At 41.4% G+C, this 72,089-nt stretch overlaps 2 protein-coding genes across 3 annotated transcripts in view; one reads left to right on the forward strand and one right to left on the reverse strand.

Annotated features, from left to right (window-relative positions):
• The first annotated feature begins 18,983 nt into the window (after positions 1-18,983).
• On the forward strand, positions 18,984-47,178 carry LOC142497443 (serine/threonine-protein kinase SBK1-like). 2 transcript variants are annotated; one of them, XM_075605234.1, is made up of 4 exons: positions 18,984-19,168; positions 38,142-38,334; positions 43,591-43,793; positions 44,901-47,178. In XM_075605234.1, the coding sequence occupies exons 1-4, from the start codon at positions 19,094-19,096 to the stop codon at positions 45,690-45,692; spliced, it is 1,263 nt and encodes a 420-aa protein (XP_075461349.1). In that variant the 5' UTR covers positions 18,984-19,093; the 3' UTR covers positions 45,693-47,178. The 2 variants fall into 2 exon arrangements, with proteins under 2 accessions (XP_075461349.1, XP_075461350.1); XM_075605235.1 differs by lacking the exon at positions 18,984-19,168 and adding an exon at positions 34,305-34,853.
• Positions 47,179-70,466: 23,288 nt separating this feature from the next.
• LOC142497453 (uncharacterized) overlaps positions 70,467-72,089 on the reverse strand; it is a 4,429-nt gene continuing 2,806 nt past the window's right edge. Inside the window, exon 2 of the mRNA XM_075605255.1 lies at positions 70,467-70,786. Coding sequence (XP_075461370.1) covers positions 70,758-70,786 — 29 coding nt within the window. The 3' untranslated portion in view covers positions 70,467-70,757. The remainder of the gene's footprint in view (positions 70,787-72,089) is intronic.

The raw sequence follows: 72,089 nt of genomic DNA on the forward strand, positions 1-72,089 counted from the left end.
AGGAACTCCTTCTTGGTGATCCCTTCCCCTGCTGAGTAATTCCAGACTCACACAGTGAAGTGTCTTTATACAAGGTCATCTTTATTGCTTGATGTGGGCTAGCTGCCCCTCGCAGTAAGTCACTTAGCCACACATTGCACCGTGTGCTCCTTTCAAAGGTACACCCTCCCAATGGAGTCGGATCCCCTCTCCCCTCAGGGAGATCACCCCTGTGCCAGGTCCCTGGACACAGTATGGCGTACACAACTTGCTTCTGATTTATCAGTATAGGGCCACTAGTTACAGCACTAGCGCCCTCTTTCCCCAGGTCTCAACGCAGACCTGCTCCTTACTCCAACACTAACTTTGAACAGTGCTGTGCCTTATATCTCCAGGGGGCGGGCACATCTCTGATGTCACTAATGGTGGACTCAGAGTATGTAGCCACTCCCATCCACACATAGGGCACCTCACCAGGGTGCGAGGGCAAACCTCCATGATTACTGCTGGCATCCCTGTTACTTACCAGGCCTTACTGCCAGCAGGAGAGGAAACTGCAGTCCATTTTACAGCATGGCTACATTCTCCCCCTGGTGAATCCCAATGACCCGTCTGGGACCTAAATTTGTGGTACCTTCTCCGGGAAGCACTGAAAAATGGAACACATAATTGATAACACATTTGAACTTCACAGTAAAGGTATCGCACCAAGCACGCCCTGACCAGCAGGCACTAACCCGCGCAACATCTGTCCTGTACCTCCTAGTAATAGTGATGTCGGTCGGGCTTCTTAACCTCCCGTCCCCCCATATCCAGGACCATGACGTAGTACTCACGAGGTAGCCCATTTTCTGGTCTGTATACTTCCTTATGCTTGTAAATGTTCCGCCCTATGCTCCATACCCGCATAAGCTGTGCGCCCAGTAATGGCGCCACCCTTATTAACCATATATAACTCTATGGTTTCGTGCAACCACCTATCCCTGTTGTCCTCAATTTCCTGCATGAGTGGCTCAGGGACATACGGATACTCCAGGCCATGAGAGTTTTTATACTTCGTGATAACGGCCCTCTCCGCTCTACTTACGCGGGTCAAATTGGCATTGCCTGGTTTTACGGGTAACACCCACGATAGGGGCTCTTCCGGTTCTACCGGATCTGTTAATCGACTGGAACCCATGGGCTCTATGTTATGGTGGCGGATTTGGTACCACCGCTCCTGCATTTCCCTTTTCCGCTCTTCCGCCGTAAACTCCCCACGAGCCCACTAGTAGTCGACCACATCCTCTCTCTCTAGTAGGAACCGAGTACTGTCCAACCAGCCTACATAACCCTCGAATAAGGGGGCCCACCACCGGGTCTCCCTAAACTCTTCAGGGGCAGATTCTATGGAGTCCCCTTCCTCTTGCTCTCCCCAGGAGGACACCCCAGATGTCCCGGTAGATCATGAATTAGGCCGCCCCACATGCTTGGGCCTATTCTCTAGCATCACGCTTACCACGCTAGGGCACCCACTAGAAATGGACACTTCCCGTGAATAACCCCCACCCAGCGACCCGTCATCGGATGTGAACCCCCCCAGTCTCTCTCCAGTTCGTTCTTCGGAGGTACCCTGGGACCCTCCGGACAGTCCCAAATTTGACGAGGACCCTCGGGAAAAAGTGACCGGGACTGGGGCTTTAGCTAAGGCGTGGGGCTGGGCATAGGGGCGGACTATGGGTATCTGCGGGGTTCTGACCCGCTCACTCCCACTACAGTGTCCAGAGTTACCGCAAGGGCTCTCCGCTGGTCGGGTCTCACCGCTCTCCTTTCTTGCCGCCTGCCAACTCCTCTTGGGACCAGGCGATCGGGAAGCACTGCCCGATCCACGATACGTAGTCGTCTCTCCAGCTGGTTTGCCACGCCCGCCGGAAGTGACGTCATCTACGAGGCTGGATGCTCCGCCATCTGTGGATGGGTCCCCAAGCGGGACCTCTTCCTCCACCACGACATCCGGAAGTTCCGCTTGGTTCTGCCGCTCCGCCTGGGCATGGTAACGCCTTTCCTCCGCCGAGGTCGCCGTCAGCGTCAGGTAAGAACAAGGACTGCTCTTACTGCTTCGTGGTGTGGGGGTGGATCGACCCTCACCACTGGACCCGCCGGTCCCCGGAATCGAAGGACTCTGTCTCTTGGTCTTTCGCGGTACTGGTGACACCCGGCTCCGCTCATCGACAGCTCCGGTAAGTGGCACCTTTCTCCCGTTACCGCCACAGGAGGTTGATGGTTGGCGAACCACCACACCGGACGACACCATGGGTTCCTCATCCGAGGAATCCACTTCCACTTTGCTTGAGGTCACCGGTCGGGGTGACCGTCGCTTAGTCTTTCGGTCGATACACTGACCGCTAGCTTCTCTCTCCGCGGGCTCGGTTTTGGCAACCGGCACCGATCCCCATTCTCCGGGATCTGCACCTTCCCTCCACAGCGCACCGGGGAGCTCGGCGGACAGCGTAGCCGCATCTCTCACTGCTTCGACGGCCTGGTAGGGCACGAAAGTAGGCATGGGCCACATGTACTGGAGGCCACAGTGCGGGCAGCGTGCCGCTGTACCCACGGTACCACCGGGTAGTCTGCACTGCAAGCAGAGGCACGCCACTGTCTCAGTGCCCGCCACCCGAATCACCAGGAAGCCTCCTGGTGCTGAATAGGGTTGGGTGGAGACCATGGTATTTTCTTCCGGCTTACAGGCCATAGTCACGATAGGAGGTACTCGCAGCAACGGTCTGTTCAACGTACTGGCTCCTCGTGACTGACGAGCAGGGGTTGGATTGCCAACCACTCCCTTGACTAGCTCCACCCTCATCTGACAAAGCTGGAAACCACCCCCACTTGTGGAGATTATGGGAGGATCCCACAGTCTTATAGGATGTCCCGGAATTAGGGCTGTACTTTTCACAGTCCGGGGGGGCGCGGCTTCAGGTTTCGCCCCAACACCCGAGCACCACTCCTTATTTGGCGCCATCCCCGGCCAAGTTTTCTCAGCCTCTTTATCCTTCCTTTCACAGGCAGCATAAATCAAAGGGATTACATTCTGTAAGGGTGCGGCCGGCTCACCAGCTCCTCGCTCGGCAGGATCCGTTCCCACTGGACACAGTTGGAAACCACTCCCCCTGGTTGAGATTAGGGGGAGGTCCCACAGGTTGATCGGTTGGCTCAGCACTGGGGCTGAGTTAGTCATTGTCCATGAGGGCGCGATCTCAGGTTTCGCGCCATACCCCCCAGCAGGGTGGGGTTTTCCCATTGGCGCCACTCCTGGCCAACTTTCTGTAAGTCCCGAATCTGCAGAATTCTCTGCACTTGCTCCACGCGGTTTCCCAGGGAAGCGGGAGCCGCCATTTTGGGTTGCACTGTCAGTCTCTTTGAGTGGTGAGGTAGCAATTAACTGTTTGTATGCCGACTGACAGTCAATCTCATAATGTTCTCCACAAGTCACGGTAATGTCCTCCTCAGTGTCCTCAGGGGTTGTACCCCTAGGTCCTAGGCAGGACCAAAAAGGCGCGGCCACAGCTTTCGCGCCACTCCACAACATGCTTGCAAAAGTTCCTTCTGCCGCTTGCTCTTCAGCGGAACGCACACCACGTGCGCTCCCTCCATCTGCCTCCGTCCGCCATTTTGGACTTTCCGCACCGCGCGGATCCTCCATTCTTGCGGTCGCCATTTGGTCGCTGTTTTTACTGTAATTGTACATGGAGCTCCTCTCTGCGGGGCAGCTACCACACCGGTACAATAAAGATTGCCTTGATGCACCACCTTGTGTACCTAATGTAGGCTGGACTCGTGTTTGCACTACCTCAGGCTAGGCTCACTCTCTCAGTGTCTGCTGTGTTTCCTTCCTCCCAGTCTGTGCTCCCTTCGGTAAGTGGTCTGGAATGGGCTAGAGTACTCTGGCTCTTCCATGCAGTACTTGGGCGTCTACCTACTGTTGGCTAGCCTAGCGCAGACCCTTTCCAAAATTCCTGACCTCGTTAACAGGCTATCCCTCCAGGCATCCTACCAACTAGCACTGCCTCAAGGTGACTAGAACAGCTATAGCCCCTCTCCAAACCTCAACTCCTTTCAGGCCCCTAGGTCGTCACTGCGAGCTGACTATACTCCATCAGCCCCCTGACTACTCCTAGTCCGTCCCAACACAGCACAAAGTTTCAGCATACACTCTCCCTGTTTCCCAGTGTGCCTAGCAAAAGCCTGTCCTGTTGACAGGTCTCTCAGCAGCGCCTCCAAATGTAACGGATTTTCTGGCCCTGCCTGACCCACCCAATCTCACATTGGCCCCTGTGGTCTAACCAGTCCCCATTACATGGTAGTGTTTGGTGGTGCACCTGTTGGCAACAGGACTCCTGAGTCTCCCGCATGGTGTTGTGAGGGGATTGCCAATCCAGACAGGCAGCTGAGGTAGTGTGCATGAGTACTGTCTATATCCAGTGCAGCGCCTCCACCTCATCAGGATCTCTGCGTCCACAAGGAGATGGTTCTGATGAGGAACTCCTTCTTGGTGATGCCTTCCCCTGCTGAGTAATTCCAGACTCACACAGTGAAGTGTCTTTATACAAGGTCATCTTTATTGCTTGATGTGGGCTAGCTGCCCCTCGCAGTAAGTCACTTAGCCACACATTGCACCGTGTGCTCCTTTCAAAGGTACACCCTCCCAATGGAGTGGGATCCCCTCTCCCCTCAGGGAGATCACCCCTGTGCCAGGTCCCTGGACACAGTATGGCGTACACAACTTGCTTCTGATTTATCAGTATAGGGCCACTAGTTACAGCACTAGCGCCCTCTTTCCCCAGGTCTCAACGCAGACCTGCTCCTTACTCCAACACTAACTTTGAACAGTGCTGTGCCTTATATCTCCAGGGGGCGGGCACATCTCTGATGTCACTAATGGTGGACTCAGAGTATGTAGCCACTCCCATCCACACATAGGGCACCTCACCAGGGTGCGAGGGCAAACCTCCATGATTACTGCTGGCATCCCTGTTACTTACCAGGCCTTACTGCCAGCAGGAGAGGAAACTGCAGTCCATTTTTCAGCATGGCTATATATGCAAACACAAAAAGGACAACAACTAAAAATAAGAGCCCAAAAAGAGGAGAGCGCAATGAATGTATATAAAAACAAATTCATGTTAATATAAACAAATTAAAAACTCATGTGAAAAGCGTGAATAAAAAACACAAGTCTGAGGATATGTTTTGCAGAATGACAAATAAGTTTATTGCAGTGTACGGTGCACACGCAGAGGAGAGTTTCAAAATAAAACTCTCCCAATGATATGATGGCATACAGGCCTTATTTATACATAAAATACTAAGCCCACGCCCCCTATACGAGGTTGCGTGTGCGTCACTATGTAAACATATAAGATAAGCAAAATATGAACATGAACACATCGAGTTAATAACATTATTATGGGATTCAAATTAGAAATGAAATAACTCAGCTAATATTCCTTATACGGGTCGGTGACTTTTACTCTACATACGGGACTTCATGGGCACCTCCCTCGGAATGCGAGTCATGGTGTTATCTATCTTTTATTTTCATAACATTCGTGCTTTGCTCTTCTCTTCAAGGTCTTGTGGTTTAGTTGAACAGCTCAATCTCACTTGAAACTTCAGGAGCAGAAAAAATAAAAATGGTGTCTTTAAACTAACTTCCATACCAATTTTCATACAGATAATAGACAATATCAGGCACCTAAGAAGGATGCTGACTTAAAATGGCGGCTTAGATCCCAGTGCTGTTTGTCAGACCCCCCTCCTTACGTCATATTCTCACTTTGTCACTCCCTCCTTTTTTTATTCTTAAAACATAGCTTTTGAGAATTAAGATTGTGATGTTATTCCAGGGAAGCATAGACAAATTCATATTTTGTACTGGGCTGCTCCATCCTTTGATAGTGTTTGTATGTATACACTGGAGTGAAAGGGAGAGGGTATTTCCCTCCTGCTGTCATAGTCTCATATGGCGCAGTGGCCAATATGTCTTTTGGAGTTGAATAACTGTGGTCGGCATCTTCTTTCTTCAAGGGATGCTGTTTCTGGCATCTGTAAAGAGTGGCATCAGATTGGGGGAGGGGTTAGCAATTTGTGGATCATACCTCTGCAACACGTGACACACACATACATGACAACAGGTAACACCCCCAAACACATCAAAGCATTCATAAGTTTTTGCTCCAAGTGATCTAAGCCATTCATCTAACCCCAAGGGTGATATTCTGTCACTTCCCTTTGTAAGCCTTTTTTGAATCTTTTCTATTTTATCTAGTTCATGCTGCACATTACCATTCTGATCTTGAATGAAAACAAAACATTGTTCTTTGATCAAAGCACATACCCCTCCTTTTTAAGCTAAAACATAGTCTAAAGCAATTCTGTTTTGTAAGGCCATAAGCCTAATCTGAACCTGTTCTTGGTTTAATGATGAAATTAAAAACTGCAAAATTAAGGCCACATCCTTCCTGTAAATTGTTATCAGACTAAACATACATTTTTACACAGGTTTCATTGGTTGGTGGAGACACTTAACCCATAAATTGATTCTTGTTCTTAGTGTGTGATACACCCTTTAAAGAGGTTCCCTTAAAAAAAAATTGAAAAAATACAGAAATTATACACATAATACTAAAAACCTTATTTTATGCAAGCAACCTTTCTTTGGATATGCAGTTGCTAGATAAAGGAAATGGCATCTATCTCTATCATCATATATTTTCAGAATCATCACAACATTCTATTACTGAGAATTGAGGGGGTTTGGTATATGTGGAAGCAAAATGCATGATCCTCACCCCTGCACGCATTATATACATCATTAACTCAGAATATCAGAACAGACAATGTCTGAGATGGTCAACATGGCTGACTTCTGATCCTTTCCTTGTGGCTGACACACGCCTCTGGGTGACCCCCTCCTTTCGGTGGAGGTGCAACACACTTCTGGATCAAAGTTTTGCTGCACATGACACATACATAGAGAGTGATGAGTACTGCCAAAACACATACAAGAGCACTCACAAGCCACGCTTCCAGGAAACCAATCCTCCCATCATGGCTCAATTGTACATACACCTTAAATTTCTAACTTAAACACACTCTAAAGAATACAAATATTTAGTCTCTGAAAAAATGAAATGTTCTGATAAAACCGGGCCTTAGCCTGGTGTCTTATTTTCCTCGTTGGTTAACGGTTAGAGTTTTGACTCGGCAAGACGTTAACTTGCTGCGGTTGTGCTTTAGGTGACTTTGGTCTTTGGTGGAGCTGGAACGTTTGGTGGAGCTGGAACGAGCTTTACGTGCTTTAGGTGCAGGAAAAGAACTCTGCCACTTTAATTGCTGTATTGGTGGTTACTTTAGGCCTTTTCACCTGGGATGAAGAGCATGCTTGCGTAGGACATATTTGACTATTAACCCCATCTCGAGTAGGTGCACTTTCAACTTTGCCTAGAGAGACTCAAAAAATGTATTAGTTGCATACAACTTATTGTTTTATTACCAATAACATGGTCCTTAATTTGTTCCTTTGGACTGCTGATAGTCATAAGTCATCCCATAAGTGTTTCATAGGGAGATAATTTATACCTAGGAATAAATTCTTGTATCAATGTGTTTACTCCTGTCTTAGCATCCGCATATAGACAGAGGTATTCCCTATTAATGTTCCTAATTCGTTGCTCAAATTAAAACTCAGTAGCCAATGTGAACCTGACTTTGATACAATCTAAGTTCCTGAAACTTTGGGGCCTCATCCCTTGCCAAACCACTTGCTTCCATAATTAATTATATCCTGTCTGCAGGCCATATCCCTAAGACCTGGGAAACTGCCAGAGTTTGTCCAAATCTTCAAAAGTGGGGACAAAAAACACTGTCTCAAACTACAGGCCAATCTCTCTTCTCCCAATACTATCCACTGTCATGGAAAAATATTCACTCCCGATTAAGCAATTACTTTACCCATACAAATTTCCCTAGCCAATCCCTATCTGGCTTTTACCCAAACACTCCAATGTAACTATTCTGCTAAAAAATTTGAAATGCCTTGTAATTAATGCATACCTTATTCACGTATGTAACTGCTTTTACAACTATGTATCCCCTGTATTTAACCCTATGCAAAAGACACACCCGCAAATGAGAGGTGACTCCCAAATTCACCCCTTCCTGGCAAACCATTCTAGATTACACAGCAATTTTGACAATAACCACTGCTTACGGACACCTTTTGAAAAAATAAATGGTTAAAAGTTATAACATGCATCACATTCAGTTAATAGACAAATGATTTTGTATAAGACTTCACACTAATGTCTTGCTTTATATAATCTCTTTGCACAGTGCTAAGCACATGGTCAGCTTTATAATTTTAAAGACACTCTGCATATTCATCTGACTCAAGAAAAAAATAATTTTATAAGACTTGTTCCCGACCAAAAAGCTATATTGTTTCTGGTCGTTTCGCCAATTGACCCTGAACAGATAAGATAATGGCACACCACGGCTTCTTCCTGAAACATAATAATTATTGGATTGGAACTTTTGCTTAAAGTTTAAATACATGGAGCTTTATCCAGAGCCCTCAGAACTACCTTTTTTATGGCCTCTCAAAAATTAACCAACGGGCTTTTATATAGCTGAGGTTTATATAACTTCTTAACACACAAATAGCTCCCACACGCTCATGCTATCTCCCTCCTCTCAGTTCTTTTTAATGCCTTCTGTTAGAACTTTCATATTTTCACTGACTTCATTCACTACAACTTTATGCTATCCTGTTTCAATTCTGTCCTTTCTCAAGCTACACAAACCTATTTCTCTCCATTAATCAACACTCACAAGTCTAACCCACACTAACTCTTCCTTCATCTCACCTCAGGACTTTGCTGACTATTTTAAGAAAGAGGTTGAATCCATACACCAGAACATTCCCTCTTTTTCCTCCTATTCTACTTAGCTTCCTACTCTCTTCCTGCTTTCCTTGACTCTTTTTCCACTGTATCAGAAGAGAATGTCATCATCACTGTTGATCTCCTCTTCTCCCTCTAATCTGCTACATTTCACTTTTCAAACATGTAACAGCTATACCATGACTCAAGAATAGCAAGCTTGACCCTACCTGTCTTTCTACTGTAACTACTGAACTTGTCTTGTATTCTCTTGCTTGCTCCATTTTCTCAACACCCATTCTCTCCTTAACCCTCTACAATCTGACTTCTGCACTGCTCCCTCCACGGAGACAATTCTCACTAAAATAACTGATGACCTATATGCTGCCCAAGACAGAGGACATTACACTCTGCTCATATTACTCCACCTCTCTGAAGCATTTGACTCTGTGGACCACACTCCTCTTTTCTCTGTACACACTCTCTCTAGGTGACCTAATAACATCTCTTGGGTTTAAATATCACCACTATGCTGATGACACCTTCATTTACTTTTCAACCCCTGACCTTACACCTGCTGTACAATCCTAAGTTTCTGAATGTCCTTCTGTTTTCCCAAACCTGACCCTATTATCTCCTTCCACATTACTCTTGAATCTTCCATCCAGTAGCCCAAGCACACTGCTTAGGGGTCACTCCCTGCTCCTCTCTCATATTCTCCTCTTTCATTCAAAACATTTCTATAACCTGTCGCTTTTTCCTCCACAATATCACAAAGATACACCTGTTCCTCTGTTGCTCAACTATTAAAAACTCTGATTCAGACCCTCATTCTCTCCCATCTTGATTACTGTAATCCCCTGCTATCCCGCCTTCCTGACTTTCACCTGTCTTCCCTACTATCTATCCTAAACGCTGCTGCCAGAATCACTCTACTCTTTAAACTCTGATTCTGCGTTTCCCCTCCTGAAATTCCTCTCCTGGCTTCTAATCAAATCCTACTGTTTCTGTATGCTCTCCCTACCTACCAATTAGATTGCAAGCTCCTCAGAACAGGGACTTCTCTTTGATCAACTGTTACTTTTATGTCTGGATCACTTATTCCATGACCTCTTACCTTTACCATTTGATACCTATATGATTACGACGTGCACCACTCCTGTGGAGCGCTGTGCATATTAATGGCATTATATACATAAGAACATACAATACAATATATACTTCAAACAATGCTTGTGAGCTTTTACCCGCATTTTTAAACACAAAATATTCCCAAACATATCCTAATCCTATAGAAATAAAATTGAAATGTGTTTTTACTGGTTACACACAATACAGAACACACAATACAAAAAACTTCTCTCATACACAGCCAAACAACATCAAAAATAACGAACAAATAAAAGAAAAACATTTCTCCCCTATTACCAAACAATTTCACCCTGCAACTATATTAATAAAAGTCCCTTCTCTTTCTTTATTCTCATAAATAACCTGAATTTAAAACTACTCTGATGCTCCGGAGCTTTTGAGTAAACTTTTGTATCTTGGCACATTCCTCGCGCTGGAGAAAAAGGTGGGGACACGATCTGTGCTGCTGCGATTCTGATTCTCTTTCTTGCAGACATTTGATTTCATTGTGAGCAAATAATATTCATGTTTTTGCACGTACTTGCAAGTTTTTGGATGGTGATTTGTGCATACGTGATACTTAGCATGGTTTATCTTTCACACAGGTAATCATTCAGGAAAAATTCATTAGGGTATCAAATCCATCTAGCAACTCTCCATTAAGGGCGCAACAATTTTACTTGCCGGCACCGAAACTTGAGTTTATATCAGGAAATGATTTATAACCACTTATTGCTTGTGGGGAAATGGAAGGAAAAGCTTATAAGTTCACACCTGATTTCTGCGACGTCCGCCAGCCGGGCCTGCCATGCATGACTTTAGCCACAAAAATCTCATAAAATCCAAAGATTTATACTACCACAGACACACAGGGATTACTGAAAGTTAGAAGGTTCCACTATGAGCCCTTGCGTTCGCATTCTTACGAATAAGAGAACTGGTGCGGCTGCCCATAGGTTCACGCTTCCTTCCATAGTAAATTATTGCAAACAAACTTTTTTTTTCATTGGGGTGGCGTGTTTTTCACTGGGACTTGCATGTGTTTATTGCACTTGAACTTGCATGTGTATTTTCATTGGCCAACAAAACATATTTATATTGTCTCTTCTTGTTCTCTGTATGCATTCTTTATTATTTTTGTCTGCAGACACACAACCTCTAACAGCAAATTTTGAGAACTTTGGTTTTCCATTATTCTCCTGTTACAGTAATCACATTTAATTGACCTGTACAATACACCTGATACATTAATCAGCGCAAGCTGATTGCGTACAACTCTTTTGGCATGTTATTGTTCTGAATTTTTTCACCATAACTATACCCAAGAAAACACTTGAATTACTTCAAAGGGTCCAACCCAGTCCTGATAAACCTTATACTTTTATAACATGGATACAGACAAGACCTTCTGAACAGATATCCATAAATAAACTCACTTGGTATGTTAATGACAAGACAGAGCAAATGTACAATCAGGGACCCTTCCTGCTTAGACAACAAAAATATTTATCACAACCCAGGACAGTCTGAAAAACAATCCCTTAAGCATACAAACACTCACCTTCATCACCAAAACACCAAAACTTTTAACGGGACTCTCACCTTAATCCCAATAAAACGTAACATCTATAACACTTTAAAATGGATACAGGAACAGACAAATAAACTTATTTGAAACTGCTAGGTAAACCCGTCAACCAGATTGAGACACCCTTCAAAACACATCTCTCTACACACCACTCAAAACAACTTTTTAAACTCAGGCTTTCCTCAAAAGGTGCCTTTTACCTTGATTCTTACGAGCGCTCAGATTTGAGTGACCGAGGACTGTTTTTTTCAGGTGCTCAGCTTCCGGTATTTTTGTGTTCCTATTCGGTGCGCCATCTGTGAAAAGCGTGAATAAAAAACACAAGTCTGAGGATATGTTATGCAGAATGACAAATAAGTTTATTGCAGTGTACGGTGCACACGCAGAGGAGAGTTTCAAAATAAAACTCTCCCAACGACATGATGGCATACAGGCCTTATTTATACACAAAATACTAAGCCCACGCCCCCTATACGAGGTTGCTTGTGCGTCACTACGTAAACATATAAGATAAACAAAATATGAACATGAACACATCGAGTTAATAACATTATTATGGGATTCATATTAGAAATGAAATGACTCGGCTAATATTCCTTATACGGGTCGGTGACTTTTACTCTACATACGGGACTTCATGGGCACCTCCCTCGGAATGCGAGACATGGTGTTATGTATCTTTTATTTTCATAACATTTGCGCTTTGCTCTTCTCTTCAAGGTCTTGTGGCTTAGTTGAACAGCTCAATCTCACTTGAAACTTCAGGAGCAGAAAAAATAAAAAGGGTGTCTTTAAACTAACTTCCATACCAACTTTCATACCGACAATAGACAATATCAGGCACCTAAGATGGATGCTGACTTAAAATGGCGGCTTAGATCCCAGTGCTGTTTGTCAGACCCCCCTCCTTACGTCATATTCTCACTTTGTCACTTACATATGCAATCATAACAAAATCCTCAACCCCACACGGGCGAGTAAGGCACAGCCGGTCCGGCAGATGAATATAATGGGGCAGATAGTTTTATAAATATAATAATCGCTTTTAAGAAGTACAGTACTACTTTTATTTTACATATAAAGAGGCAAAAAGGATAACCACTAACTTAATAATAATAATAATAATAATAGCATGTTCTTGTATAGCGCTGCTAGTTTTTCATAGCGCTTTACAGAGACATTTTGCAGGCACAGGTCCCCCCGTGGAGCTTACAATCTATGTTTTTGGTGCCTGAGGCACAGGGAGATAAAGTGACTTGCCCAAGGTCACAAGGAGCCGACACCGGGAATTGAACCATGCTCCCCTGCTTCAAACTCTCAGTGCCAGTCAGTGTCTTTTACTCACTGAGCCACTCCCTCTCACAAAACTTGTGTATTGAAAAAGATTTGAATAAAAGATTAGAAGTAGAAACGTGAACATATTATGAAGTGTATTTTCCGGGCAGTCAACTTGGACTCGCTATCAAATATTTGATTTTTCTAGGTAAAGATGAGTGACTATTAGTGCCATTATTCTGTTCTTATCTTCCTTACTGTACATGTCCACCATTGGATGAGGTGATTGTCGAAAAATCTTCTGAAACTAATGGTCAGCACTACACACTGGGAAGAATTCATCGGGTGTTTGGTTGCAGCGCTCACAATCCAGGACTGTCATCCTTGGCACCATACAGGTCTAATTTGCATCTATATACATTCTGATTGTAGAGACAATCAGCTAGACTGGTTTGGCAGCCAAAAAGGACTTAATGGACTATTGGCGATTCATCACTATTATATATTGTATATTGCACAATGTTTGTAACTAGCTCTAATATCACTAATTTTTTCACTAAAGATGAGTAACCGACACAGAATCCCTCATGTCCATGGAAGTGGTGAACAGAAACAGAAATCAGATGCAGAACATGAAAATTATTAGAAAGGTTCCACAAATGAGTAATTACTTCATGACTTCGGCTGCCTGACCTCGGACCAACCAATTGAAGCAATTTCAACAGAATACCCCATTGTAACAGAAACACCGGAAATTTCACCTTCATCTGTAACTCAAAAAAACATTGGTGTTAGGGAGGCAAGTGAGCAAAGAACAGGCAAAAACACAGTCCATGAAGGTGAAGATAATCAATCAGAACTTAGAGAAGGAACTGGAAAGAAACCCCACTGTTATGAAAATGATATTGGCTTGTGGCCAGAATGATCAACACCAGATAGAAAAACTTTTGGGTCAAAAAAGGTAACTTTGATTTGCAAAACTATGGTGGCAAATTACTTGAGCGATCATCAGTACACCAAGAAAAACAGACCAAAGGTGAAAAGCATTTTGTTCAAAAATGTAAGGCAAATTTATTTCAATGAACAAATCGGAACAATAAGAATGTTAACCGCTCTTGGCTGTGTTTCTCTTCAACTACTGATAGTCTACTGCTATATCTGTAAACTAGTGGCTACACATAAAGTAAAACTGTGCAGTACTGGATTTTGTGACTGGAAACATGGAAGTGAACGGTTGGCTGAACACGAGACTTCAAATTATCTCTTGGAATCTGTAACAATTTTGGTGAAACAGGGAAAGGAACTTGGGTGCATTGACCAGGAATTGGCAAAGCAAGAAGTGGAGTTGAGTAGATATTAGCGCAAAGTTCTTCTCATGCGTGTTGTGAGTACCATAAAATTCATTGCTGAACATGGACTGGCTTTCCGAGATGATAATAAAGTTGTTGGATCACCAAGAAATTGTAATTATCTTGGTATTATGCAATTGCTAGCTGAATATGATCCATTTCTCTCTTCTCACATCAAACTACATGGAAATAAAGGAAGTAGTCACGCAAATGACCTGTCATGTACAATATGCAAAGAGCTAATTGGATTCATGGGTGGGCATATCCTAAACCACATAATTGCAAGAATAAAGAAGTCCAAGTATTATTCTGTGTCAGTTGATTCAACCCCAGATGAGTCTCATATTGACCAGTAGACTACAGTATAGTAATTCATTAAATGGAAAATACATCTCCAAGGGAAAGGTTTCTGACTTTCATGCCAAATTGTGATCACACTGGTTCTGATCTTGCTAATACACTGCTTAAGTTCTTGGATTGTCAAAACATTGATATCAGTGACTGACATGGACAGTCATATGATAATGCTGCAAATATAAGTGGCAAATACTTTAAACACCATGTTGTAGTCATTCCCTTAATCTAGTAAGACAGACGGCAGCCAATACTTAGTTGTATACTTCTTTGAGTTTGTCCAACAAATCTGTCTTTTTCATGGCATCTCCTTCACGTTATGCAATTCTGACCAGAATATGGTCTCGGGCAGACGCAAAGTTGTATGTGCCTAAGTTTTTGAGTGAAACTCGTTTGTCTTGTAGAGCTTGTGAGACAAAAGTGATTGTACACGGATATGAAAAGATTAAGGAAGCACTAACTTTAATATCAAATGACCAGGAGCAGAATAATGTGGTTCGAAATGAAGCTGGTGGCCTTAATTAAAAGATGTGCAGTTTGGAAATTGCATTATACGCTTCATTTTGGAATGACATTTTGAAAAAGTTCAATGCAACAAACCACAAACTACAGGATCCCAAAATGGTTCTCCAGTTTGCAGTAACAGCAGTGAAGTCTCTGAGAACATTTATGGAATCAAAGAGAGACAAGTTCGATGAATCTGAGGATATGCGAAGAGAATATCTGGAAACAAAGTTCGATCTCAAGTGAGAAATGCTCTTTGTCTACCTAGACCCTCATATTTCTTTTGGAATTCGATAGGAGAAACTAACCCAGTTGAGAGGCCTGATAATATTTCATAAGGACTAGGTGGGCAAGACCACCACAATCTGTGGGTCTAAAGAGAATTGTTCTTTTTACCCTGGGTTGTTTCCCACCCCATCGAATTGAGAGATATGAAACTGGAGGTCCTTCAAATCTCTTGGCAACACTGGAAAAGGCAGTGTGTTCATAATTCTTGGGAGGAGATAAATTTTGACAGGCACTTTTGGATTCCAGGTCTTTGATTAATTTACAGTAATTTGATGTAAAAATAGTCACACGATCTAGTGTTATTCACACCAGATAAGGGAGAGAAAAGGGCTGCCAAGTAAAATAAAAATTGTGTTTCAGGAGCTTAATCATATCTGTTTGTAAATTGACATCGAGAACAAGCAATTTAGAATAGGGGATTTTCAAACCTGAGAGTGTTCTGTAATTCTGTCGGACTTGGAACAAACTAGGGAGAGAGGTGAGAGAGTAAAAAGCGAGACTTTATACTCCGTATTACTACTTATTACACATGTATACTGCAGATTTTTCAGGGTTCCATCTAATCACAGCCCCCACGTGTTCGATCGACATTGCGAATAGAAGCAGGGATAGGGGGCACCCCTGTATAGTACCATTGGTTATATGAATTACGCTTGAAAGAAGACCTACACATCTGATTCTAGCTGAGGGAGAATGATACATTTCTCAAACAGCATTGAAAATGTTCCCTGTGAAACCCATATGTCTTAAAAAAGTAAATGGGTAACTCCAATCAAGCATATCAAAGGCGTTTTTGGCATTTAGATTATGGTTGGGGTCTTGTCAGAATTAACTCTATGAATTTGGTTGAACTTTCGGCGGACTTTATCCGAGGCCTGCCTAGTGGGAATAAAACCAACCTGGTTGTGGTGAACCAGGAAAGACATGAACTCCTTCAAGCGATTGGTCAATATCTTAGTGAATAGTTTGACGTCAGTGTTTATGAGAGACAGGCCAGGATCAAGGCATTGATTCTGGTATTGATATGCCATCTTAGAGTTTATTGAATAATATCACCAAGAGGGGAATCAAAATTTGGGAGACCTTTTTATAATACATGTCAGAGAAGCGATCGGGCCAGGGGATTTCATATTTTAATGTTGTTTGATCACCAAAGCTATCTCTTCATTCGAAATGGGTTGATTGAGTTTCAGTAATAGTTCTGGGTTTAATTTAGTAAAATGGCAGGACTGTAGATTAAAGGTAATGCTCGAATTAGAAGCTATACATTGGTCTGTACTTTTGTCTCCATAAAGGTCTGGGAAGAAGGTCCTAAACTCATGGCAAGGTCATGCGACGAGACCCCATATTTAAGATGTATGGCATGAATGTTATTGATCTCTTGTGTACCCCTGAGCCTTCTGGCCAGCATAGTATGGACTTCATTCCACCCCCCTCCCTTTCCCTCAAAAAATGTTTGAGACATCTCATGGCCTGTCCGATGGACATAAATTTAGCTTTTCATGGTTTTGATCATTTTAGCTAAGAGCTTATTAGAATGGTCAAGTTTATATCTGGTTTGCATTCTTGTAAATTCAGAGATTAACTCCTGGATCCTCTTCAACCTGGTATTAGTTCATGTGAGAGCTGATTTTAATTAGCAGGGCTCTGGTAAATGCTTTGTGGGCCAGGGGACTTCCTGAGAGCTATTGGTATCAAATAAGAACGTAAGCTCTCGTCCCTTTTTTAATGCCTAAATTTATGTGCCAGACAAAAGCACAAGACTGTCACTGTCACAAACGTAATAAATTAAACCATTATTCTCTACATTGCTCGAGAAAATCGAACATGGCAGTAACGGTGTCATTTCATACAGTGGGTTGAGCATCTATTTATTGCTTTAGGTTCATGCCAAAACACATCTTCGTAAATCAATTTTTTTATGAGGTGCCTATTCGAGGTTGTGTTAAGAGCACTGGCATGTCTACATTTGCAGTAATCCTCTTCTTCCCATCTTCTGGTTATCAAAATTCACTGATAAAGCTTCAAGCAGACTTCAAGTCAGATGATTAGCAGAGTAATCACGTGGCTCCTGGCCACTTTGATAGCTATTTGCAGCTTTGCTGCTGTGTTGGTGTTATTTTTATCTGCTACAGCATTTTCATGCTGTCTTCTCTTCCACAGACAGCAGTGGGAATTTTCCAAAGTTAAGTGCATTTATTTTGTCACTTATCACTCTTGGTGAAGGTCCGAATGTTGTTGATGCTTGATGTTGAAGTATTTATTGCACCTGCCTCAGCGCAAGGCAGTGATATACTCATTTTGATAATCTTTGACTACTTTCTAATTTCTTATTAGTGGCTTACACATGTATTACAAAGTATGTTGACTCCAACAGGTGGGGTAGTAAAGTACTGGGATAACATAACAAGGCCATGTAATGATATCAGCTAACATGCATTTAAAATATCCGATCCATAAATGGTCTTCTCAGACAATTCTCAATATCATTTACAACCCTATTGTACTATGCAGCTTTCCTTTCACATCATTTCAGATTGTTTTTATATATGTTTCTAACCTCAAACACAATTGTTAGGTTCCTTCAGTTGTATTTATAAATTGATATGTGTATGGGGCTATGCATAAGGGGACAGGACAGACCCTTTTGCCTTAATATTGAGGCATTTTGAACATGTATTACTACATCAGGGTACAGTAGTTTCGCCTTTGTTGTCCAATGTACATGAACTTGCGATTTGTAAGATTTGCAATAGAAATGTTATGGAGGAGGTCCTGGCATACATACATACGTAAGAGACATATCAAATTCTGCATCACATTCTTCTAACTTCTGCACCGAGACTTGGTGTGAACTACTCCATTTAAAGCAACAAACGTAAGAAACTTAACAAGTGTCTTGCACTTGACACAGATGCAAAAACCAAACCTTTTTGGACCGTGCATGTTGATGCATTTTCTGTACCTTTATGCAAACCCTTATTGAATAGAAGAAGTTTGTTCAGAGCCTCACATCGTGTGAAAGGAGACAGTGTTTACGACAGCACCTTTGAATCCAAGGACTTTTGAAGTGAAATGTGTCTTTCATCTGGTATTATTTGGTGCTGTAACAAGGCATATTACACAAAATAATGATCTTTTTGGTTTTAAACACCTGATGCTATATTGCGCACACCACAAAATGAACATTTATTTCGAGCCCACAATTTCCCATCATCTAGGGGTACTATTGTTCCAGCTGATGATGCAATTCAACCAGGGTCTTGCATTCCGATTTAAAAATTGGCCCCCAACATATTTTGAGTTTGACGGGCGTGATCTAGGCCTTTGGCCCTCTTAAAGAAAATAAATCTTGCATTACGATGTACGATGGCACAATTCTTAGTTTTGTTCCTTTTAAATGACAGTATGCCTCAACTTTGATTAACTAATTTGCAGATAGAGGGGCTGTATAACACATTGTCTGGAAAGGGGTTAATGGCATGAAATATACGCTTCTGATATATTATATGGAGTATATCCCAGTTCCAGTGGTCTTGCTCCCAGCAAATATATGTGCCACTCCAGGCACAAAATTGCAGCGGGGTCAGGGTTTGCTTCTCTGGCCAATAGAAAGCCTCAACATCATCAATAGATTATATCACAGCTTTCTATTGGGGACTGGCAGACATATTTGTATTTTCTTTTTTAGACAACTAGAATGCATGAAAAGTCTTGGGAACTGGAGGTCCCCGGACATCAGGGAAATAAGGAGGATTTTCAGTGACCCCTTGGTCCGGGTAAGCTTTTTTAAAACAGCGACTGCATTAATATAAAAGTGTTAAAATAACTTCTGCACTTGTGCAGATATTTTGATGAATCATTCATAATCCATGTAATCCATGCAAGATCCATCCAGCTGGATGAAATGTACTGGGCTTCGTTGACAAATGCAAGGTCGTTAAGGTCAGAGAAAACAAAACTGCTTCTGAATGCTGTCCTTTTGGAAATTGTTTGGTTAATTTACTGCTTTTATGGAATATTAACTTCTTTAGTTTCAGTTTGACTTATGAAGCATTACTTTGCATTCCTTTTTTAGATCACTGAATCAGAGGGATAAAAACAGTGGTTGCTGATATGCAAAACAATACTCCAGATCCAGTGAATGACACACAGACATGCAATGTTTATTATAACATCTTATAATATGTGTATCATGTAACCCATTCCTGGCCACTGGTAGTTACACTCCCCAAATCACAGGTCCAAATTATAGCTAAGGAGAGGACTAAGGAGCTAAGGAGGATGAGAATGTCCCAGTTTTGTTACACAAAATGCTTTGATACAATACATAAATCCCTCTCTATATTTAGTTGATTTGGAAAGGTTTGTTTACCTCTTTTTACGTCCTCTAGAATGCATACCCAATTCATTTAAATGGCTAAAGTACCGTTTTTGTCCCAGTTATCAAATCTGGCAGTGATTTTAATCCTAACTTACTGATTTTTGCATTTAATATTTGATTTTGAGAACAGCCAAGAAATGTATGGGAGATATTTTTATTAAATTGTTGTCATTCTTGAAACAAGAAGAAACACAATCGATTTATAAAAGCAGCAGCCTGCACTGATCACCGTTTCTTTTCGGATTTTATTTCTTTTAAACTTACTTTAAAAGGTATCTCGTGTGCACTTTTGGGGAATGTTTTTATTTTTAAAATATGATGCTTAATTCAGGAGATATTAGCAGATGAAATATTAAGTGTCTGGAAATTAAGCATGCAATGATTTTTTTTTAAAGAGCGGTATTTGCTAAGGTGGCGAGATACTATGGCCAAGATGCATGAAGCTCCGTTAGCCTATTTAACGTACTGTATCGTTAACCAACATGAACGTAACGTTAATCTTAACATCTATGCACTAAACAGAATAACGTTTCGATAACCTAGAGCAGTGTTTCCCAACTCCAGTCCTCAGGGAACCCCAACAGGTCAGGTCTTAAGGATATCCCTGCTCCAGCACAGGTGGCTCAGTCTGAATGACTGAGCCGCTGATTGACCCACCTGTGCTGGAGCAGGGATATCCTTAAGACCTGACCTGTTGGGGTTCCCTGAGGACTGGAGTTGGGAAACACTGACCTAGAGTTAACCACTGAAATAACGTATCAATACATTTCTGCGGATGTTAGACTTACTCATATGCAAATCAGAAGCTAATGAACTGTTAGCCTAACATCACATATGCACTAAACTTTGTTAATATTAGTGCAGGGAATTAATGTTACGATAAATACGTCTCCACCAAAACTTGCCGTTATTCCCAGCCAGACCATGATTATGCTAACATTATTGTGTCGAATTCCCTATAAAGACAAATACATGTTAAAGTTCATGTAAAAAGGTGTACCCCGGGGGTGCGCATGCAGTGTCGAGGAGGATGAGAGCACTCCGAAGCTGCTCCGTGGACTTCGCTGTGATCGTGGATGATTTAGCCCTCCAAACCGGCTAAACTCCCCCCCCCCCCCCGCCAGCGGAACCTACAGGGATGCCTACCCCCAAAAAAGATCGAAAGCCACCGACCCCCTTAGTGTCCGTTACTTCCTGAAAGCATCCTCTCCGGTTCCCGAAATCCAAGAAGGCGCCCGCGAGGGCACACGTGTGTACATGAACAACAGGATCAGCCACAACAACAAGGGGGAAACTTTATTGATACAGATCAAGTCACAGAAGAAAATTCCCAAATCACCCCAAAGGCTTCAAAAGTTGTTTAGAGAGATGCAGGGTGTCTTTCAAGTGGCTCTTGATAAGGTTGTTGCTGAATATTTAAGGCAGATGTGACTTCCCTGACAGAGCGAACATTGTAGCTGGAAAATAAACTCGAAGAATCCCTGCAGAGTCAGAGTTCAATTGAAGACGAGCTTTACAGACTTAATGATGTAATCAGGAACCTGAATGACACTGTTGATGATTTGTAAAACCGGGAAAGAAGGCAAAACCTTAGAGTAAGAAATATCCCGCAAGCAGTTGTTTCGGGTGAGTTGCAACCCTATCGAACAAAACTATTTACCCAAATAGTTCCGTCCCTTCTAACAAGTGACCTGCATATGGACAGAGCACACCGAGCCTTAGGTCCAAGATACACGGACCCTCGGGAAATGCAAGGACGTAATTGTCAAATTACACTATTACACACTAAGGATTACACACTATTACACACTCAGCTGCCTCTCCTTCCTCCATCTCCACTCAGGACTTTGTTGACTATTTTATGGAAAAGGTGGAATCCATACGTCAGAACATCCCCTCTGTTTCTTCCTCCCATCCTGCACCTCTTCCTAACTCTCCTCCTGCATTCCTTGACTCTTTTTCCACTGTCTCAGAGGAGGATGTGATCGCCTCTTCTCCCTCTACCACTTGCCCTCTTGACCCCATTCCCTCCCATCTCCTAAAACCTCTTGCTCCTACTATAATCCCTACGCTCACACACATTTTTAACTCCTTCCTCTGCTCTGGAACCTTTCCATCCTCCTTCAAACATGCAACAGTCATACCATTACTCAAAAACAGCAAGCTTGACCCTACCTGTCTTTCTAACTATCGACCTGTCTCCCTCCTGCCTTTTGCCTCTAAACTCCTTGAACGTCTTGTATTCTCTCGCTTGCTCCATTTTCTCAACACCTATTCTCTCCTAGACCCTCTACAATCTGGCTTCCGCACTGCTCACTCCACGGAAACAGCCCTCACAAAAATAACTGACGACCTTCATGCTGCCAAAGACAGGGGTCATTACACTCTGCTCATATTACTCGACCTCTCTGCAGCATTTGACACCGTGGACCACCCTCTTCTCCTTCACATTCTCCATACTCTTGGTATTCGGAACAAAGCTCTATCCTGGATCTCATCCTACCTCTCCCATCGTACTTTCAGTGTCTCTTCTGCTAACACCTCCTCCTCCTCTATTGATCTCTCTGTGGGGGTACCCCAGGGCTCTGTCCTGGGACCTCTTCTCTTTTCTCTGTATACACTCTCTCTGGGTGACCTAATAACATCTTTTGGGTTTAATTATCACCTCTATGCTGACGACACACAAATATACTTTTCAACACCCGACCTTACACCTGCTGTACAAACCAAAGTTTCTGAATGTCTCTCTGCTATATCATCCTGGATGGCCCTCCGCCGCCTTAAACTCAACATGGCTAAAACAAAGCTCCTCATACATCCTCCCAAACCTGGCCTTACTACCTCCTCCCACATTACTGTTGGAACTACGATCATTCACCCAGTAGCCCAAGCACGCTGCCTAGGGGTCACACTCGACTCCTCTCTCACATTCGCCCCTCACATTCAAAACATTTCTAAAATCTGTCGCTTTTTCCTCCGCAATATAACAACGATACGCCCTTTCCTCTGTTGCTCGACTGCTAAAACTTTGACTCAGGCCCTCATTCTCTCCCGTCTTGATTACTGTAACTTCCTGCTGTCCGGCCTTCCTGCCTCTGACCTGTCTCCCCTACAATCTATCCTAAACGCTGCTGCCAGAATCACTCTACTCTTTCCTAGATCTGTCTCAGCATCTCCCCTCCTGAAATCCCTCTCCTGGCTTCCGATCAAATCCCGCATCTCACACTCCATTCTTCTCCTCACGTTTAAAGCTTTACGCTCTTCTGCCCCTCCTTACATCTCAGCCCTAATTTCTCGTAATGCACCATCCAGACTATTGCGTTCTTCTCAAGGATGTCTTCTTTCTACCCCCTTTGTATCTAAAGCCCTCTCCCGCCTTAAATCTATTTCACTGACTGCCCCACACCTCTGGAATGTCCTTCCCCTCAGTACCCGACTAGCACCCTCTCTATCCACCTTTAAGACCCACCTTAAGACACACTTGCTTAAAGAAGCATATGAATAGCACTGTGGATATTCTGAACACATGATACATAAAGCTTGGCCCCCTGCAGATGCACTTACCAGAACTCCCTCCTACTGTCTCTGTACGTTCTCCCTACCTACCAATTAGACTGTAAGCTCCTCGGGGCAGGGACTCCTCTTCCTTAATGTTACTTTTATGTCTAAAGCACTTATTCCCATGATCTGTTATTTATATTATCTGTTATTTATTTGATTACCACGTGTATTACTGCTGTGAAGCGCTATGTACATTAATGGCGCTATATAAATAAAGACATACAATACAAGGAGAAAATAATGAGAGGCTGCAGGAATCAAAATAACGTGGACTTTCAAGATTCTAGGATCAAGATCTACAATCTCAAGAAGAAGAAGCCTCCGTCCAGTCACAGCGATCCTCAGAGATAACGAGATGCGCTATAAATGGGCTTTCCCAAATCGACTGGTCGTAAACAAAAACGGGAAAACTTTTCGTTAAGATTCCCGGAAGAGGCAGAGAAATTCCTAGGAGCCCTTGGTGTACCCGGCCTGCAGTCCGTGAAACCGCAGCATTCCCTGAGGCCAGAGAGACCACCAGAAGCCTCACAACAGAGTGAAAAAGGGGCCCATTCTCAAGCTCCCGATACCGTCTGCCCGACCTGACGGAGCAAAGGGTTCTGTCACCATGGCTAAAGTCTGATCACCTAGTAGAAGAGCTTGGAGGCTCAGAGTTTATGATCCGCGGCAAACTTTCTTTCCCTGCGATTTTTGATATCTTCGCTGTTCCCCTGAGGTCCCGTTCGATCAAGGTGGGGAGCAAAAAATCTAAGAGAAAGATAACTTTTAACAGAATCAAAGTTATTTTTGTTAAATTTCTGTGGACAATCTCATCCTATCGATTTTACTAATTTTTCTAAGTTCCTAAACTAAATTCCCATTTATTATTGTTACAGGTTCCCAAATTCTGTTTATAAAAGGGGTAGGAGTGTAGAGGTTAAGAGATTTGGAGAAATCATTATGAAGGAGTACTTCAATGGAGTTTGGGGTGCCCCGATGTCCCTGAGGCTTGCCCCCCCCCCTCCCTATTTAGGCTTCTTTTAGCCCTTTATTTTGGTCCAGAGCAAGAACCATAGTCAAAAGGTTTTAGGATGGATAGAATAGATCCCATATACTCTTTGTTGTTTTTTCTGTTTTTGTTTCCATCATTTTTCTCCTCCCCCAAGGCGTTTTCCCCCCCACCCCCCCCCCCCCAGTACCATCACAGATCAACAGGGAGAATATGCCTCCCCTCTTTCAAAGAAGTTTGTAGTAAATCATCTAGATCAGGTAACAACACCAACACAATATACATTATATATTAGGATAAACAGAGAGCTAGCCTTAACATGTATCACATGACAAATCAATTATCTATAAAAGTAGTCTCTCTAAATGTAAAGGGACTACATTTGAATATCAAAAGGAGACTAGCCCTGAGAGAATTTAAGAAAATGCAGGCGGATATTTTGTTTCTTCAGGAAACTCATTTTAATACAAAAGACCCACCCAACACATTTCAGGGTACCTACCCATTAGCATACTAGTCTTCTTTTACCAAGAAAAAAAGAAGAGTGGCTATTCTGATAAAAACAAAATGTCCCATTCCAATTGGAAGGAGTAAAAAGAGATAAGGAGGGTATATCTATAATGCTAAAGGTTTTTTTTTTTTTATCTGGGATTAAGGTAATAAACACACAGATACCCAGCAAGCTCTAAACCCCCCCCACGCCCCACACCCAAAATTACCACATAATATATATATGTATATAAGTGTGGAAGTGCTGTATGCTGGGTGATAATGGGGAAAGGCGGGGTTGCAGACCTGCCTAAGACATGCAGATGAGCATACAGCTATATTTGCATATTTGCTTTCCTGTGGAGGGTTTTTGTCACTTTTTTAACTCACCATAACTTAACTCAATATTATATATATATATATATATATATATATATATATATATATATATAGATATATATATATATAGATATATATATATATATATATATATATATTCATGTAGAGGTATCAGTACCGTGTTAGCCGAGCTTCAATAATCAAAAAATAAATAGACGATACCGTTCTGTGGCTAACGAAATGCTTTTACTTGTGCGAGCTTTCGAGATACACTGATCTCTTCTTCCGGCGATGTTACAATAAATAAGCAAAAGGTATACTTAAAAACAGTGTCTCTTGGAATGTTATCTGTGCTGTTCCTTCCCCTGGTGTGGATGTGTTTTATGGCTAGAGGTGTCAAAAGGTTACTGAAAGCAAGTGAAGAAAGAGTGTGTATGTGTATCAGTGTGAATAAAAATGAATGGAGAGCCCACAGTATATACAGTGCTTTACACAAGGTGTGTGTGGAGTGGGAGTGGATATAAATGGTGTGGGTGGGTGTGGAAATGTGAGAGTTTGTAGCACAACTAAAAGTGTGTGTGGATCCTTAGTGGTCCCTATTGGTGTATAGGGATGGAAAAACAAGGAGTATTAGTATGTGTGAGAGACAGCTGTGTGTGCATACATATAGCACAGTATGTACAGACATGGCCTTTAGCTAAATAAAAGCATTTCGTTAGCCACAGAACGGTATCATCTATTTATTTTTTGATTATATATATATATATATATATATATAAGGTGTATCCCGTATTAGTATAGTATAATATAGTATAGTATTAGTATTCCGGGGGTATTGCTGCTTTAATAAGTAATCTTAAACGGTTCACTTTAAATAAAAACTTTTAGAAAACGAATTAAAATATGTTTGCATCACAAAAATAATATTCTAATAATAAAACACAAACTTGGTCGTGGGTAGAAAAAAAATTACCGAAATAAAAACAACGTTGTAAATTTGTCAACACACAGTAATAGAGTTTATAAGATAAAATAGGATACAACATAAATATTCTTCTGTACTTTAAGCTGAATTACCTGAGTATTTTTTTCCCCCAACCTAAGTAGTTGGAAAAAGAAAAGTCCAGAATGCACGAGTTGCTGGAGAACCTGCTCAAACATTGAGATACGAAAGTCTAAATACTCATGGGCTGAGCCGGCAGTGTTTCTATGAATTAACGTTTATCACCTTGGCAACACTGTCACAGTTTATATATGCACTCTAGTATGTCATTTAGCACAACTCAGCACACCTTTTCTATGTGGTGGAAACACCAGCATTAAATAGGATCCAATGACCCCCTGGGGTCCTTATGTGTTACAGTGGTTCTGTGTCTTCACTCCAACTGTGCAATTTGATAACCACAAGTGTATGATAAGATATTTCATATACCCTCTTGTGAGGGATTGTACTGTACTGTACTGTGTGCGTCAGCATTGTACTGGGAGATAAAAAAAAGTTCCTCTATACTGTGTGTGACCTAGGTATCTAGACTTATTAGTGTGTATTCTACACATTTATATTTAGCTCTCAGCCCCCACAGCATTTGTATCTGCACAGTTAGTTACACAGCAGTCATTTTAATTTACTTTATAATTCACTATAAGGTTTCTTTCAAAGTGTTATGTCACACATTGGTGCACATTTACCTAGCATCAAAATCATATCAGTCCAAATGGGTAAGAGTTTAAACTGTGATCCCTACACCAACAAGATCACAGGTGGCGATAGTTACCCACCTCTACTGTGGCACAGCAGGGATCTACATTACCAATTTCAATGATTAGTTCTGTCTTTAAAGCTGGATCTATTTTAAACTTTAGAATTAAAAGATATGTTTAATATTGTTCTTGCAAAATACATTATCAGTCATCAAATTGCATCAATGCTATGGAATTGCTCTGTATACGATATATTTATTATTGCGGATTAAAATAGGGTGTGCACCAATTAAGAGGAATTCCTCTTTCAGCTATTCTTTCGTGTACACTGTACAGTATGCTTGGATGGCGGATGATGCCTTTAACATCTAAAGAAGTTTTCTTGATATTGCATTTACAAAAACTTTAACTATAACAGACCAAGTAGCTCTCACAAGTAAGATGTATTGCAGAATTCTAATAGCCATATAGCTCTTTTTGAATCAAGTGATCTCTTGATATAATGTGCATGAGCTCTCAGCGAGCTTCTGAAAGCATTTAAGTTTTTTTTTTAGGTTGGCAATTCATGTAAAACAATACATATAATGTATATATATTACCGGGCCATGTTTACTAACGGTGCTATTCCATGACACCATGCGGTGCCAGAAGACACCTTAGTTACAGCTCATTCACTTGAATCAGCAATAAGTGTCTTCCAGCGACACAAGTACTGCTTAGGCAACATGGTCCTTAACATTTGAGCAACTAATCTTTAAAAAATTATTCTTTGGAATTTTACGTTCTGAATTAAACTTTGTGTTTCCTTTAATATTGTATACAGTATGTTAATGGTTTTCCTGTGTTACATACATAATGCTTTAACATAATTCATATTTGTACATGTCAGATCATTTCCAGAATTCCTTTTTACTAATGTACAGACCATTTGGAGTGGTGCTTTATTAGGATCTGTGCTCTGATATAGGACTGTTATGTCTTCAAAAAGAACAGTTTTAATTATATCAACTCCACACAGTGTATAATACAAGAGATAACTTTTTTTTATGTAATACCAAACACAAGTTAGGTAGGCAGTGAGGGGATTTAAGTTAGTTTAGAGTTCCGACTGTTATTAAAGTCATGTATTTTGTTGTATATTCATATGCTGTAACAAATACAAAAAGAACAGTGAATTAAATTATATCAAGCACTCATCCATGAGAGTCTGCACAGTGTAGTTCTAGTGCACAATTGATTCTGATACTCTCTTGTATGTTCTACCTTTTTATTTTATTATTATTATTATTATTATTATCATTTATTTATTTATATTGTATCATGACATAACAGAGTGCAAAAATATGAATACATGCTGGCCGCATTTGTGTAATTCTAAATTACCTTCAGGTAATAATATGTAAAGTAAGTAGTACTAGTCTTACCCACCCATATTTTCACTATATTGTTTCCATAGAATTAGAGGTAATTAAGCATTAAAACATAAATGTATTATCCACCATCAAGTAACATACCTTTAGGAAAATGTATTATCCAATCATGCAACTGTATATTTATAAAGTAATATTTGTGATCTAATGCAGTTAACAATATGAGGGGTTTTGCATATTTTTTTTTTGCAGATAAATTGATGCCACATTACAGTATATATTTTAAACATACACGGCTTAGTGACCAGGCTCAAATTGATGAGTCTAAAAGGCCTTTGAGTGGGTCCACTGATCCTGCATTGCCCCAGGCTTAGCCATGAAATCTGTTTATTGTTGCAGGCAAAATTTTTAAGGAATCCGTATATTAAACTAGATAGAAAGCTTAAGTGACATGCCTACTGTGTTCACATATGCATGTCACAACTCACTACCCAGAATCCTTGTCTGCATCTTAACAAGTGTGTAACGTGACAATGTGATGAAAGAAGCAGGATTGGGGACCCGAGGAAGACATACAAACACACAGAGGGGTATCTCATCTTTGTTACTCTTTACACAGCGAAGAGTTGTTGTCACTTTTTTTTACCCACCATAACCTAATTGAGTGTCTGTATTAGCACAGAATTTGCTGTACAAGGTATGTAATACAGCTGGCAACAACTTTAGGGAAACATCCATTGTTCAAATAAATGGAAAGTTAACGTTTTCACACTTTGATAATTTCTAGTCAGTTCTGACTTCAAAACTGGGGCCATAAAAATGTGCCAAACAATCCAAGTTCAATGAATGTGATGTTTTTCCTTATCTAGTATGGTGCAGTATTTCTGCACCACTTCCCACCCCCTCCTCCCCCTCCCCTCCCCCTCCCCCCCCCCTCCCCTCCCCCTCCCCCTCCACTCCCCCTCCCCCACCCCTCCCCCTCCCCAAACTCTCACCAAAAATGATTTACCTGTAAATCTCTAGAATCAATGCAAACTAATAAACCAAAATGATGAGCAAAAGTGATTAGTCAGATGTATCCAAGCTTAGCTACAGTACTTTGTCTATGTAGTAGAATGGAATACAGATTGATTGCAGTAGGAACGCATTTATAGCTAACATGACAGATTTATTGGTTTTAGAGTCAGGGGTCACCATCTCTTATCCCATATGAGATACATTCCTTGGCTGTAGTGCCCAACAAGGTATGGAATGCATTCACCCCATGTTAACACTTCTATAGGGCTACATGTTTTAGTCTAAATGACGCACACAATGTTGACAAACTGGCATACTGAAATTATGCAACCGGGAGAAAAACAAGAAAATATGGGACAAATTTATGTTAACGATAAGACAATGTTCTGAGCTCTGCATCTGAGTCCTTACCTCCGGAGATCTTTACGTGTGCCTTATTCCTGATGTATATGAATCTAATCTCTGAATGTGAGAGAGATTGGGAGAGAAAGATAGTGTGGGAGAGGGAGGGAAGATTGCAGGATAGAGTGGGGGTGATGGAGGGGGTGATGGGGGGCGGGGAGGTGGCAGAGAGACCAATTTATTAGAGGACTCATTGATTTATATACCTCCAAACAGATTAACCTATACTCCACATGGGAGAGTAACTGTGAACACACAAGGCACCTGGAAAATATGCTAATTTGAATATGGAACATACATTCAAATGCTTTAAATTCTTTATCTCTCACTCCAGTAAAACCCTATTTCAGTGTGTGGATGAGAATAACACCAGACTAAGGCATAACTTAAATATTGTTACAGTATTACCTGGCGTTAGCCTTAACGGAGCTTAGGGAATATGGGATGAATATCTTTTAGTTCACAATGATCTAATCTGCACACAATTTAGAATAATGTTTTTTTATTTATTTTTTCATAACACCATGCTTTTAAAGGGAGTAAATCCTGCTTTATTCTGTGAGTTAAAGTTACATTACATGTACTTTCCATATGACGGCAGAATGATTAAAGCTATCCAGTATTCAGTGGGAATGCTGCCATAACGTAATAATAGCTTTCCAAATTTCAACGGTTTTTGCAAATCTCGATTTCATGGTTGAAAGTCCCGATCCTCTGCACGTAAGGGAGCAAGTCAGGAAAAAGTGGTACATTGTACATATCTCTATGACCACCGCAATAGTAGAAAATCTAAATATGTTGTAATCTCTTTGAATATTCCATTGAATAAACATCATTTTCAGGATACAAGACTTTTAAAGCTGCAGTTCAACCAATATCCTGCATGTGTGTTTTTTTTAATAAATCAGTTCTGTAGTAAGAAAAAATACTTTTAGCATTTTCTGTTTTTAAAAAAACAACTTTTAAAGACCAATTTTCTTGTATTCTATTTTAACAGCCATTTGCTAAGGCACTGCCCCTTCATGTCCTGTCACAAGCCCTAGCACACCCCTTTGTCAGCCCTGCCCTCCCTCTAGCACATGTCAGTGCAGAATTGCTCATGAATATTCATGAGCTTCCACTGACAAACAAGCAGAATATAAACAGATCCCTTCACTAATTATGTCACCAAATTTCGACCTATCAATACATGGAGAACGAATTGACCTGCAGCTATACAGTTCTTTAGGTAATTAGAGATTGCACACATAAAACTATTGAAGTAAAAAAAAAAATTAAAAACAAACAAAAAAAAGACTGAACTGCAGCTTTAAGGCAATGTCTGACACATTTTAGTTTCTAAAAACAGCGAAACCACTTGCACTACGTGTTTTTTTGTTTGTTCTAGGATTGAAGCAGGGGGTCTCCGGAGCTCAAATGTGGTAATTTCAGCTCCCCCGTGTTTCCCGAGATACTTACTTCTGTAGGGGGTACCGGTATCTAAACAAATGTCCCGTGTCACGCAGGCCTATAGGAAGCGGTGACATCATCTTTTGCAGTTTGCTATTGAACTGCGTGACATGGACATTTAAAATGAAGACAGATACCGGCACCCCCTATGGAGGTACACTATGTATCTCAGGAAGCAGGGGGTCCACAGATCTGAAATTAACACAGTTCAGCTTTGGAGACCCGCTGCTGCAAGGGGCTTTGCTGCTTTAAAATTCCCAAACAATTGCTGTATGTAGGTTCCCCAATAACAATTCACAGACTTCTACTGTACCTCTATCCGATGTATCTATGTAGCGTACTATTACTAACACAGTTGTGCAATTGCTTCACCTATGCTTGTGATTCAGGAAAATGTTCATGAAAAATGTTGCAATACTAATGAAAACAAACATAAGTACCTCCCCAGTGTAGGAATGAGAGCGACCAGGAGAAGAAGCACAGAGTAACCATATTGTCTGACACCCCTTAATGTCTGAAGTGAAATCTGTATTTTCTATGGTGAGCACTGTAACGTTAGGGGTAGATGTGACTGCTTTTAATAAAGGCCAAGCCCGCCATTATCCCTACCTGTCAATAAGACATTTGTATTATAGTTACATAGTTACATAGTTATGTTATAGATATCTATGTATTATGTAGCCTGATTCCAGCACTTCAGGGACCAGGGGGTTAATTTTCTGTTCAGCTGGAAATGTTTTAAGTTGCCAGTGACCTTTCCATGTAACTGTTTTCATGTTACTCTTTTAATGTTGCAGTTAAACCCACCAATCAGGGGCTAAGTAATATTGCAGGCACCTGACCTTGGCCCTCCCCTAAATGTATCTTTTTTATGCTATGGGGTATTAAAGGTGGCGAGGCAGGCCCCCAGTCACATGCGGGAAGAGGTTGCTGATCTGAAGATATTGCTGTTGCTGGGCCGGTTTCAGGCATAAGGTGCAGGTCCAATCCAATTCCTGTGGAATAGTGTGTGGGAGAATAACGGGGGAAATCTCTTCACAGAGGTCCCTGCACCTAGACCTGCAGGGAATTCCCCAGTTACCCAGTTGGGAGTGTGTGTTTCTGTATTGACACTTTTATTAACTCTGTTGTTCTGTCTGGCGAATTCATCCCTGGTGTGTTAGTCCTGGTCTCGTGACAAGCATTATAAACAGATGTTGAATAAAGCTCTTGTTTGTACTATACAAATTTCTGGCGCACATCTTTGTTCTATCTGCATATCCACACCCAGCCTATACCGACCAAGCACACCGAACAGGTATGAGAGACTGAGCTTTGCCATGTATATATATCAGTGTCTGGGACAGACAAAGGATCCGCTCTACGGGCCAATGCCTAACCGACCCGAGTACCACCCACCCCCACTCTCCCATAGTCCCCAGCACTGCACCTCCCCCTTCTCGACAAGCACAACCCAAATCTCTTGGTGTGCGGGTTGGGTACGTTTGTTACCAGCCTGGCACACCAAGGGAACAAAGAAATACACATTTCCAGTGAAACACACAATATAACAGTGAATAAAGATTTACAGCTACATTAATACATTCTAAAATACCTGTTTTGGGGGCCAGATGAGCTGCAATAAGCTGGATCTACAGAGGGAATCTTTTATATCCATCCAGATGGCTTAACCTTTATTATGAGAGTCATTTTGTACCAACCGCCACATTAATACCTTCCTTACCAAGAAGAAGGACCATGTAGACAAACTGTTAAGAGGCTAACAGCCTTAATGGGTTAACTGTGTTGTCTCACACAGATTACTCCCTTCCACATCATATGATGTACTGTAGAATGATGGTGCAGAAGGGATTGCCACTCCCTTGCAGATCTTGTGACCAGTGATGTCACCATAGGTATATAGAAGGGTATATATAGCTCAACACAATGTTCTAGAAGCAGGTCCCTTTGAGTTTCAGATAGAGGGCCTCACCGTGAGTCATGTATATATGTTTATGTGTATAGTTATGTGTATTAAGGATGTCTTGGCACCATTTATTGTTTTTAGTTAAGGAATGTGCCCTATTTAGTTGGTGTCCATATTAATGTCCCAAGATTGTTCTCATGCAGGAAGAGGAGTAAGCAAGTGCTCAACAGGAGTTCTCAGAGTAGTAGCTCCAGAGCCTAATCGGATAGGTCATACCACAAGGTCCTTAGTAAACTCCCAATCCGAGATGTACTGTACAGTATGAACGAAGAATGCTGTACACTGTAACGGATAATGACCCCACAGAGTAGTGTGTGGCCCAACATGGGTCCACCTGAAATAAGGCATTATAGACGCTTAACATGGGATTGCAAATGTCACCAATACTAATCGAAAAAAGCATAAGTTGAATCTCCCCAGTGTAGGAGTGAGAACTACCAGGAGAAGAGGAAAATCCATATTGTCTGCCACCAGTGATGTCTGTCTTTAGCATGACGAGCCTTATAAATGGATGGCAATAAAGATTTTGTTTGTACTATAAATGTTTCTGGTGCCCATTATTATTCTATCTGCATATCCATGCCCAGCCTGCACTGACCCAGCACCCTGAGCAGGTATGAGAGACTGAGCATTGCCATATGTATATGGTTCAACTAGATATAAACTCCTTTACAGTCGGGCAAGGAGGGTTACATTATTATTGTTTATTTGTAAAGGGCCAATATATTCCACAGCGCAGAACAATGGGGGTATAGAGCTATGTGTGTTACATAGCTAGAATGACACACCAAATAAGGACAAACAAGCGCAAACAGATACAAAAGGTAACGAGGGCTCTGCTCCTGAGAGCTTACAATCTAGAGGGACATACAGGGTACATCGTAAGGGTCACTGGCATGCCGGCCCCCATGACGTACACTGTACATCCAAAAAGAACTAATGGGGTTAATAGAAAACCGCGACAAAAATTGTGAAACTATTTTGTAGAGATACTTCAAATGGCATATATACGTGCGTTTGGTGGGATAAACCCTGTAAATCTTTCCCAGCAAAAAGGTTCAACTAAGGTTTGTGAATATATACTAAGCTTTTCAGTTAGTTCATAGTTATTTGAAAGTGTTTCTTTGTTGTTGGCTGCAATGCTGATGTCACAGTCACAGAGCACATATTGTACTGTAGTCTAATTTTAGAAATCAACAAGAATTGGTTTTTGCACGGCACGTTCTGAGGAAGAGATTGTTTCTGTGTGACGGAGACAGAGAGAGGAAAAACGTGTCTCTGAGAGTTACACACCCACACACACAGATTTAGAGAGACTGAGACTGAATAAGTGCAGGAGATACAAGGCATGAGGAGCACAGAACAGAGGGAGTGAGCACACACAGGCAGCGATACTGTCCGCAGAGACAAGGGCAATAGAAAGAGGAATAAAGAGATCTGAAGCACAGAGCAGCCTCATATATTTACTGTACGTGGCCAGATCAAGCAGGGAGAAACCTGCTCTGCTACAGGAGGAAGAGTAATCAGTGTGGGAGGGCAGTGTTGAAAGTTCTGAAACACTTGTTCTGAGTGATACAGTTGCAGCAAGTTTTTTTTTTATACACTAGCAAACTCAGCACCATCCATGAGAGTTCATGAATCAGCAAGGCACACGTACAGTACAGTACACCGCATGTCTTCTCATACATAGTTATAATCACATTGTACTCTACACAACCTTGCAGAAATCGCTCAGTTCTTACATTGTATTTTAAGCATCTTGTAATCGGGGTTTGAAGAGATAAATTCGGTGATTAAGGTAAGGACATTCTGTTAGCCTTCATATTGTAGTGGATACATGATCTTTGTGTTTCTCTTGTTTCTCTTCTGTGTTTGCAGTAGCTTGAGAGATTACTTTTCTTTTTATAGTACATAGAGATTCAAATGTAATTGTATACCAGTTGTATTGCTTCTGTTATGTGCTGCAAGAGTTTGCACTTCTTTTACATGTCTAGAAAGGATGGATAGTTCTATACTCATAAAATATTCATAAAAAATAATATCTCTGTGAAAAAAAACAGTGTGTTTAAAGTACTTCTTATAGGTACAGGTACTGTATGTAATCGCTTTATAAAAAGATTTGCATGCCGATCACTTTAGTACAAATTGCAGTGAACTGGCAAACAATAGATTCACATCACTCATTACTCTTTACATACAGAAATGCAGTATAAAGGACCACAGCATTTCAGAAAAACAGTGTCTACCAACTGTAGGTCAAGGTGAACAAAACTATCTTCGCATTGCACAGTTGTACAACAGATTTTAGTGTTGGGCAATTTAGTTACAAACAGCATTGCACTTTCCAAATACAGGCAGTCCTCAGTTATCCGACACAATGCGTTACTCAAAATGGCGTTGGATAGCGAAACGTCTTAAAGCGAAACACATTTTCCCATAGGAAAACTGTTTAAATGAAAGGTTCCGTTCCTGAAGGCATTTTTAACACTAAAATACACCAAATATTTTATGCAGGCAATAAGATATGCAGCACACACATAAATTATATAGTGTATATACTGTATTATATATATATATATATATATATATATATATATATATATATATATATATATAATATATAATATAATAATATAATATATATATATTATACACATAAGCAACTTTGCAAAGCGTCGGGAGAGCGTTGGAGATAAGCCGTTTTGGCGTTGTAAAAATGAATATAGGTATGCATTGCATAGCGTTGGATAAGCCATTTGTTGTAAAACGAAGCGTTGTAAAACGAGGACTGCCTGTAAATTTGAAGAATGGTCAACTTTCACAACCCTACTGAGACACAGTGATACAAATGAAATTGTAGAATAACTAAAGTATCACAGAGTTCTAGAGTAACATTGGTTCTGGAGAACTGTAGATATGTTGCAGGTTGTGATAACTTTTATTGAACCCACATCAGGGTTTTAACATAGATCTACAAATACTGTAAGCAAAGATAATATGAAGAACTCAGTTCAATAAAAGGTATTTTATATATATATATATATATATATATATATATATATATATATATATATATATATATATATAATTCATATAGTAGAAAGCATATTTAAATTTAAACAATGGAATTTCCTCTTAGGTCGAAAAAATACACAGATACTGGTGACCATCACACATCAGCAGTATTATGATCTCCAAACTTTTTAATTGTATAATATTCAAAGTACAAAGGACACAGTGTTTCATAGGTCAAGCTGACCACTTCCTCAGTTGTACTTCTATCAGAGAAATGAACCCCTTTACTGCCACAGCGTTTTGCCATACATTGCAAAGCAGTAAGGGGTTAATATGAAGGGGCTTTGATAAAAAATCTTACAATTTGACTATGATATGTAAAGGCTATCTGGGTACCGGTAATGATTTCTGTTCTGCAATTTAAAACACTTCTTAGAAAGTATATATGTTGACTGCATATTTTTATACACAAGAGAAAACAAAATATGTGAACATTTTCTTAATGTTTATAACAGGATTGTGTTTCCTAAAAAGGACATAATCTTTCAAGATTATTGACAAGTTATAGCATACGATAATGAAATAATTTTTTATCTAATCAAATTGTACTGTCAAAAAGGACTAAAGATGTTAGTACATAGTCATTTTTGTTTTTCAACCTATGCTTCTACTGTAGCTACTGTATTTTTTTAGGGTAAACTGAGAGCTGCACTGCCTTGATAACTGAACCTTTTTTGCGTTCTGTAGTTGAACACATTGGGCTTGTAGAAGTAATTACATGTTCCACTGATAAATCTCAAATTCTGTCATGATTGAAAGAATGGTGTTTAGCTAAAAGATTATTACGAGGTAGGTACAGTATAGGTAAATAACTTATAAATACTATAAGACATGTTCAAAGTAATACAACTAATCTAATTTACAGTAATATGAGGTATACAAGATGTAGGATGTGCAGTAAGTACATCATGTTATATCGAGCTAGTCCTCAATATGAATTTACAAATTACAGAATAGCTGCATGTTCATTATTGTGCTATATAGGGGCCTATGCAGAGAGCAGCGCTATTTCAAAACTCGCCATTTTTTGGAGAAAATCGCGCAGAAAACAGCAGAAAATGGCGAGTTACGAAAAACGCGCCAATTTTTGTTTTCTATTTCTAAAACTCGCCTCGCGGCTGGCGAGAACCTCCATCTCGCCAGTTTTAAAAATATCCTTATGCAGAGAGGCGCGAACGGCATCTAGCGGCTGTTCGCGCCAATAAAATGGCGCGATTGTCTCCTTTTTGCCTCGCCAGAAAAAGTTGGCAAGAAGCTGCCACTCGCGGCCATAGCAAAGGGAAAAAAAAGGCGCAAATTTTTATTAACACATTTCTGCAGCGCGCATCTCGCCAATTTAAACTCGCCACACGCATTCATGTTAAACATAGCAGAATTCGCACATTTCTGCATATGGAGAATAAAACTCTCCAAAAAAGCTACTTTTTATTAAACTCGCCAATTTTAAAATTCGCTGCTCTCTGCATAGGCCCCATAGTTACATAGTTACATAGTAGATGAGGTTGAAAAAATATATACTATATTTCCATCGAGTTCAACCTATGTTAAATTTAGACGACCGATACGTGTCCTATATTTGAATTTACAGTATATTTAACCAGAGGAAGGGGAAAAAAACCCCAGTGCAATATTATTCAATGATGTCTCATAAGGGGGAAAAAATAATTCCTTCCTGACTCCAAATAATGGATCAACATCCTTCCCATGTTTACTTATTTTGTATATCCCTGTATACCTTTCCTTTCTAAAAAGAGGTTGCTTTTTAAAATTATTGTATTAACATATCCCATGATTACAATCCATATCCCATGATTTTTATTGTCTTATTTCCCCCTTCTACTTTGTAAAATAGGAATTTTCTGCATATGAAGCTGATTCATCCCATTGTATTCTATTTTTTTGTACGCTTGTTCCTCCGTTTATCTAGAATATCATTTTTCCTTCTTGTGTTTGCTATCATTTCTGTCTCATGTTATCCTTACACATTATCACCATGTCTTCCATCAAATAGGATTACTTTGCTGTTTTCTATTGCGATATGAATGAAAATGAGATGGATGAGAATGAGGAGATCCTGCAGGAGATGATGGATCTGACATCAAAGACCATGTCACACATAGAGCTGAAAGAACATTACCGGGTCATCAAGGAACTGGGCAGTGGCTCTTATGGGCACGTGTTACTAGCTGAGCACCGAGCACGAGGTAAGAGACAGGCAGAGTCAGAAAAATATAGCCTCCTCAAGAATTTCCCGTCTTGAAACAGCAGTACATAATAAATTGAAGTAGATACAACCCTGATACGAAATGCACAACCTTAACTTTGTATGATTGCTTTAAATGCTTAGACATTACACTGCCAGTGCCCCAAATCATTTTAATATAAGTATAAAGCAAGCATACCTATGAGGAAGGCAGCAAAACGTTGAATTCAACCAAGAACAGATCAATATGTGGGTAGTTTTCAAGGCTGCTTTATTTCAATAGGGTTGCCAGGTGTCCAGTATTGAACAGACAGTTCTGTATTTGGACACTCTGTCCAGTAAATAAAAATAGCTGTAATACTGGACATGTATGTGTCTGGTATTACCTCTCTGGACATAGTCACCTGACCGGCTTGGGGCAGCAGAATTTCCCTGAGCAGGGAGAGAGCAGGGCTGTTGCTAGGGGGCTGGGCAGCTTCCTCCATCCTGATTGGCTGCTGCTGCGTAATTCCACATAACGCAGCATGTGCGAGTGCGTGTGTGTGTGTCGAGCGCGTTGCACTTTTCACCATTGTGTCCAGTATTTTTGGAGAAGCCACCATGGCAACCCTAGCTGCTTACAATTGTATGAATTGCCCTCCTCCTCTTTTATATTAACTTGCACGATGCCCTAAATCTGCATACAGGAAAGTCATAGTGGAAGGTCAGACTTTTCACACTATGAATGCACACACAATAATATGAATACTTACCTCTACACTGTGCTCAGAATTTGGTGTATTGCTGTTGCATTACATGATCCAACTAGCTAATGTCTGTCCATATGATAGCATCCCACACACAATTACTGATGGTTTCTAAATAATTAAGGCTACAAAATCCCCACTGGCATTTCAAACACCTCCAATAATATGTCAGAGATGTGACTGTGGTAAAGTAGTGACGGTGACACCACACAAAGGTAACATGTGCTGCATCCTGCTCAATAGGGTCTCACACGTAGTGAGTGTCTTAAGACTTGCCTATATGTCAGTATCTTTACTGGTACAGTATATACCAGGTTTTAGCTGCACGAAGTCACAGAACTTTGTCTACATGCTAAGTCATATGCTTTGTTTATTAACCCCTTCAGGCTATATTTCACATAGTTCACATAATTCACTAGAATTTGAATGCATTTAGCATAGGGACCAACTATTGAGGCTTACCTTGATGATTGTTAGCAGGCTTGTCAAGATTTGATCAAAAGATGCAACTAAAAGTCTACTTTGTCACACAGATTAGGGTTCACTATGTACAGTATATTTGTAACCATATATTGTTAGCTCAATGGGAGAATCGCAGGGATTCACTTTCTGTTTTTCACATACGTATGGCCAATTTTTTTTTTTTTTACAATATGGCTACATTACATTTTTACTAAGGAGCAGGAGTGGCTGGACACATTGTACAGGGAGACCATCTGTATTTAGGATGTTTAAATTCCTTATCCCCTTTGTATTTTGGGAGTGTATATAACCAAGTCACAGTTAAGATTTAGATTTTATTATCTAGCTTTTTTTAATTTCTTATATAACATTTTCCTTTTTGATTTGAATGGGTCTACGTTGAAGCAGAAATTGAAGGTAGGTATGTATTGCACTGCAGTGTACTCAATTCTATACGTAGAGCTTTTTTGAGGCACAGGTTACCTACAGCAGGGGTGCGCAAATGGGCGGAGATTTTTGGGGGAGGCGTGGCGCTTACTGAGGCCCCTGCGTGCTTCCCCAAAGAATTCAAATTAAGCTGGAGGCCTCTGTAACTTGGCTCAGTCGGCTTGGGCGACACGTCGCCATGGCAACGTGGAGTGAAATCACACAGCTGGGTCATGTGACGTGATGTCTAATGGCCTGTGGCATTTGACACCATGTTGCTGTGACATCACATGACCCCACTGCATCATTTGACGCTGCAGACAAGGTAAGGGGAGGGGCGAGCAGTGGGGGAGAGCAGGCAGAGGGGCGCAGGGCAAAAAGTTTGCACACCCTTGACCACTAATGTACCACTAATGTATCCACTAATGTATGCTGAAAAGTGAAAACCCATTTTAAAACGTCAACTTTCTGAGCAACTGTGCATGAAAGTTAAGGAAATGATGGGAACTGGCACACAAGTGTACTTAAAGGTGCTTACTTATCACTTATAAGAGGTTTATAAGTTAAGCTGCATTTATAGACTCTTTCTGAGTCAAAATTACAATTACGTTACTTCCAATTTTCCCCTATTGCTTAAGCTGTATAATATTTAAATATTTAGCACTTTAATAACCTTTTGTACTGGGTGGACTGCAAATAAAAGTGCTGCAGCAACTTGCCCCTGTGTATTTCTGCGACATTTGTAGTGGCATGGTAACCCCAGACAAGCTGGTTAAATGTGCAGTTTGACTTGTCCTTTGATTCATTCTGTCATGACCATCACTCAGGACATATGCAAAAACACAGCTGCAGAGTCCTGAAATATTTACACAAGAGGGTTTGGATTAAGGGCGTACCCAGAGGAGCAGGATCTCAGAAGAGGGAAGAGGGCTGTTCTTTTATCCTAGAAAAATAATAGTCACATTTAGGAGTGGATGTATCACAGCTTTCCTATATACAGGATACATTAAAATGCTGATTGCTTGGAAAATATGGGTTAAGATGTGTTTTTTTTTCGATAGGAAGACATGTTTCAAGATCAATGACTGCCTCAAATGAATCGCTTTGTTGCATGCATGTTCCAACATAAAGCAGGTTATTACATACTATTTTTCTCAATGAATGTTGGAAAACTAATATAAAATAGCACAAAACGAATTCACCACTGCATAATTTTCAGTCTATTTAATTATAGTATATGTCACATACGGCACACCTGTGAGCACGTGACCTGCATACGGGACAAGTGCCCCCTTTTCAACTTCGCAAAGGTCCCTCAAATGAACAATATTTCCCCTCAATCCGTCCCCATATACTATCTGTCACCAACAGCACACAAGTGTTAATATTCACCCCTTTCTCAATTGCAATCATTTCTATGCGCTTCCACCACCCAAGAAATTATGCAAAATATGTAAATTTTTATATCTGCCAGGGTCTCAGGTACCTGTTTATTGTTGAAAAAACTATGCACTTAACCCACAAAAATCTGTTGTAGCAAAATGTGTCAGAAAATGTAAATACTCTCTCCACGGCATGCAACAGTTCATTCAGAGCCCCAAAGCATTACTTGTTAAAGAATTGTTTAAGATATATATATATATATATATATATATATATATATATTTACAGTGCTTCAGATTACAGAAAAAAATAATTACAAGAACAACATACAATTACACTAAATGCAAAACAGTTTCTTAAATTAACAGAATAAAACTTAAAACATAAATCCCTATAAAATATTTTACCATATGCCATAGCTTTTCCCCGGAGAGGTCACTGGCATAGAAATATGAGAATTCATGTGTTTGGTCCAAAACACACCTCTGTTGAATTCTGATTTTATAACTCTAGAGCAAGCCATATAAACCATTATTTTCCCAATGGAACCTACATAAGCCCATGCCCGTCATAAATCAGCTGCTAGGTTGACGGTTTACGATTTACAAAAACCCTGTTCAAAAAAGGTGTTAAAAATCTCGACTCAATATATACATGAGTATAACTTATTTTCCCTAATACTTAGACACACGGGAGTCATATCAATAGATTCATACAATTATGACAGACGTAACAAGACAAATTATGACCGTCTTGCTCCTAAATTTGAGTGACAAATGAATATCTGTCCTTGGCACCTCTTACCCATGTAGTGCGTGGTATGGTTTGATTGGTCTTTTTGCCACAATGCAGAATATGCATCTTTTACTATGTACAGTAGATGACATCACACGATATTCTCATTTTTTTAATAAAGTGACTCTTTGGTTGAATACTTTCTTAGCCTCGCCCCTGAACCTTACAAAACCCTTCAGAAAATGTCATTGAAAGTAGCTCTAAAAGGATCTTGATATAAAGTTGTCAATAGATTTATATTTTAACCCCATCTCTGGCAAAACAACTGCCCTTATCTCGAGACTCTCAGCTCTATACAACACATCTTTTACTTTTAGTGGGCTATAAGTGATAGCCCACCAATGAAGCCCTCTTAAAATCTCTGGACAGACCCAGGAATAGCCTTGACTTGTCATAAACCCAATATATTGTATTTTAAAAATCAAACTGTAGCTACATTAACCCCTGAAGCACCAGATTGATTAAAAGAGTAAATATCTCATGAAATTATCATGACCGTTTATGTTCTTGTTAGCACTGCAGTGTACTCAGCACAGTACAGTACAGTGTACATAGGGCAAGATAAATTAAGCTCTATTAAATCAGGGCAAATAACTGTAGGTTACCTAAATTAGTAACTGACATTATTATCCCTGAGTTTCACACATATCCACAGGTAATTATATATAAAAACAACAGCTTTTTAACCAATTCGCATAGGCTTAATGTCAGGTTAAATTAGCACTGCCTTGCGGTCACTTCCAATAACGCCTGTTTTACCTAAAGGTCGCGTTATTCCCATCTAGACCCGGAAATATGAGGAGACAGAATGTTATTTCTCTGCGCTAACCTGAACGGCTATAGTGGATATGCAATGTTATTGGGGAATGTGTCTTTTGCACATCATTAGCACTAACAGGAGGAAACATGTATTCCAAGGAGTTACACTGCAGTAATGCTGGGTTATTCCCATTAGTGGATAAGCGTTACTATTAACCCAGCGTTAATTTAGGTTAGTGATGCGTTAAATTAAATAGTATAATGAAGCTCAGTGCATATGAGACATAGGGCCTCATTCTAGTAGCTTCGATGAGTTTGCTGCTATCTCGCAAGGGTTGGTATGTTCCCGCCGAGCAGTTTGTCATTTGAGTTATCACGGTATTCAGAAAGAGTCCGGCGTGGCAGCAAAGTTATCTGAGATTTCTTCCAAGTTCTCCCGTCTGCAATTTTATCACAATCTGAGTCGCACAGGGAGAGCCGCCTCCCCCTGCACTGCTCTTGCAGGCGATCACAGTGTTTTTATTAAAATCTGAATACTAGTGTGCGTGGTGGTTGCTCCTTTATTACCGCTCCAACTCCCTAATCAACAAGGGTTCTATGCTCTTCTTGTCTGAGAATTTGTCCACATCTACATTTATAACAACAATAATTGCCTCATTTCCCCCCCCCCCCCCTTGTTCTGTCAGGTAAATCCATGGCTCTAAAGTTAATGAAGAAAAAGACAACAAAGAAGGGGAACTTTCTCATGGAATACTGCGTGTCACTCTGCCTCGCATCACACCCCAATATTATTGGCACCTTCGCAATTGCCTTTGAAACCAACAAATATTTTACCTTCGCGCAAGAGCTGGCCACAGCAGGTGATCTCTACTCGATCCTTGCACCAGGAGTAAGTGAGATATATCTTGATGAGAATGTATTGATGAAACGAGCGGGTTGTGTATCACAGAGGAGTGGGCAAAATGATTGATGGATGTTGTGAACCGTTTCGCAGGTAGCTTTTGCACTGATTAAAACCGTGCATTCTAAACTCACTGTGCAATGAAAAGATTAAACAAATGTTTGGGCAAAATTGAAGTTTCAAAATTCTGAAGTGGCTTTAACCCTTTTGCTTCCATGTGGGTCCCCTTTGGCAGCAAAGGGTTGAAAAAGTTTCAAAAGTAAAGAATATCATTTGTGTTTTGTTTTGCAACATTTTCTAAGCATTCAGTAGGTCTGTAGAGATTTCCCAACAATTGCAAGAGCTGTAGTACTTGACATTTGGTGGAGATTCAGACACCTTATTTTGTTTGAATTGGTGCCATTTGATAGCAAATAACAAATACAGCTCAACCCCCTTATAACGCTGTGCATGGGGTCCAAAGAATCACATCGCGTTATAAGTGGATCGCATTAGAAATAATGTACTTTTGTATGCATTGTACAATAAAGTATTTAAGATACCAATAATCGTGTTGTAAAGTATTCATAAATACGAAAATTGGGAGCCACGCTTGAATCGCGTTATAAGCGGATTCACGTTGTAACGGATCGCGTTATATGCGGATTCGTGTTGTATCACTTGTGAGCACATTTGCATGTCTCAGACAGGTCTGCAACCCTGTCTTTCACCATTATCTCTTAGCATACAGTGCTTCCACTGCAGCAAGGGATTCTGGGTAATGACATTCAAATGAGCATATGTTAAAATGGACATGAAGCAAAGGGTGACACTGTGCTCATTTCCATGTCATTACCCAGAATCCTGGCTGCAGTAGAAGCATTGTAAACTAAGAGATAATGGTGAAAGACAGGGTTGCAGACCTGAGACATGCAAATGTACTCACAAATGGCATGTTTAATTTGCTGTACACAGCATGGTGCAGAGTTTATCACTTTTTTTACTCCCCATAACTTATTTTGGGTCTAGTTATAGCCACTGCGATTTGATATAAATCAGTCTTAAATGTTATATCAACAAAAGAGTGGAGTTAATATTTAGTCTCTTTATGTGTAGGTTGGGCTACCTGAGACAATGGTGAAACGCTGTGCCATGCAGTTGGCTGAAGCTCTGGACTTTATGCACAGCAAAGCATTGGTCCACAGAGATGTCAAATTGGATAACATTCTACTTTTCGACAAAGACTGCCACTTTATAAAACTTGGGGACTTTGGGCTCACAAGGCTGGAGGGTTTCCTAATCTCACCCATGTCAGGGACCCTTCCCTACTCATCTCCAGAAGTCTGCGCCTTAGAAGAATCTGAAACTCTAGAGCTGGATTCCAGTCTGGATGTGTGGGCTTTTGGTGTTCTTCTATTCTGCATTTCCACTGGCTACTTTCCATGGGATACAGCGTTATGCAAAGACAGACAGTATGAAGAATTTGCCCTGTGGCAGAGCAACAGAGATTACCTGGATATCCCTTCTCATTGGAAACAATTTACACATGAGGCTTTGGATATGTTCCAGAAGCTGCTAACAATCAATCCAGACAAAAGGAGTCCAGCCATCGAGATCCAGAAATATCTGAAAGTGCCATGGAAAATCAGCAGTGTTAAAGATAATACGAACATGCTGGACAACTCTAAATTCTTGGAGAAGGGTGTTGATAATTTCAACTTTCTGCAGGGTAAAGTCAGCACTGAAAGCACATCAACCAAAAACTCTTCCATGCTCTCAGAAGAGTGTTGCTCAGTAAATACCTGTGCGGCTGGCGGAAGTTGGACAGTGCAAAGGCCAAGCCTTGATGATCTGGCAGATGAGATGGATAACATCTCTCTAACAGACAATAAACAAGCATTCTACTAGGCTTTCCCCTGATTCCCATTGTAGATATGTGTGTCCTGTAAAATGATAACCAATCTGCGTATATTTTTCACAGCACTAACCAGATCAAAACTGCTTTGAAAATCAATGAACATGAAGTGAATAATGTTTTGACTGTTTTTTTTAATAGTGAAAAAAAGAATCTTATTTAGTTTTTTTTGTTGTTGCATATTTTGTTATTTTTTCATTTTTTTTAATATGAGGGAATATAAAGTAAAGGGGGGTTATGTGTGAGTTATAAAGATATGGGTGCTGATATGTTTTCTTAAAAGCAGAAGGTACTCCCAGTGCATCTGCAACATAATGCCAGCTCACACTATATAACCCAGCCTGTAATCAGCTTTAAAAAGAGGAATACCTACTCCTGCAAGCGAATATGGGCAGGTGGTTTGCAGCAATGTGTTTAACAGCAATTTTGTTTACACACCATATCCTTTTAGTTGTCTTACTACTATAGAGAAGTGCCTGAAAAATACCAATAAATATCATGTTATACACAGGGTGCTATCATGTCACTAGAGGAATGTGGGGCAGTGGGTGTTAATATGCTGAAATAAACAGAGGATTCTAGGGTAGTTCTGTAAAGGCATGGAGGCACAACTATAGACATGTTTATTGCGTGTTTAAGCAATTCTGAAACCTCCTTGGAATATTTTGTTAAACACCATTGTGGGGTTACATTCAGAAACTGGTTGCTCTATAATGCTAGACTATTAATATACCAAAATGGGTATTAAAAATGATTTATAAGCGGTTAACCAAAAATGTGCACACTTGAAGTGGTGGATTTATTTAATAACGTGGTGATGATAGAGAGGTTTGAAAATATTCAACAATATTTATACACATTTTTAAAACCCAGTGATCAATTAAGAAATTAAATAAATTAGGACTACTGCAAATGAAGAAGATCATACTTAATTTGAACAATTCTCAACTGAAATGGTGTTAAATTAAGATGTTGGTGTTTTGCATTAAAGACGTTTGATGCAAAGGAAATAATTACTCATTTAAATAATATTCTTTGAAGTCCAAATAAGAATGATTGTTTTCTACATCTAATCAAAATATTTTAATATTGTTTACTATCTCACATTTAAAAAAAAAAATACATTTACTGTATGCTTCAGTGATGCATATTTTGTTACCTACATGGTGCTCAAATCATAATGTCATATATATATATATATTTTTCGATAAAACAAAGACAAAAATATTTTGCTGTTGTATCTCTACAGCAATAAAGATAACATACTGTACGTGTATTTTGCAATGTAACGCAGCCTCTCCAGTTCTAAAGGCGTTAAATTGATTATACATTTGTTTCATATATTCATTTCTTAAGAAATACATTGAAAACATGAAGCAATTTTACATAAATCAGCACAATCGACATGTTTTGTTGCAAAATGCAGTCTGAAGACTGAAACGTAACTAATAGTTGATGGATATAAAAAATAAATGTCTTGATTTGTAACAAGCTATCTGTGACATGGTGAATTTATTTGCGTAAATGTATTTCCTTGTGATTTCCCCCATGGATATGTCCCAGTTTGAGATGAGAGCTATTGGGGTTCTCATCATGGTACAGTATGTGGAGATCACGTATGGAATGGGCAGCTAAAAAAAAAAGTGGTATTGTGTCCAATTTTAGGAAATTCATTTTGGGAAGGATTATACATTAGGATTATAAATAAAACAGTAGTGATAGTTTGGAAATAGAAAAGCAGTGGTTATCCCTACCCCTTAGTACCATGACGCCACTGCATACATGAAACTGGGCTTCACTGGTGAAACCAAATACTAATCTTTTAGGACAGAATCAAACAGTAAGTACAGTGGCAGTACTAGCTTTTTCAAGGCAATAACCAGGAATAGTTTGGGGAACCTTGACCCACCCATCACCTCAGCCACGATTTCCACAAACTTAATTTCCATGTTCAAATAAACGCAGCTGATTATGTCAATGCAAACCCACCCGTTCCCAGCAATGGTTGGCTTCTAATTAAACCCAGTGGACAGTCAGGGGTTCAAAGACATGCTATAAATGAGTGCGATTTCATGATTCTGGTGCCAAACAACAACAACATTATAATTAGGGATTCCGATTTTAGGTTTTATCCGAAAAACGCAAGACTGGTCATCTTGCACTTATGGGTTTAACCCAAAATGAAGCATTATTTTCTATTGCATTAGACCACTTGTAACAGCTTAGCCTCAGGTAGGAAACAAAGGCAACCCAAGGGGAGTATGAAATCTAAATAAATATACACAACGATAATAAACACCAAATTCAAATGTGTATATTTTTTTTAACACTGATAAGGGTCACCTAGTCAAATCCCCTGGCCAAAGCATTGCAAAGGATGCAAAGCATCCTGTGGCCTGCAACCACGTCAAGGCAAACCCTTTTTTGCAGGTCCTAAACTACCTGTAAACATTCTCTTCATCGCTCTCTTGAAGGAAGAAATGTCTCAATAGACAGGTCATTGACAGGTGTATACCAGGACCTGTTCATTAAAAGTTGACTGGTTGATCTTTAAGCCAAGGAGGAGGGTCACAGACCTCCCAGCAATTGCTACCTATTGACATGGTAGGGGAACTCCCAACACAATACACAGCTCTCACGCCGCGAACAGACTCAGACTCTCGTGGCAAACACTGACGAGATCATTCTTTCTTTTAATGTGTTGAAGCAGAAGGTGTTTGAGGGGAGGTACATAGGACCCAGCACCTTCCCCTACCATTAATTGTAAGTACATAGTCTTCCCCATGAACCGAGTGGAGAGACGGGGACTGGGGCGGCGAGTGACGGGGCTGAACACGTGTTCCGTGGAGTGAGAGTGACCACGGACCTGCAGACCGTCTCCATCTGGCAGTTGATGCGGAGATCCTGTGCCTCTGATGACCAGATGTTTGCTGCATAGTGATAACATGTCCCTAACATGTACACCCTGATATTTTCCATCTAAGTGTACGTGCAATACTTACCTACCTGTGATGAGCCAATATAATCACATTTAATACACTACGAGTTGTGCGCTGTTTTTTGGTTTCCCTGTCCACAATCTGGAGCTGAATAAATTGTGAGCATTTGAATTTCTTTGCTCAAATTTGTGCCTGCAAAACAATGTTCCAAGTTGTTAGGGATCATTATGAATAATAATAGGTGACGGCAAAAAAGTTATAATTTTCTAATAATAAATTGCACTCCACATGTTAAATGCTGATTCCATTATTTCATTAACATTACCAACCCTCATAGAGTTTATTGGAGGGTCTAGACACACCTAACATGTTCATTTGTATGTACTCACCCAGAATCTGAGTATCTGCAGTTATGTGTGTTACAGTATGTTTCGGTAACAGTGATACTTATAGGAACCCTATGTAAGACCTGTGAATGCACTCTTTGTTCACAATCCCATTCTACCACTGGGATTCATCAAGCTCCGATTTGGTTAATTAAACATAATCCAGCATCGACTGCCATTTAAGTCAATGGCAGCTAAAGTTGAACGCATGTATCAAGAAAGAAACAGAGTTGACACTGGAAGAGATATAGAGAATCTACAATTTAAAGAGCCACACGGAAAAAGGTCAAAATTATACATTAGATTTGAAATTGTATTGTAATGTAATTTGGGAAATTCCAAGTGAACTGTTGAGGATATAACTTCTTGTCTAGCATTGATTGGAGTTGGTTAGAGTAGCACAAGCAGGGGCGGGGATGTAAGGGTGCAGTTGCACACCTCAAGAATTTCATATAATTTACTATTAACATTTCAAATTGTTACAAAGTCCTACTAGTTTAGTAGTGAACTGGGGGTCGCTGACCACCAGAGGTTGCGCGTTTGAGTAAACTGAGTCAACTTTAATCATGTGGATGGAGGTGAGGAGGCACGTAAACAGGACTGCTGCTCACGATTCATCCAAACCCATGGAATGCACCACCCAATTCCTTGAAGTGGCCTCATTCCACTCAACCGCACGACCTCTGGTGGTCACCTGCCTCCATTTTGTGGACAACTAGACATTTACCCATCAACTACCAAAATAAGCAAGAGAAAACAACCGTCGCTTCTAAAGTACTTCACTAAACAATTACGTAAAGATCAAGACGACAACTCTGCTTGTCAAGAAGCTACAACAAAAGCACAGAGTGAAACAGCATCAGAAGAAAATGATGCTGTTCCTCCGAAATATAACAAAACGGGTCATTCAACACCCAGATGTAACAGCAACACCTTAAAGCTGTGTGTAACATCTTAAAGTGTCACATGTAAAGTGTCTGTGGGGTTCATTTTGGAGTTTAAATTTCTTGAAACATTACAAGAAAATATGGACTCTGCACCATAACAAGAACAACTTTGCAACTGTGAGAACTTGACTTTTTAAATGCTGTGATTATTGTACGCTTCCTATCCTCCACTACCTGGGAAGTCTCCTCACGCATCTCACTATGCCCTCCCTATTGCCTTTTCTGTTTACTGTTTCCTCACTCCTTTGTGAACGTTTCTGTTCTCTCCAACTTCCCCACTCCCCTCCTATCCACATTTCTTTTTCTCTCCTCCCCTCCACCTATGCCTGTGCCCATACACTGCACCATTATTTATACACCTCTCTCCCAACAACTTCTTTACCCCTTAATGAAAAGCACGAACACAAATCCTCTATTCACAACCTCTATCTACTCCTTCCTGCTGCTGAGGATCTCCCCTAAGCCTGAACCCAGACATACACACCTGCTCTCACCCACGCCTCCCTGCCATCTCATCCCCTGTAAATGATGGTAACCTTCTGATTTAATACTGACTAACCTTAAAACTTGCCCCACAAATCAAGCATCCCAATAGCCTGCACTCGTGTCTATTGTCCCACACCTACAGTCACTCCTACCAACCATTGTGGCCAAGCACTGCCATCTACAGCACTTATTCCCTCACCTGCTGTCTCTGTAAGTCACCCATCATACCTCTTAGATTGTAAGATCTTCGGTGCAGGGATTTTCTTCCCTATTGTCTGATTTTGCTGCGCTTATTGTATTATTCGAACTCCCTGTTCTCTATTCTTTGTGAAGCCCTGAACACACTTTTGGCGTTATATAAATAAAGACATAAAATACAATACAGTAATTATATTGATAAATGTGACGTGTCCAAATTTTTTGAACAACATTTGAATGACGAAGAGGAGGTGAACTTGAAGAAGCTATCCATGCAATATACTACATGTATAATTTTTTTTTAAATAAATCAGTTCTATAGTTTTACATCATACTTACTATTGTACTTTTTTATTTTAAATTCCACTCAATGCCATTTTTTTATGAGTTTTAATAGTATCTTTTGATTTCTATAGCAGGATTTAACACACTTCCCCAGCAGTGCAAGGCATTTGCAACACTTTCCTGTTTGTGATAATTTCTTGCTAATATTCCCAGCAGTTTGAGCTGCAAACTGTAACAATAGATAATATTACCATAGTAATTTAGGAATCCATTGTAGCTGCTGAGTTACACTAACTGAAGGAATGATTGAAACTGAAAGCGGCCATTTAGTGAACCCTTGGAAGCAGGATCTTTGCTGATCAATTATGGGCAAACAAACTGATCAGCAGCTTAGGCTTTTCAATACAGGCAATCAAAGGCTGTATATATGGCTGTATATATTTAAAAAAATATATATATTTTTTAAAAGTGCCGCGTGGATTGCCTCTCTAAGCGATCATTTTTGCAAACACAAGGAATTTTTTCGAATATGTTATTTGCCAATGAGAAAAATAGGAGCCAATTTAATTACTGGTTTTGCCCGATTACAAGGTGAGGTTTTTTCAATAAAGTTAAGTTGAAAAGTACATACAGTACCTTATAATTGGGCCCGACCCACTTTGAAAACCAATTAGCAGTCGGATGTAAGAAGTAGGAGGGTAACATAGAGAGAGACACAGTGTGTGTGTGTGTGTGTGTGTGTGTGTGTGTGTGTGTGTGTGTGTGTGTGTGTGTGTGTGTGTGTGTGTGTGTGTGTGTGTGTGTGTGTGTATTTACGGGTGTGTGCAAACTTTTTTCTTTCCAGCAACTACTAAATTAGGGGGTCTTATATTCAGGGTAATCGGGCAAATATGGTACATGTGGTTAAACAATTTTCCTTGGTGGGCGTATTCATAAGTTAGAAATGGCGTTTACTGCAAATATTGCATTTTTTTGCTAACCAATTTGCCGGGCAATCAAGCAGTCAAACTCCTGGACAGTTCCTAATTGAAGAAGAAGAATCAGGGTCTTAATCATCAAATGAAAAGAGGTTTAATGTGTCAAGGAGTCCAACGTTTCGGCAGTAATACTGCCTTTCTCAAGGTGTAAACCCCTTTTCATTTGATGATTAAGACCGTGTGCCTGATTCTTCTTCTGCACTGGATCTATTTGGGACATCAGGAGCTCCCCAGAACCAGCGCACCGGTGGTTAAGTACCCCACTTTCAACCTTTTTGTTTGAGTGCGTGTACTACCTTCATTCCAGTTCCTAAATGAGCCTTTCTGCAACTGGCGGAAAGCAAACGGGAGATTCAAAAAAACATCAAAAAACAAATGACCTTGGATTTTCATTGATGCGTGCAGATAGCTTGACAAATATTGTTCATGGTAAAAATCAGTAATTGATTAAATAGATACTGGTCGCCAAAGTTAGGCCCGGGGAAACAGAATCAAATTGAGTCCAATAATAAAAACTGTTTTGTTTTGCGGAAGAAATTGTTTAACACTTAGAGGCCGTCGGGATTCGGGTCGCAGAAATGTAGATGGTCTTCTGGAAAAACTAAAGAAGGAAGGGAATTTCCGACAGCTGCTAAAATTTCGAATGGATTCTGGAGACAACATTCTCAAATGGTATTTGGAAAGTGTCGCAGCCAACGCTGCGTACATTTCCTGGTCAGTCCAGAACAAAATTATAGATAGTCGCAATTAAATAAGTTTGAAAAAGATTATCAAAAAAGGGCAATGAAAGTAAACATTCTGCTGTGTTCGACAATGAAACTGCTGACATACCCACAAAGGAACAATATGCAGTGTGTGTCAGATTCGTGGTTGAAGATGGTGACAGCAAGAAATGAGTGGACATTTTTGTGGCAATTCGTTCCTGTACAGTAACATCTACTCAGGGTGAAGATTTAGCTGACACTTTGATCGATTTTCTAAATGAAACTGTTTTGGATCTTAACTACAGTATCTGAGAGGCCAAGGTTATGACGGCGCAGCAGCAATGTCTGGTAAATTCAACTGTGTACAAGCCAAAATCCAGAAAAACTGTGCTTCTCACTGCCTTTATCTGGCAATCTCAGAAGCCTCAGAGAAGCCTAATGCTACATCCAATATGACAAAAATACACAGTAAAATACTTATATATTCTCTGGAAAAGGGGAAATTTAGTTTAACCCTTTGGCCAAAGCATTGTAAGCCTGTGTTCCTTTCATTTTACTGGATATAGATCCAATATTGGTCTTTCTCCCGCCTAATAGAGGTAAATGAGAATTTTAATCTTAAAAGAGGTATATTTAGTATTTTATCTGGTAGTGTTAGGCCTTGCGAACAGGTGTCTGCCTTGTCGTGGCTCACAGGCTTACAACGCTTTGGACAAAGGGTTAAACTAAATTACCCTTTTTCAAGAGAATATATAAGTATTTTACTGTGTATTTTTGTCATGTTGGATGTAGCATTGGGCTGCTCTGTCGCTTGTTGTATACATTTGCCACACTCAATAGCTCTCCTTTTTGACACTTATATACATATATATTTTGTGGGGGCACAGGGGTTCCCAAAAAGAGCTTGCTGGGGTTCTGTGTGTTGTTTGTTAATCTCAGAAGCCTACCAGATTAAAGAGATTCTGAACTGCATGGGGATAGTTGAGAAATGTTATTCTTTTATGAAATGCTGGTCTTTACGATTATATCATGAAAATATCTCCATCATCCAGAAGAGAAAATCTAACAAAGATGTGCCCTGCACGTTGGATTTAGCATCATGAATCTATAATGGTAATGACAGAATTGCTCAAGCCTTTGGTTGCTGCGTTTGAAAACATTGAAAACTGGGACAACAGAGATTCTTTCTCGGGAGAACATATGCTCCTGAATTCAATTAGAACCTCACTTTTTATAATCACAATGTTCACTATTGAGAATTTTTTCCCCTAATCATGCCACAAAGCATCCTGCAAACTGTGTCGCTCAATTTAGCTGAGACCATGGAAATATGTGAAAATACCACTCAAGAATTCAAAGAAATGTGAGATACTGCAGTTGACAAATTTTTAGATATTTATAAAAAAAAAAATGATTAACAATTCTCCCGGATATTGTTGATGAAAATGTTCAAATAAAGATACCCCGATTATCAAGTCGACATACTCATTGTTTCAATTACAATGCAGTCACCAGAAACGTATTAACACATATCAGTGTTTACTCTTATCTTGATATTACACTTACAGGAAAGATTTATCAAACACAAAGCAATACTTAAATCACTGAATATTTTCATTTCTGGCCAACAAAATACCAAATACGAAACAAAACTTGAACCTTTACTGTCAAAATATGCATTTGATTTACAAAACTGCAGTGCAAATGTTTTGATTGCTGAATTCAACTTTTGGCAACGGAAATTTAGGGATTGGGCTAAGGATTTAATACTAAAATCCATGATTGGCTGTTTGCAACTGTGTAACATCAACATATTTCCAAATATCTACGCTTTTTGAAAATCCTGGCTATATTACCTGTGACACCCTGCACTTCAGAAAGATCATTCTCAACTTTAAAGTACTTAAAAAACTAATTAAGAAATACCACTAATCAAGGCAGATTAAACGGACTAACACTATTATATATTTATAAAAACATAAGAGTAGACGAGGATGAAGTTTTGAAGATGCTTTAAAAAAATAAAAGGAAATTAGATTGAATTTTGTAAGTTAAAATAGTAGTTGATTTTTTTTGTGTGCAATAATAAATAAAGTAATACAGCAGATATGCTGCACATTGATTTATTTACAAAAGTAAAACTTTGCACCCCCAATATGAATTTCTGGTTGGTTGGGGTTTCTGGTAGGGGGGTTGTTCAATGTATGTATTGGTGTTTGCATTGTAGTGTAATGTTTATTGGGGGTAGAGAGGGTGGGTGAAGGGAGTAGTCGCCCCGGGGTGCGGTAGTGTTACATATTACATAGTTACATAGTAGATGAGGTTGAAAAAAAGGAATTCGTCCATCAAGTTCAACCTATGCTAAATTTGGACAACAGAAACTTTATCCTATATCTATACTTACTTATTGATCCAGAGGAAGGCAAACAAAAAACCCCAGTGTCATATCATCTAATGATATCTCATAAGGGGAAAAATAAATTCCTTCCTGACTCCAAGAATTGGCAATCAGATTACTCCCTGTATCAACATCATTCCAATGTTTACTTATTTGGTACAGTATATCCCCGTATACCATTCCTTTCTAAAAAGATGTTCAACTTTTTTTGAACAAATCTATTATATCTGCCATCACAGTCTACATGGGTAATTAATTCCACATTTTAACTGCATTTATTACAATTATTAAAGAACCCTTTCCTTTGTTGCTGGTGAAATCTCCTTTCCTCCAACTTTAAGGGATCATCCTGTGTCCTTTGTACTGCCCTTGGGATGAATAGTTATTTTGAAAGCTCCTTGTACTGTCCCCGAATATATTTGTATATAGTTATCATATCCCCTCTTACTGCTGCGGCCAAGCTTAATCTAAAGCTTGCCTGCATTATTCCCTGCTCTTTCAATTTTTGCGCCGGAATTGGCTGTGCGCCAGCTGCATCTTGCGGCTGCGCGCGGCCCGTTTCTCCATTCAGCGCTAATGCGCTGAACAATGGAAGCGCCTGCGGCGGAGAAAGAAAAAAAAAAGCCAGCGTCTGAACGGGGTTTTAAATTACCCGCGGTGGCGGCCGCTTTAGACTCAGGGCGGCCGCCACTGTAGATGCCTCTTTTCTAATGTAAATAAATCTAATGTAGCTAGCTTCTCCTCATAACTTAGATTGTCCATCCCCTTTATTAATTTGGTGGATCTTCTCTGCACTCTCTCTAGTTCCATGATGTCTTTTGTAAGAAGTGGTGCCGAAAATTGTACTCCATATACAGTGGGCGGGGTTAACCCTTTCATCACCATAGTGGTTACTACTGCTAAGGTAATGAAGGGGTTAACCCCTTCCGCAACCTTCCCGGTAGGCCTAACCACCCACTTTGGTGTAACTACCCCCTTCACCCACCCCCTCTACCACCAATAAACCAGGTATTCTGGCTTAACCCCTTCACTGCCTTAGCGGCTTGCCGCTACGGTAATGAAGCTATTTTTATTTTATTTTGATAACCCAGTATTGAAGCAGGGTGTCTCCGGAGCAGAACCGCAATAATTTCAGCCTCGGGGACCCCTGCTTCCCGATTTACAGGCCCCGTTATGGGGTGCCGGTATCCCCTTGCATTGTTTAAATCTCCTGGTCACGTGGGCCGTGATGCGGCAGAATTTAAACATGGCGGGGATACCGGCACCCCATACAGGGGCCTGTAACTCAGGAAGCAGGGGTCCCTGAGGCTGAAATGAATGCGGTTCAGCTCCAGAGACCCCCTGCTTCAATATTGTGCTAATAAAATTAAATCTGTGCAATCGCCTATTAGAGGCGCGCAGGTAGAGTGACTGATTCAGTCTCACTCTTACTGCACGTCTCTTACAGACAGGTGCAGCCCGGTAGGATTCACACAGCGCGAGTCCCAGTCAGTCGCAGGGACCCCCGCCGTGTTAATCCCGATGGACCATTAAGTCTCCGCACTGAGACCACGAGCACACGCGAGCACAGAAGAAGAAAATACGGTGTCGGGGCGAATTTAGGGGTGGCAGCGCGATCAACCATAGTGCTGCATCTATATATATATATATATATATATATATATATATATATATATATATATATATCTATATACTTTCTATGGGTTTTGTGCTTTTTTCTTTTTTCTCGATATACATTGTGACACAGTCCCAGGATATTAGGCAGCTTTCTATCCGGTTTAGATCAGAAAGTGCAGCCACTATGTAAATGTGATCCTTCCCACAGCTTCACAGTTACTGAGGCTGGTGATTGGGAAATCCAAACCAGAATTCACAGTTGTTCTAATTCCCCTCACCTGCTAATTGAGGAATAGGTATTTATTGCAGTTAGGTTTGCTACCTCACTCTCTTTCCTAGAGCCTTGAAGCTGGAGCACCGCTGCTCCCTGCATCCTGTCAGGAGAGTTCGCCCCCTTCAAGGCAACAAAAACCCTTCTTCTTATGAATTCTGTAACCAATTGTAAATGTTCTGTATTTCGTATAGTTGGAAAGCGGATAAGACGCCCAACCCTACAGGGGGAAATCTTTGTCTAAGGAAGCGCTCCGATTGAGCAGGGTTTATTTTTGGTGTATTTCTATGCAAGTGTTGCAGTCCCCTGCTGCGACGGAATCTAGCAGTCAGATGCCTGCGTAACTCAAATGTATTTCAAGGTGTTGGAGTCCCACTGCTTGGGACTAATCTTACCGGCAGACGCCTGAGTACCTCAAATGTATTTCGGCTAAAGTTGCAGTCCCCTGCTGGGACGGACTAAGGCAGACAGAAGCCTGAATGTTACAATATTGTGCTACATGTTCTCTTTACCCTAAAAGATCGTGTCATAAAGAGCCCGGACAGACGGCAGCAACACATATATATATACACACAATATATATATACACACGTGTGTGTGGTAAAGCCAAAGAATGCTGAACCAAAAGGCTTGCTGAACATCCCTAATTTTATCATTCACTGAGGAGACGTCAGAAGTCAGTCGCACCACAATTGCCAAGTACTAAAGCCACTTACTTGACCCAACCCAATGTGTCTTAATGCCATGTCAATTTAATTACACCAAGTTGAGATATTTTTTTGACCCACAAATGAAAGGATTCGTGCTTCAAACTATATAAAAAAAGTGTTGTGGCTGGTATGTGGATGTTGAGATCTGACGTGATTGTCGCTGTCCTTTTCCATTTGTGAGATCTGGTAATGGCCAGATGTTGGTTTCCATTTGACTTGTCACTGATTTTGATATTGGGGAGCGTTAATCTGTAGATCATGCTACAAAATGAATACTGAGGAAAAAAGAGAGATCCAGCGCTCCACGGATTTCAAGATAAATGAATTTATTGTGTCACACGATGTTTCGACCAACAGGTCTTTTTCAAGTGATTAGGGATACTCAAATGAGGATCTACCCAGTATATATACCCTCCAACATTAATCAAACAAGTGAAAACAAGTGAAAACATTTACATAATCACCCCAGCTGCTCCCAGTCAGCTTCCCCCGGTCAGTGCTACCTTCATGCATAGCCACAACAGTCCATGAGAGTTAATTTCCGGTTCCTGTGTCCATTTCCGGTCTGTGCGTTCCAGTGACGTCACCAGGTAGCACTGACCGGGGGAAGCTGACTGGGAGCAGCTGGGGTGATTATGTAAATGTTTTCACTTGTTTTCACTTGTTTGATTAATGTTGGAGGGTATATATACTGGGTAGATCCTCATTTGAGTATGCCTAATCACTTGAAAAAGACCTGTTGGTCGAAACGTCGTGTGGCACAATAAATTCATTTATCTTGAAATCCGTGGAGCGCTGGATCTCTCTTTTTTCCTCAGTGTACATTGGAATTTGCCTGGCAGGTACTTCCTTGAACCAGCAGCACCGGTAAACTGTATGTATTTGTAGCCATGCATAATAATGACTGCATATATCTTCCCTGTTGGCTGTAAGTCCTGGTAAGTACAGGCCTGCCAACAGTAGTTATGGAGGTTTTCCCTCACACCCTGGTGTGGTGCCCTGTGTATGGATGGGCGTGGCTGTATGCTCTGAGTCCCTGGATAGTGACCTCAGAGATGCGCCTGCCCCCTGAGGTATAAAGGGCACAACACTGTCAGTTAGTGTTGTTGAAAAGTGTTGCAAGGTTGGCAGAGAAGCATCTGGTAGAATGTATCTTCCTGCATAAGGGATTGGAGGAATACTTTTGTGACCCTAGTGCGGTAACTAGCGGTAGCAGAGTGACCAATCAAGTCTGTCTAAGCCACACTGTGTCCAGGGACCTGGCACAGTGGTGATCTCCCTAGGAGAAAGGGAATCCCACTTCAATACGAGAGGGCGTACCTGGCAAAGGGACAGCACGGAAAGATGTGCGGCTAGAGCCGGCAGCTGCATGGGGCAGTCTGCTACATCCAAGTCTATAATAAAGATGCCTTGTTCAAAGAAACCCCCACTGTGTGAGTGTGAGATTACTCTGCAGTGGTGGTCACCACCAAGAAGGAGTTCCTCACCAGGACCATCTCCCTGCGGAAGCATAGACCCTGATGAGGTGGAGGTGCTGCACGTGAAGTAAGTTGGACTCGTACCCACTACCTCAGCTACCTGTCCTGATGATATCCTCTTATAACACCAAGCGGGAGACTCAGGAGTCCTGTTACTTGCAGGTGCACCACCACACACGACCTTGTAATGGGGACCGGTTAGACCACACGGGCCAATGTGAGATTGGGTGGGTCACACAAGGGGGGTCCAGCCGTTACAATTGGAGGCGCTGCTGAGATACCTGTTAACAGGACAGGCTTTTGCTAGGCACACATTAGGAAACAGGGAAAGTGTCTGCTGCCACTTTGTGCTGCGTGGGACGGAGCCAGGGGTAGTCAGGGAGATGCTGGAGCTGCATGCCGCAAAGACGCCTTGGGATCCGTTAGGGGTTAGTGAGTCTGGAGCTGGGGGCTATTGCTGTCCTAGTTGCCTTGAGGTAGCGCTAGCGGGGGACGCCTGAAGGGGTAAACTGGTAACTTAGGGCAGGAATTCTGGAAGGGTCCGCACTAGGCTAGCCAAAAGTAGGTCGACGCCCAAGGTACTGCATGGAAGAGCCAGAGTACTCTAGTCTCCATTCCAGATCACTTACCAAGGAGCACAGACTGGAGGAACGTGTTACAGTAGACACAGAAAGAGTGAGCCTAGCCTGAGGTAGTGCAAACACGAGTCAGATCTACATTAGGTACACAAGGTGGTGCACAAGGCATGTTTATTGTACGGATGTGGTAGCTGCCCCGCAGAGTGGAGCTCCATGTACAGGAAATCAGTGTTCAGCGATCAAGAGAGACCTGTCAGAATGGAGGATCTGCACAGAGCAGAAGGTCCAGGATGGCGGGGAGAGAGAACCGTAGGAATGGAGGATCTGCACAGAGCAGAAGGTCCAGGATTGCGGTCAGAGGAAGAACACGCATATGAACTGTGCGTGGACGAAGAACAAGCTACAGAAGAGACGTTTGTGAGTTTGTTGTGGAATGGCGTGAAAGCCGTGGCTGCGCCGTGTTTATCATGTTTTTGTTCTCGGGATGATACCCCTGAGAATAATGAGCATGACAGTGTGATCCGATGGGAGGAACGAAATGGACTTTGTTATACCCCAATTAACAAACAGCCAGACGCTGCCTTCAATGGGAAAAAGGACAATACTTACCAAGATGGCGGTTCCCGCGTTCCCGGGACACCGCGTGGGCATGCTGCAGAAAGGCTTGCAACTTTGCAGTTTGCTAATTGTTGGCCAATGGGGAGTTTGGCGCGAAAGCTGGAGCCGCGCCCTCATGGACTATGACTCACTCCGCACCTGTGCTGGGACAGCCTACAAGTCTACGAGACATCCCCCTAGTTTCAACCAGGGGGAGTGGTTTGCGGTTCCACCGGATGTCGACAGAGAAAATGGGAGGAAGGGTTGCTACATCCACCCATGCCTTTCAGTTGCGAAGAGCCATTGACCAATATAGACCTCTGAGACGAGTGCCTCCGTTGGTAAAGATGGCTGAAGCTGCTGACAAAATGGACCAGGGTCTGGTGATCTCCACCCACCCTTATTCGGCTCCAGGAGGCTTCCTGGTAATCCGTGTGGAGGGTGTGGAGACTGTGGCGTGTCTTTGCCTGCAGTGCAGACTGCCGGGCGGAGCCGTGGGCAGCGAGGCCCGATGCCCCCACTGTGGACTGCAGTATATGTGGCCCATGACCACATTCGTACCGGTGCAAGCTGTGGGAGTGACCGGAAATGTCCCGATGCCGATAGAAGAGCAGCCGGAAGCCCTCTGGAACAAGAGTGCAAGTCCCGCGGAGTCGGAGTCAGCCCTGGTGCTTCCGACGGAGAAACCCAGCCATCGGAGAGGTGATCACCGAGGAGCCCATCGTCGGTCTCCTACTGGGATGCCTCGGCCGAATTGCAAGCTAGAATCCTCGGACGAGGAGTGTGCAAGGCTGGCGAGTAAGACAGTCATAAGAAGAGACTGTCATACCATTGGTACGCCATGGAGGGATGCAATTCCTCGTGGTGTGGAGACACGGAGTCGAGTGTCTCCCGTACCGCGACCACCCGATCGCCGGAGTCCCACAGCCGTGGTGACTAGTGGATCGGACGGAGGTCGATCCACCCCGACCCTGCGAGGTACTAAGACACCGTGCCTGTTGCAGAACCAAGGGGTGGAAGAGCCGGAAGAGCGAGTCCAGAGCCAGACTCGATCGCGCAGCAGACGGGCGTTGGCGGATGTCCTCGTGGAGGAAGAGATCCCGATTGGGGATCCACCCCAAGATGGCGTCGCAGCACGTGCGTGTGCGGAGGTGGTTCCGGAGGACCAGAGCGGCATCGAGTGGGAGATGGTGGTGCCTCTGCGGTCAAGCAGCGGGAAACGATGCCCTACTACCAGGGGGAACGGGCGTTCGAGTTGCAGAACCCGAAGCCACGCGGCTGGAGACAAGAACGGACTTTGTGGCGACGTTAAGGCAGGTATCGCTGGAGAGCAGGTCATAACCCTGTCAATGCCTACTGTTCGGTCCCGTCCCCAAACCCCGTCCACACCCAAGGTTAGCCCCAAGGCCCTAGCTAAAGCCCCTGTACCCGTCACTATTTTACTTGGGTCCAGTTCCAGTTTAGGGTTGTCCGGGGAGTCACGGGGTCCTTCCGATGATCGGACTGGAAGCCTGGACTTGGGAACTTCGGATGATGGGTCGGAGGGAGGAGGGAGGATGTCCCGACAGGTGTCGGTATCTAGTAATTGCCCTAGTGTACTAAGCATTACTGTTAGAAACACCGCACCGTACAAAGGAGTGGTTGAGCGATCTGAGGGTACGTCCGGGGTATCTTCTGGTGGGCCTAATGAGGAGTCCCTAGAAGAATCTATAGACCATAGCTCCGAAGAACGGAAGGAGACTAGATGGTGGGCCCCGTTGTACGAGGGGTATGTATCCTGGTTCGACCGCACCCGCTTTATCTTAGAGAGGGAGGGGGTGGTTGATCACTGGTAGGCTGCTGGTGACTTTGACGACGAGGCATACCTTAGGGCCCTAAGGGTAAGGTGGGATCGTATCCAGGCAGGCCTTATTATCCCTAAGGGGTCCGCAGGGTTGGATGACCCGGTAGAAACCGATGAGCCCCTGTCATGGGTGTTGCCCGGGGCGGCTGGCCAAAGTAGCTTGACCAGGGTGTGCCAAGCTGAACGGGCTATTGCGGCAAAATATAGGAAGTCACATGGGCTTGATTACCCGTATGTCCCAGAACCTCTAATGAGAGAGATAGAGGAGAATAGGGAGAGATGGCTTAAGAACGATATACAATACTATATCGTAGAGAAAGGGGGAGCCATTAAAGGGATGCAGGCCGAGCAGAGGGTAGCTCAACTGATGCGGGTCTGGAAGATAGGACGCAGTGTGTATATGCACAAAGTGGTGTATTGCAATGAGCGAGGGATACCACGAGAATACAGCGTGACTGTGCATGATGCCGCGGGGCGGGAGGTGAAGAAGCCAGATCCTCGGCATTATTATTGATTAACCAATAGAGTGGTCTGCTGTTTTCTTTAGCGCTCCCTGCTGGTCAGTGAGTGTGATGGGCTTGCATTATTATGTCAATGTAATGATGTTTGCTATGTTATTTGTGTGTTCTTTTGCAGTGTTTCCTGGCGCAAGGTACACCAAATTTAGGTCCCAGCCGGGACGGTGGGTATTAACCAGGGTGAGTATGTAGCCATGCATAATAATGACTGCATACATCTTCCCTGTTGGCAGTAAGTCCTGGTAAGTACAGGCCTGCCAACAGTAGTTATGGAGGTTTTCCCTCACACCCTGGTGTGGTGCCCTGTGTAAGGATGGGAGTGGCTGTATGCTCTGAGTCCCTGGATAGTGACCTCAGAGATGCGCCTGCCCCCTGAGGTATAAAGGGCACAACACTGTCAGTTAGTGTTGTTGAAAAGTGTTGCAAGGTTGGCAGAGAAGCATCTGGTAGAATGTATCTTCCTGCATAAGGGATTGGAGGAATACTTTTGTGACCCTAGTGCGGTAACTAGCGGTAGCAGAGTGACCAATCAAGTCTGTCTAAGCCACACTGTGTCCAGGGACCTGGCACAGTGGTGATCTCCCTAGGAGAAAGGGAATCCCACTTCAATACGGGAGGGCGTACCTGGCAAAGGGACAGCACGGAAAGATGTGCGGCTAGAGCCGGCAGCTGCATGGGGCAGTCTGCTACATCCAAGTCTATAATAAAGATGCCTTGTTCAAAGAAACCCCCACTGTGTGAGTGTGAGATTACTCTGCAGTGGTGGTCACCACCAAGAAGGAGTTCCTCACCAGGACCATCTCCCTGCGGAAGCATAGACCCTGATGAGGTGGAGGCGCTGCACGTAAAGTAAGTTGGACTCGTACCCACTACCTCAGCTACCTGTCCTGATGATATCCTCTTATAACACCAAGCGGGAGACTCAGGAGTCCTGTTACTTGCAGGTGCACCACCACACACGACCTTGTAATGGGGACCGGTTAGACCACACGGGCCAATGTGAGATTGGGTGGGTCAGACAAGGGGGGGTCCAGCCGTTACATATTCATTATATTGTGGTGTGCAGCCAAAACCCTTTTACATTGGTACAAAATGAATACCAACATTTTTTCAAGGTTGATTTACAGTATCACTGATATGAGTCATGGAAACTGAAACAAGCAAGAGAAACGTTGTTACGGCCATATCTGTCAGCACGGAGGCACATCCATATTCTGTATGTGCTATTAACAATGTCCAGTTGCCTAAAAAGGACATTATTCTAATGTATGCTTTATTTTATTTTTTTTGTACGGTAAACAGTTTTTCTGAGCAGAGATCTTTTCTCGTTTTATGTACTTTTACATAAACAATGTTGTATTACTCAGTTGCCATATGCCATACTTTAGCAATTGCGTTGTTCTGTGAAATATATCTGACGGATGTACATAAAATCATATTCCACTTTACACACTAAATTGTCTTGATCTATTTATCATGTTTGCCCTTCACTTCAATTGTTCTGCTGGACAGTTATAAAATACTTAGAACTGTGCAGCAGAACAATTGAAGTGAAGGGCAAACATGATACATTAGATTATGACAATTTAGTGCGTAAAGTGGAATATGAGTTTATGTACATCCGTCAGATATATTTCACAGAACAACGCAATTGCTAAAGTATGGCATATAGCAACTGAGTAATACAACATAAAACCAGACTACAGTAGAAGATCTCTGCTCAGAAAAACTGAATTTACCATACAAAAAAAATAAAGCATACAGTAGAGTAATGTCTTTTTAGGCAACTGGACATTGTGAATTCATTTACCTGTAAGTCTTGTGTAGAGATTAGTAAGACTTTCAACGTTTAAGATTATAGAGGTATACTGTACTGACAAGACATTTTATTCAAGATGATTTATTTAAACAATTAAGCATTTACTTTTATTTGATACTCAATACAAGTTTTTTTTAGTCATGGGTAGAAATGTATTGAAAAGAAAATAAGCAATATTATATATATTCTCATATATACTCTACAGTAGAGGCAACATTTATTCTAACATTTGCTGTAAACTAGCCGGGTTACATTCTGGGTATGTGCTGGGTATGTTCTGGGCTAGTTTGAGGCACGTTTAAGGCATTTCTGCATTGACTAACGACCCATAGGATAAACACAGCAGGGATCCCTGGCAGTCCAATTCAGTTTGAATGGGACTGCCAGGGACCCCCGCTGTTAATCTGATAGGCCATTAATCAATGCAGAAATGCTGGGGCTAGTTTAAGGAAAGTTTAAGGCATGTATTCAGAATGTTGTGAATAAGTGAATATAAGGCGCTAACAACTTAAATATATACAATAGTGATATGTGCAAGTGTAATATAAATTAATATAGGTGCTCAAATAATAAACCCTGCTCAAACCCTCTGGTAGAACCTGTTTCCAGGGTTCCAAGTAGAAAGATGTATTTCAAACAATCCAGGAGGAGCAAAATATAGGGAAATAAAAAACAGAAAACAGTGCAAATTTAAGTGCAGACGTTGAGACTATGATGAAAATATAATGACAATATCTTGGCTCTGCCGGTCTATCTACTCACAAGATGTAAGTGGTAAGTATGCAGTTGGCAGATTGGGCTGCCACCCCAGGTAGTAGCTGTGTATTGTGGATATCCCTCCAGGCTTATCTCGTCAGGGTAACCATGGTGTACATATGGGAGGAAACAAAGCTACATAGCGCGATCTGTCTTTCCAAAAACTTTATAAAATGAATATAAGCATATAAAATGTAAGTGCACATTTTATATGCTTATATTCATTTTATAAAGTTTTTGGAAAGACAGATCGCGCTATGTAGCTTTGTTTCCTCCCATATGTACACCATGGTTACCCTGACGAGATAAGCCTGGAGGGATATCCACAATACACAGCTACTACCTGGGGTGGCAGCCCAATCTGCCAACTGCATACTTACCACTTACATCTTGTGAGTAGATAGACCGACAGAGCCAAGATATTGTCATTATATTTTCATCATAGTCTCAACGTCTGCACTTAAATTTGCACTGTTTTCTGTTTTTTATTTCCCTATATTTTGCTCATCCTGGATTGTTTGAAATACATGTATTCAGAATGTACCTGGGTGTACCTGGGTCTTTTGGGGAATTGCCACTGGTTTTTGTTAGAATAAAAGTTGCCTCTACTGTATATTAAAAAAAAAAAAAAAACCCCTACTCCATATGTGCAACCACAATGCTCAGTAATGTATTGTAAGAGAAATATGCTTTGAAATGAGAAAGTGCCCCAAACATTTAAACTTACAAAATACAAAATATCTGAAAAAAGGGGAAATGTATATTTTTATATCTGCTATTTATGATGAGTGAACTGCCCACAAATATTTTTTTTTGTACAGGCTGCATCTCTGAAGGACCTTTCCCTGAGTAGGGCGTGTAGGATGCTTTGTTCTGCTGTGATTGCTGCACCGTTTGCTTCATTACTGGATCTGGTAACATTTTGTTTGCTGTGGGGTTTTCACAGAGGCAATCCACTAAAGGAAAGTATTGCGGTGACCTACAACTGTTGGGAACGGGCCCGAAGACGGGACTATTCCCGAAACGTTGACCCTTTTATTTAATAGTTATTTTTGCTATTTATCCACCCCTTTTGTCTGTCCCCCCGTTCCTCTCTCCCATTTCTGAGTTTTTATTCCAAACCCCCCCCTCCCCTTGCAATTTATTTTTATTTTTTCCTTTTTTTTGGCTTGCCCACCCCTGTGTAACCCACCAGCTATGTTTCCCATAGTACTCCTTTTTGCCAGTTTTTATGCCTGTTCTACAGTCACTGTGAGCTGAGTTAAATATTTCTTTGCTTATAACTTTGCCTCATTTCTAGCCCTATTTGGTGTTTGAAGCTCACTTATCTGTATTTGTGTACTCACCGGGTATGGTGTTTTGTATACGGACCTTCAATAAAATACTTTTTTAATTTACAGACCTCTGTTTCCCTGTTTGAGGGTGCAAGTTCCCTTCCTTTGTTTTGCCCACAAACAATGATTTTCAAAATAATCAAAATGATAATTCAGGTTGTGCATTTCAAATAAAGAAGTGTATGGAACCAAAGCGCGCTAGCTAGGACCGAATGTGCTCAGACAACGCCAATCACTGAAAGCATTGCTGAAAGTAATGCTCTCTGTAAGAGGTTTGCTTTCATCAGCTTTTATTGATACTGACTTTATATCAACCATTTCAATGTGAATTAATTTCTTATTACAACACACAAAATTACATCTAGCCATGAATTTGATCAGTTTAAATAATAAAACTCTGCAGAAAAAAACAAATATGTTCTTTCTCCATTAAGAGGGAACTCTCACACCCTCCTTCATAGCTTTCATGTGAAATTCAATGTGTCTGTAAATCAGATATGGCAAAATACTCATTAGTTGTGAAACAAAAAAAATGCTTGTTTTCCATGATCCGGTATATGATTTCAACACCTTCCACACATACGATTCCCATGATGAATTCTAATACAGTATAGCTTTAGTAAGTTGCAGTTTATTGGCATGTTTTGACAGCCCCCTTGTGGTGACAGCTTCAATATTAACTATCACCAAAAGCGCCTGAGAAAACTTTCAATGTGGATTATGTGAATTTCTTAGAAGAGTTTGCTTAGTTAGTGGATTCCGTTTCTCTGTGATTTACAGTGATATTAAGTATATCAAGCGTCCAAGGACTTTTTGCGATTAACGCAGTTATATTTTTATTGACGTTTTACGGTATGTTTGTAATTTCTCTGTAGGCTATAATGCAATTTATTGGACCAATAGGGAAAAAAAAGAACTTATCCATGTACTCTGGAAGCCACATAGATCCTTCATATCGATCCTCTACATACAAACAACCGTATTATAATCTACAGGGAATCCACTTTTCTACATGACCAATTTGCTTACCAGAGCTCTGTGACACTAAGTAACTTAAACAAGGTGATAGTTATTATTCTGACATCCAACAGTAGCAAACTCCTTAACTGAGCTAGACATTATAATCACAATGTGTATGTGATGATTCACATGAAATTTTGGATTATGATTGCATCTTTGATGTCCTTGGATCCCACGCTCTCACCATGCTCCATCTTCTCATCACTCTTTATTTATAGATGGCACACGCCAGTACATTGTATGACACCCATTTAGCCCTGTATACCACTGCTGCTTCTTGTAATACGCACTCCTTTTTTTTTTCCAGAAGGTCGCTACGCCCTACGTGGCCTAAAACGGGGTCATGCTATCTTGTCACTCTGAGTCAGCACCACTTGTTTTGATTGCTGGAACCTTCTTGTACCTGGTTCTCCTCATTTTACTTGCTTATAGTTCTGATTATAGCTAAAGAAAATAATATCGCCGGTGCAATGTTTCCACTGACGGCCGTGAGAGGATAAAGTTTTGGGTTGCTTCCACAGCACAGTGAGATTAACAGCTCTCAGTGAATAAAACACGCTTTTGGGTTTATGAAGTAAAAATGGCCAACAGCAGTATTCATTTATTAATTTCCAAATGAGAAACACACCAAATCACAACACATATCTACTGGAATTTATAGGGTCGCCAGGACTCCAGTATTGAACCAGATTGTCCTGTATTTCGACACTCTGTCCAGCAAAAAATTAGAGGTAATACTGGATATGTATGTGTATACCGGTATTACCTCTCTGACCATAGTGACCTGGCCCGCTTGGGGGGCTGCGGGGTTTCACGGAGCAGGGAGAGAGCAGGGCTCTTGCTAGAGGGCTGAACAGCTTCCTCCATCCTGCTGCTGGGTAATGCAGCCAATCAGGAGGAGGTGCCTGGAGCCTGAGGGTGGCGCCAAGGAGAGGAGGAAACAGCATGGAGAGAGAGGTGTGTATCTCGAGCGCGTCTCGAGCATGTGCTTGTGTGTGTCTTGAATGTGTGTGTGTGTGTGTGTGTGTCTCGAGAGTGTCACCCCTTACACCATTGTGTCCAGTATTTTTGGAAAAGCCACTTGGCAACCCTACCTGGAAATAGACAGCTACTCTACAGTATATGTAAATGTAAATGTATCAATGCCTGGCAAACTGCTCTGTATTACTGTCATGTGAGCCATAAAAGTGGTATGCTTCTCTGAGAGGTGATTCATCTGAAGAAGAAAGCGTAGCAAGATCATGTACACACAGCACATATTATTCCTATTGCATCATACGGAGGAACTGGCAGCCATTTTGAAAGTGATCAAAGCCTACACATTTACAAAAAGATATCCACAGAGAACTACATCAATTAAAAAAAACATTAATCCCTACTGAAAGTGGAAAAAGGTTTATAACACACAAAATCCCAGCAAGCTCAAGAAACCCCAAACCCCACCATATATATATAATGTGTCAAAAGACAGAAAAGCACAATGCTACATCCAATGTGACAAAAATATACAGTGAAATACTTATATATTCTCTTGAAAAGGGTAATTTAGTTAAACCCTTTGGCCAAAGGGTTATAAGCCTGAAAGCCACATTAAGGCACGACCAGTGAGCAGGTCCTAACACTGCTTGTAAAAAGGTTTGTTAAACAGCAATGCAAATACTCAGATATACTGTACATTTCTTTTCTTGGCAGGCTTTTAAACGGCTTATTCCACTTTTTTTTAGTTCTTGTTGGTAACGGGAAGTGAATGAAGGAACGGCGTAACATAAAAACCTGCACAGAAAATAAAGAGAGAACTTATTTTGTCTCCAATACGTAATAAACTAAGTATATAAAAAGAAACAGTCCAAATACAGGAGAGATTAGACCTACTTAAACAGAGAGAGGGTTAAAGAACAAGTTGTAAGTACCTCAAAAAGAGGTTGACCATACCTTCAGGGCAGGGTAGCTCATCAAGCACGACCTCTCCTTCTTTCCCCTCGGCAAAGGGTCAGAGCTTCCCCAAATGCAGCAGAACTTGACAGTGTGTTTGGCTTTCTGTAGCAGGATCTCCTAAAAGACCATTGCTATAGAAATAAACGTGGGAAGAATATTTATTTATTTTTTGCACTACAGGTATATATATATTTTTATTTATTTTCTATATTTATTAGGGCACTTTTTTCTCTCTTTTTACTGCACTATAGCTCACATATAGTGCACCTAATTTTTAACCCCGGGCCTTTTGGCACTGCATACATGTCACACATTCCATGCTATTGGCTACAGTATATCATTGTTTTGTATCCTCTTTGCGGTGGAGGAAACACAAAAGGACAGAGAATAAAATTGTTAGTGTAGGACCTGCTGGTAGGATCAAACCTTGACATGGTTGCAGGCTTGATATGTTTTAGCTAGAAGATTGAACTACATGAACCATACTTATGAGAGAAAAAATATATGTAACGGGTATTCCCCCACCTAATCGCAGATTATAGTGTGGGTGCAAAGGACATACAATGTTACCAGGGCGTGGTGCTTTACCTGTTGGCTCACAGGAGGGCTGAGCTTCCGCCACGGGGAACTTGGGGCAATATATTAAGACTAGTAGTACTCTTGTACTTGGTGCAGCGCCTCCACCTGCGATGGTTCCTAGCAACGCAGGAATTGGTCCTCGCAGGACACATATAAATAACCATATACACAATATGTGAGATAACCAAATACCTTTACTTATGAGCAGCATACAACACATATATTATCACACTGAATAACGGGTGTCCCTCCCTAGAGGAGACACTAACCACTGCGTCTCTCACAACGCTAACGCTATCTTGCGCCACAGGGGACGCCAACACTTTATGCGCCACGGCGGACGCTAACACTTTATGCACCACGGCGGACGCTAACACTTTATCAACCCTTCACCGGATGATTCCACCCAGTGTCCAGTACCCCACACAATGTCCCGCACTCTAAGCGAAAGAATATGTGTGACTGCGCAGTCACTATTATACTAAGGGCCCGTTGGTGCATTTGTATACGTATAGTCCAATCGCCAAGAGGTCTGTCCTGCGCTTCCGTGTATGTGGGCAAGTCACCTTTAAATGTTCCAGACACTGGGGCAGTATATGAGGGAGCTCCGCGTGGCCACAGAGTTGACCGGTGCAGGGGGATATTAAATCTTACCTCAACTGCATCTCCGGTCTGGGACCCGCTCACCTCGGCTGCTCCTGCGTGCCGCCATCTGAAATGTCAGGATACAAGGGTGGTTTCGGCGCAACTGCGCATGTCTGAGTCAAAGAAGCTCCCGGATGTTCTTCAATCAACTTTATTGTAACAAAACACACAAGGGCTACACCGCAATCTCCCCCTCTACGCGTTTCACCCTTACAGATAGGGCTTTGTCTCGGAGTGGGGAGAAGCGGTAGCTGCCTGATTAAATACAGGAAAAGCCGCGAAAACGGTTTAAAACATTAACCCCTTTAATGCCCAAGCCTATTTGAATATTACACATATGTCAATCCTATGTATAAACCAATGCTGGAATACAATCTCTATAGATCATAGAATCTCTAAGTATTCCTATTCAAAACCTTGTGTTTTGATTAGACTCAGGCTATAATTGAAGGTATATATATAAAGAAAGTTAAAAACTGCTGACAACAATGCAAGTGTCTAATTGGGTCCCTTAAATCAATGTTACAAATTAATTTGCAGCTTCAAACTTCTATAATGTGTAAAGGCAATTTGTCACAAACAAAACCATATGATACACATACTTAATCATGAAGATTATATGAGGCTGCTTCAGCATTAAGTGATAGGGGCAACCAGAAAGACGAAAAAAAGGGGGGGGGGGTTGTTGGGGGGGGAGGGGAGGGGAAAATGGGTGGGGGGGGAGGGGAGGGGAAAATGGGAGGGGAGAGGGGGGGCAATGAAGTGATGGGAGGGGGGGGGGTGGGGAGGGCCAAGGGAAGGGAAGGAAAGGAAGTGAGGGTACAGATCTAGAAAAAGCAACGGAAGATAAAAGCATTCTTAACAGAATCAATAAAATGAATTTGAACAATCCTATCGGAGGAAATGATATATTATATTATCGCATCCCAAGAAACATATGTTGATGATCTAAAGGAAACAACGCAGATCCCAATCTATATTGAGTCCGTTGGGCTGCAGAGTGTTTAACGTGTATATCCAATGGGCCTCCCTCTGATGCAAGATCTTAATTCTATCCCCTCCACGAGGAGGTAACGCAATATGTTCAATGGCACAACATTGAAAACTCTCTACAGAACCCAAAGGACACGTATTGAAGTGTATTGGAACCGGATGTGTCATGTCGTGATTTTTAATAAGTCTAAGATGTTCCATGATGCGAATTTTCAGGGCTCTACTCGTTAGCCCCACAGATTGTTTATTGCATCCGCATTTTAGTAGATATATCACAAAATTAGTCTGGCATGATATAAAGGTTCTGATAGGGAATCTGCGTGTTTCGTCACAGTTAGAAAAATGTGTGGTTTTGATCATATTCGGACAGATTTTGC

Source organism: Ascaphus truei, chromosome 6, assembly GCF_040206685.1.
Source record: "Ascaphus truei isolate aAscTru1 chromosome 6, aAscTru1.hap1, whole genome shotgun sequence".
In the NCBI taxonomy this organism is placed as follows: Eukaryota; Metazoa; Chordata; class Amphibia; order Anura; family Ascaphidae; genus Ascaphus; species Ascaphus truei.

Bases quoted from the DNA above. Each gene is read 5' to 3' on its own strand.
- LOC142497443 (XM_075605234.1), top strand. From the start codon at position 19,094: ATGAAAAGTCTTGGGAACTGGAGGTCCCCGGACATCAGGGAAATAAGG. The intron at 19,169-38,141 runs GTAAGCTTTTTT...TCCATCAAATAG, and splicing joins TCAGTGACCCCTTGGTCCGG to GATTACTTTGCTGTTTTCTA. The intron at 43,794-44,900 runs GTAAGTGAGATA...CTTTATGTGTAG, and splicing joins ACTCGATCCTTGCACCAGGA to GTTGGGCTACCTGAGACAAT.